At 32.5% G+C, this 56,829-nt stretch overlaps 1 protein-coding gene across 1 annotated transcript; it reads left to right on the plus strand.

The window, feature by feature from the left end:
* The first annotated feature begins 5,802 nt into the window (after window positions 1–5,802).
* LOC141292927 (one cut domain family member 2-like) lies at window positions 5,803–31,560 on the plus strand. Its single transcript, XM_073824977.1, has 2 exons — window positions 5,803–6,931; window positions 31,274–31,560. Exons 1-2 carry the CDS (start codon window positions 5,803–5,805, stop codon window positions 31,558–31,560), a joined length of 1,416 nt encoding a protein of 471 aa, XP_073681078.1.
* The last annotated feature ends 25,269 nt before the right edge of the window (window positions 31,561–56,829 follow it).

Below are 56,829 nucleotides of genomic sequence, written 5' to 3' on the forward strand. Positions count from 1 at the left end.
ACAGAAATGCCTCAAATATTTTAAATCACTATATCATTTTTACATGCATTAGTTCAGTTAAACACATATTGCTATTAGATTACATTTATTATGTTTCATATGTGACTCTGGACCACAAAAACAGTCATAAGGGTGCATTTTTTGAAATTGAGAATTATCAATTATTGAGAACTATCATCTGAATCTGAATAAATAAGCTTTCCATTGATGTATGATTGTTAGGATAGGACAATATTTGTCTGAGATACAACTATATACAATCTGAGATAATTGCCTTTAAAGTTGTCCAAATGACGTTCTAGCAATGCATTTAACCAATCAAAAATTTGATTTTGATATATTTACGGAAGAAAATTTACAAAATATCTTCATGAAACATGATCTTGATATCCTGATGCTTTTTGGCATAAAAGAAAGACTATAATTTTGACCCATAAAATGTATTTTATTGCTACAAAATACCCGTGCTACTTAAGACTGGTTTTGTGCTCCATAATAAGAGGAGGATTTCAGCATGAGGTATCAGTGCCGTCGTCCACGCGTTTGCTCTTCTCTTTCGTGGACACAATGAGGTGAACGTGTCGAGGGTTAAAGGTCACGGTGCCTGAAACACAGCAAGCAAAATACAGCCTTTCAGCAACAGAGAACAAGACACGATGAAGATATCATGGAGGAATCTGCAACAGAGACCACACTGAAGCATTCTTCTGGAGAAAACACAATCGTTTAAAGCACTTCCGTGTTAAACTGCTCACACATGCAAAGGCAAGAGCAGTTATTAATTAACCCTGAACACTCAAAACAATCAATATGATCATCAGAGAGACTCTATGAACCCTCTCTGCACCATCAAACACACACACACTTTCACACAAACCTCAGTTTTACACTAGATTTTGTTTTGGGCACGGGTATATTTGTAGCACTAGCCAAACATTGCATTGGTCAAAGATTTTTACTTTATGCCAAAATCATTAGGATATTAAAATCATGTTCCATTCAGATCTTTTGTAATTAAATCTTTTGTATTAAAACTTAATTTTTGATTAGTAATATGCGTTACTAAGAACATCATTTGGACAACTTTAAAGGTGATTTTCTCAATATTTAGATTTTTTGCACCCTCAGATTGCAGATTTTCAAAGTTGTATCTCTGACAAATATTGGCCAATCCTAACAAACCTTACATCAATGGAAATCTTATTTATTCAGCTTTTAGATTATATAAATCTCAATTTCCAAAAACTGACCCGTATGACTGGTTTGGTGGACCAGGGTCAAAATTATACTAGATTATATTATAACCAATCATTCAAATCGCTTTTTAATTGTAGGCCTATATAGTGAAATTGTCAGTTTTATATTTATTTCTTTTCTCTCGCAGTGTTTGTCCTCCATGTTTTAGTGATCAGGTTATTCTGAGAGGTCAAATGTCACGGGTCACCTGATCTCTTGTGACCTTTCACATCGGCGTCCTTAAAATCCGACAAATATCTAAACCGTAAAATGCGTTTAACAAAGTACTAAACCTGAAATATTCCTTCCTAAAGAATGAGCATACATATTTGTTAATATGACTCGATCAACAAAATAAAGAACAACTTATTTAGCCACGTGACACAAACAAGCTATAGCCTACTCAAGTCGTGTGAACGTCAGGAAGGAAAAAAAACACTGACAAAAGGTAATTTATGTCAGATATTAAAGTTTTTAAACCCTTTACAAGCTCAGAGTTAAGTCTTAACAATAATTTACAAAGTTTTCATATATTTACGGTAGGAAATTTACAAAACATCTTCATGATCTAAATATCCTAATGATTTTTTGCATAAAAGAAAAATCGATAATGGCTCATTTTAACCCATACAATGTATATTATTGGCTATTGCTACAAATATACCCGTGCTACCTTTAGGTCCAGGGTCACATATAGAAATAAAATCAGGAATAAGTCATCATATGTGAGTTTTAAAACGATGCGTGGCTAATTTCAGTCTGATTCCTCACGTTAAAAACAAAAACACACAAAAGCAAAATTACATGAATTAGTGCCGTGTTCTAAAGTGAACACTAATCTCTCACTATACAATCTATTATTTAAAAACATTATTCTCTTGTGAGATATGAGTCGTACAGGCAGATTTACACGCCTGTGAAACTTCGCGACTTCAGTCGAACTTAAATAGAATTAAAAATAAATCTCTGTGCACCTGTTAAAACATTTCATGCACGAAAAGATCCGAACCACAGACTCAGCTCAACTGTTTTCAGTGTGTGCGTAAACATGTTTTCTAAAAGCCTTGTGAGTTTTAAAGTCACCACAGGACTTTCAAATCTCGTTTTAAGCTTTAAAAAGTGATTTTGCTTAGTTTTGTGCTATACAGATATCAAGGGCCCTTTAGATGCTGGACGTATGTTTCAAGCTCGTCGGATTAAAATCATATGCATTTCAAGTATAAATAATAATAATACGAAATAATAGCCTACTAATATACAATAAACAGCCTAAATCGTAAAACTATAATACACTCAATAATAGACCTGATAGATATTGTTAAGCTTGACATCAGAACTGTTAATGTGAATGACAGAAATGCAGAATGAGAGAAATAATATTTCCTTTAATGCCATAGTCTCTCTAAACCTTCAAAATGTATTTTTTAATATCGATAATGAATGTGCATGCTTTTTTAACGCTGTAAATTACAATTTAAATACGCACTTATATAAATATGCAAACCTCATCATTGTAAAGTTAAAAACAAATCCAACCAAATACCACTTACACCTGCGCTGCAATGAAAATATTAAAGGATTTTAATAGCAAAGACACTGGTTGAATTTTTAAGCTCGCCTCGACACTAATTCAAACGAATCTCGTGGACGTTTCTCTCTAATGTGATTTGTGACGCGCCCCTGCTGTAACGCGCAGGTTCGGGTAAAAGCGTCCATGCGCGCGTCCGACTAAAAGAACCGCATTTTAGTCGCGTCTTGTGACGCTTCGTGTGCGGGAAGAAAGTCAAGAGACTTACCGAGAGCTGCCGGATCTCTGTACCCGCGGGTCACCCGGAACAGATGCAGCGCAGGGCGCGAACGGACGGGCACTAACGGCACATCAGCAGCATCATGGGGTCCGAGGCGCATTGATTCTGATCAATAGTGCTGCACTTACGCAGCAGATGGTCGGAGAGCGACAGAAATGAGGAAAGACAGGGCGAGAAAAAAAAAAAAAATCAGTGTCCCAATCGAAGAGTCACTCGGGCCTCTTCAGCTTTTAGCTTGAAAAGAGAAATTATGCATCATGATAATAAACTCAAGTGTGGTTAATTTACACTCAATGCACTTGATGCATTCAGATGAAGTTAATCTCATCGCAACTGAACGTTTGTTCTGAAACTAACGCGTTTTGTTACATGCTTTATGGTCTAAATTAATGCTTTCTCTTTTTTTCAGCACAAAATCAGAGTATTTAATAGTTTGATGTTGTGATGCATCAGAAATATATTGTAAAAATCCTAAAGGATTTAGGAATAGCTGCAGATTATCTTTATTTTTGACATTTAACTTTTTGTGTAGTGTTTTAGTTGTATGTTGATATATATATATATATATATATATATATATATATATATATATATATATATATATATATATATATATATATATATATATATATTTGATAAATTTGAGTTTATCTGCAAAGGCTAGTAAATATGCAAACTTGACTATTAAGAACAAAAAACATGTCTGTTTCTAGCCATTTAATATTGGAAAATATTTTTCATAATTTATATTGTTTTATTTTCTTACTATTCTATTACTATTATCTATTAGTATTTAATTTTTAATTTCTCAAGTATCCTTTTATTTTAAACAATTTGGGCATTTTATTTCTTTCTTTGATTTTTTTTTTTTTTTTTTTTTACAAAGTAGACGATTAGAAAACCATTTAGAAAGCATGCAACAGTTTTCATGTGTTTTGGTGATTTTTGTGGAAAGTTGTGAAAAGTGTTTTAGGTTTTATAAAAGCTTGAGCCCAGATACAGTAAATAATAGGCTACCAAAATAACTGTTCTAAATGAAAATCGCTCTTTTTAAAGAGTGGACGTTTGTTAATGTGAGTTTGTTGAGTGTAAATCTAGTAAAGCGAGTTTAGATTTGAAACTTTTTTATGCATTTACACAGAAAACAACGTCCACGTTGGGACTCTCTCCTTCTCTCTGTTTCTCTTTCTCTCTTTCAAATATCGATTTTCTTTGACATGAATAAGGGCCTTTTTCAGTCGGTGATTCTTCGCATTAGGTGGAGTGTGCCAAAGCAAAGCAGCACAAAAGCTCTCGCAGAACATCAGAGCAGGAATCAACTCGTGTGTGTCCGTCACCGAGTCTCCTGCAGCAGGTACATAGACACAGTTTCCTCCAATTTGTGGCAGCTGAAAGGCCGGGAAGAGGCTTGTGGAGGACACTGGGCCCCCTGCTCCTCCTCTGACAGCCGATCAAAAGAAAAATAGGTCACGCTTTTCAGACTTCTGTCGCTCATCCTTAATTACAGTCGCTTTAAACAAAAGCAACATCTGCGCATCCTCCTAACAAAATAGCAACCGGCATTCGAGAAATCTGTTACTTCTGAATCACTTCAAGCCGGATCAGAGCATAATGCGCGTAAAAAGAAGTTACTGTGCTCAAGTGGACTGATCGATTTAGACTGAGGAACTCGAACGCGACAAGGATATGATTTTAATTTTAAAACAAGCATTAAATGTATAGACGTTTTGCAAAGCAAATTCTGACTCTTTTTAGACATTAGGATTTAACACGGTGTAAATATGTGTTTGGAAACTGAATAAAGCCTTAAAACAAAGCGCGCAAAATGTTACAGATACAAACGATAATATTCGAATTGTATTTACAGTGTGTGCATTTATATTTACAGGCCCCGAAATTAATATGCATAATTACATTTTGTAAATACTAATATAGGCGAACGCATTACAAATTACAAAACTTAACATTTGAGCATATGTGCGGTTGTTCAGTGTTTACATTCAATTAATGAAACCGGATTAGATAGATTTTATTGATCCATCGAAGTAAAAACATAGAAGAGACCAATATACAATAATTTGCTCGATATATGATGTTTGGGCAAAATGTAAATCAATATACAGGCTAGCATAAAAAGGTGCATTAGAAGTTCATATTTTGCATTCAAAAAGTACTAATGTATACAATTTAGGTACTAAAATGGATTTAAGGGTAAATAAGATACAAGGATGTGTTTTTCTAAAAGTGTGCAGTTAAACTGCAGGATTTTGAATGTTCATGTGATCATATTTTTGTGTTGTTTTGTAGAGGATGAGCCGGATAAACCATCCGTTTGCACTGACAGCGAAGCGACCGTCTGATGCGCGATTCCAGATGCAAAGGCAGCGGCTCTGAACGACCTCGCTTGAAGCGTCAGCGATTGGCCAGGCGCGCGCTGGCGAGGAATGCAATTGGACAGTTGGCGCGTCAATCAAGGCGAATTCTCCTCCCCTTTCAGCAGGGTCGGGTGCGCGCGGAGCAAGCCCACCCCGAACACCTACAGCTGCCCAAACAGAAGACGCAGGAGGAGTAGAGGGCTCGGACATGGGGAGAAATCAGCACTGGCCCGTCTGATAGAGATCGGTGTTTTTTATTTATTAAAAAAGGATTAAAAAAAAAACCGAGAGGCCTTAGGAGAGAGAGGTAAAAAAAAAAGTAAAAACAAATACGGAGAGAAACCCATCCCTGGCACAAAGCTGGACATAAATCAATGGACTGAATGAAGACTGCCTATAACGCCTATCGATGCCTGGCCAAGGATTTGGATGCGTACGCCATGAACCCAGAGATGACAATGGACATTGGCAGCCTACACGGTGGAATAAGCCATGAGCAGGACTTGATGAGCAGCCACAGCCCCCATCACAACCGCAACCCGGGGGCTTCGTTACGGATACACCAGGATCTGACCGTGGCGCCGTCGCGCTCCGCGATGGTCTCCAGCATGGCTTCGATTCTGGACGGCGGCGGCGGCGGGGTTGGCGTTGGCGGCGGAGGAGAGTACCGTCCCGAGCTGTCGCTACCGCTCCATCACGCCATGAGCATGCCGTGCGACACATCCCCGCCTGGGATGAGCGGCACCTACACCACGCTGACCCCTCTGCAACCGCTGCCGCCGATTTCCACCGTGTCCGACAAATTCCACCATCCACACCACCACCATCACCACCACCAGCGTCTCTCTGGGAACGTGAGCGGCAGCTTCACTCTCATGCGGGACGAGAGGACTCTACCAGCCATGAACAACCTCTACAGTCCCTACCACAAAGACATGAGCGGGATGGGGCAAAGCTTGTCCCCTCTGGGCAACGGCCTGGGCTCCATCCACAACGCGCAGCAGACGCTCCACAACTACGGCGCGCATAGCCACGACAAGATGCTCAGCTCCAACTTCGACGCGCACACTGCCATGCTGGCCAGAGGGGACCAGCACCTCTCCCGAGGCCTCGGTGGCCCCGCGGCGGGCATGATGCCGCACCTCAACGGGATGCACCACGGCGGGCACCCGGGCCACCCTCAATCCCACGGGCCCGTGTTGGCTTCCAACCGGGACAGACCGCTCTCCTCCTCCTCCTCCTCCGGAGCGCCGGGCTCCGGCTCGGGTCAGCTCGAAGAGATCAACACCAAGGAAGTGGCGCAGCGCATCACGGCCGAGCTCAAGCGCTACAGCATCCCGCAGGCCATCTTCGCGCAGCGGGTGCTGTGCCGCTCGCAGGGCACCCTTTCCGACTTGCTGCGGAACCCCAAACCCTGGAGTAAACTCAAGTCCGGCCGCGAGACGTTTCGCCGCATGTGGAAGTGGTTACAGGAGCCCGAGTTTCAGAGGATGTCGGCCCTTCGGCTTGCAGGTAAGACAAGGTATCTGCTTTTGAACATCTTCTGTTGTGTCCCTTTAGGCTTCAGAGTTCGTGCTTGCAACTGATGCGCAAACGCGCTTTTAAATTTAAACATCCAGAGTGAAACAATGTATCGCACCAAGATTGTTTATTTACATTTGAAATGTCAAAAGTGCATGCTCTGGAAGAGCTGCTTCTGTCGGTGAAAGAAAAGCTTTTCAGAGGGGTGCTGAATAGGGATGTGTTGGTAATTACTGGACTGTTATTCCCCTCCTGCCCCTCTACATCAGGCTTGTTGCCCCCTCTAGCGATGGGCGGTGCAGGACCCCCTTTTTCCTTTGTTCGGCTGAAGAAAAAGCAAGACTTGAATTTTCAGCTTGAGTGTAGTTTTTGGCGTTCGAGGTGTCAGAGACGGTGTCGTGTTGTTGAATAGCATCCTATCAGTGCATTAAAATAAAAGCTTTGTGCGTATTGATTTTTAATTTGTAGGGTGATGCACAATTATTCACTGAAATAATGGACAGCTCTGATGCCTCATGCATTGTGCAACACAGGCACAAGCCTGTGCATTAACTTCTGCTTTAGAAAAGCACACAAACTGTGTGTATTTTGCTTAAATTGCAATGCATCTGAGTGTCAACAAAAGAGCATGTGTTTGAGCGCATACCAAAACACCAGCATCTTTATCAAAACATACCATCATTGATTTTTTTTTAATATGATGCGTTCGGCTAATGCACTATATGAACAGTTGTGTCAAGCAAACAAATGCGTTTTCTTTCATCAAGAATGTGATTTTAAACAGAAGTGTGCTTTGAGATGTTGGCGTAGGCGCTTTAATGCTGTTTCCCTGCAGGGCTCTGGTCTCACAGATGGCTTTGGGTTGGGGGGAAGGTATTATGTGATCTGCAGGGGAATTGAAAAGAAGAACAGAGGCTGCAGCGGCTCGATGAATTATTGATAGAAATCTCTGCGTGACCCTCAGCTCAACGCACAAAACGTCACCTTGTCTTGGGTTAAACAGGCAGAGATGTGCAGCCCGGCACCTGCCTTTTGTTCAGCGTTTTGGAAAGGAGAAGAGACGCAAATAATAAAGCAAAAATAGGCTGCTAGAGGAGTTGCACGTCGTGGCATCAGAAATGTCTGATCTGGAGAGAATGGCTGGCTGTTTTGTTTTCATGCTTGCATTTCATGCATGTAAATGTTGACTCAGAGCTACACTCGTGGTTCCTCCAAGAACTGTTAGTTCTCTCAAAAGAACCATTTCAAATAGTGTGAAAAACGTTTAGAGGTATTTCATGGAACCATTAATGAAGCCAGGAAAGAATCTTTAGTTTTGAGGTAAATTTGTAAATTCTTGCATTTTAATCAGCATAATGTAATGCTAAACACATGATAAACAAATCCAAAAATCACCAAAGACAACAGTGATTTTTAAACAAAATATAAAATGTTCTATTTACGAAAATTTCAATCAAAAAGTAGTTATGCTAAGAAATATGTCTATTTTTAGGCAAGTAATCAAATGTAAGTTATTGAGTGTCGTTGAAAATGTGACTCTTTGTACAGATGAGATTTTCTCGCTTGTTCTAGTTAAATCCTGATCTTTTTGCACTTTTAAAAGTCTAAATTACTATTAAACGTTTCACGTAAATGTTGATAATGTCATTTACAATGATTGGTTTAATCTAAAATGTAATGTAAAAATTAGTTTTGAACCCCATACCTGAAGCTACATAGAGATTTAATGACTTATTCGTCTTCTTTAAGCATCGTAGTGCAGGTGCCTGATGTCACCGGAGAAAACGAGCCTGTCTTTGCACTATTAATTTAGTCAAATCAAACGTGACGTCTGACTGGACCTCATTCCAGTCACACGGCACAGGCAATCAGCCATCGAGACGAACCTCGGCCTGTGCTGTCCGCCGCCGACAAACAACTTTATTAAGTAAATGATCAAAGGGGACAAGCGCTGTTATACGAGTCAGGACAGAGGAGATTGAAAAAGAGCCGGTGCTGGAGAAACACAGGGGTCCCGGCCCGTAAATAAGAGCGCTGGAGATGGATAAATATACCTCCAACCCATGCCAGACTGCATTCGGAGAGACGTCTCTCCTGATTTGGGCTTCTGGAATGAGTGTTTCGCTTTCCAATTGAAGACGGACAGGGATGATATGAAATATCTTTAGATATACAATGGGGTCTGAAAGTATGAGAGCACTTGCATTTTTGTAATTTAATTTAAGTATATTAACAATCTGAGTAAAAAGTTAAAATGACAACAGAATGAGCAACAAAGCTTGATCATGAAAGAGCATCTTGAGCATCTTCAGCAAATCTGACCATCTGTACAAAGAGTCACGTGATCAATGACACTCATTTACTGACATTTGATCCTAGGAATATTGCAACAACAAATGAAATATTTCTTCATTTTCACATCATTTGCAGTTTTATTATCTAAAAACTCTTTATTTACAAGTTTGCACGAAGAAAAACATATTTTCAGGAGGATGTCAAACATTACCATTGTAAAGCAATATTTATTTACTAGTTTGCATGGTTTTTTTTTAACAGTAGTTAATGATAGTTCACACTGTGAACTAACATAAACAAAAACTTATTTTTACTAACATTAAAAAAGAGTAATGTTTTAAAACATATACAGATTATGCTTTCTTTAATGTTCTAGACATTAAATTATATTAATTAAAATTAAATCATGTAAATGATCCTAGAAATGTTGCAATGATATGTTTTCATTATTTTAAGTTATTTGCATTATTTAATATCTAAAAACTATTTATTCACTGGTTTGTGTGGAAAAACATCCCACATTTTCAGTATGGTCTCAGACGTTTGGACACCACTGTAAAAAGAATATTTATTTACAGGTTTGCAAGGAAAGCTACATTTTTAATGTGGTCTAAGATATTTGAACACCATTGTAAAGTATTATTTAATTCAGGTTTGCATGAAAAAAAATCCATATTTTAATTCTTTTAGGGCATCTGAACACTGCTGAGTAATATTAATTTTTTTTTTGTATTTGCATGAGAAAAAATATATTTTCAATGTTGTCTCAGATGTTTGGTCACCACTGTATATTTTTATTTATTTTTAATTTTGCATGAAAAAATTCCAAATATTTAAGGTTGGTCATCAAATTTGGACATTTGGACACCACTGTAAATTATTGTCTTTTCCCAGCTTGTATTGAAAAATCACATATTTTAATGTGATCCTAAGCATTTGGAAACCACAGTAAATTATAATTTGCCAGACATTTGGTCACCACAGTATATTTTTATTTATTTAAATGTTGCATGAGAAATATATGGTCTGGGACATTCGGACACCATTGTAAATTATTGCCATGTTTGCATAAAAAAAAGTTGTTAATGTAGTCTTAGATATTGGACACAACTGTAAATTAGTATTTATATAATTTTGTATAAAAAAAAATCTTGAGTATTCGGAAAAAATTGTAAATTATCATTTATTTCCACATTTGCATTAAAAAATCCAGTTCTCAGATCTGTAAATGATCTATTTCCAGGTTTCAGACACCTGAACACTACTGTATGCTATTATTATTTCCGTATTTGCATGAAAAAATTTTACATTTTCAATGTGGTGTCAGACATTCGGTCACCACTGTATATTTTTATTTATTTTTAATTTTGCATAAAAACCCCCAAATAATTAATGTGGTCTCAGACAGTTGGACACCACTGTAAATTATTGTTTATTTGCATGTTTGCGTAAAGTCTGAATTTTAAATTTTTTCCAAAGACAAAAATCTCTGTATAAGTATCTATATAATCTTGTATTTAAAAAAAATCTTAAGCATTCGGAAAACCACTGTAAATTATCATTTGTATCCACGTTTGTATGAAAAAATCCAAAATTTTCAATGTGGTCTATAAATTTAATTAAATAAATTTATTTAAATAAATTTTCCTTTATTTCTTTCTAGGTTTCAGACAGCTAAACACTACCATATGTTTTTATTTATTTCAGTATTTAAATGAAAAAAAAAATAGTACATTTTCAATGGTGTTAGACATTTTGTCACCACTCTATATTTTTATTAATTTTTTTTAATTTTGCATTTAAAAAAACACCAATAATTAATGTGGTCTCAGACATCTGTACACCACTGTAAATTATCATTTATTTGCATGTTTGCAAAAAAAAGTCTTCATTTTCAATTTCAAAAATCTCTGATATTTGGACACAACTGTATTAGCATTTATATAATATTGTATTTCGGAAAACCACTGTAAAAAAAAAATTCTACATTTGCATGAAAAAATCCAAAATTTTCAATGTGGTCTCAGATCTGTAAATTATTATTTATTTCCAGGTCTCAGACACCTGAACACTACTGTATGTTATTATTTATTTCCATATTTGCATAAAATAATAGTAAATTTTCAATGTGTTTAATATTTTTATTAATTTTTATTTTTTGAATGAAAAAATATTTAATGTGGTCTGAAACATTTGGACACGACTGTAAATTGTTTATTTTTATGTTTGCATAAAAAAATCTGAATTTTCACTGTGAATTTTCCACTGTAAATTAGCATATATAATCTTGTATTCCAAAAAAAAAAAAAAAATCTTAAGATTTTGGAAACAACTGCAATTGATCATTTATTTCCAGGTTTGCAAAAAAAAAGTCTTCATTTTCAATTTCAAAAATCTCTGATATGTAAAAATATTGTATTTCGGAAAACCACTGTAAAGCATTTTTTCTACATTTGCATGAAAAAATTCAAAATTTTCAATGTGGTCTCAGATCTGTAAATTATTATTTATTTCCAGGTCTCAGACACCTGAACACTACTGTATGTTATTATTTATTTCCATATTTGCATAAAATAATAGTACATTTTCAATGTGTTTAACATTTTTATTCATTTTTATTTTTTGCATGAAAAAATATTTAATGTGGTCTGAGACATTTGCACAAGACTGTAAATTGTTTATTTTTATGTTTATATTTTGGAAACCACTGCAATTGATCATTTATTTCCATGTTTGCATGAAAAAATCCCAAATTTTCAATGTTGTCCGAGACATTTTAACACCACTGCATATTATATTGGTAGAATAAGTGGTCAACCAATATCGGTTTTCAATGGCCAATGCGATACCGATATCTAGAGAATAAGATGGCCGATAAACACAGATGTAAAAGATAAATGCTATAAGTGAATCATTATGAAATTCAGATTTTTTTTATTGCATAATATGAACTTCTCTTAAAAATAGCAATTGCACATCATAATTTTGTAACGTCCAAATGATATATCGGCCAGTGACTAGTTAGAATATCTAGTTGAAGTCACAATGAGGTTGTGTACAGTAAAATGAATGAATGATGTAAGATTTGAATATAAAGTGATAGTAAAGATGCAAAACAAAGGCTATAATTAGCAAAAGTATCTTATTTTAAATTCCAGGCCAATCGTGCATAATATTGTCAGTGTGTTGTTTGGTGGACTTGTCAAAGGGCAGGACCAGGACAAAGAGATCAAAAACCCAGGTCATAGCTGCTGTTTATTTCCGTCCTGTCGTTCAGTAATGTGTGTGAGAGTTATGTCACTTTTTTAAAACAAATATGTGTTGCTGAACGACGGCGGATCGATGCGGGTAATCTCTTAAAGATTAAAAGGGCATTAATGCTGGCAACAATAACATAAACGTGTGCACCCAGTTCGCATTGATCTGGAACCCGATCCGGACTTGTTCCAGTAAAGCTGACGCTGGAGGAACGTTCCCAGAAAGCCGACTGACTCCGCGCTAAAAAGACTCCTGGCGGGCTATTCTGAGCCGCGCTCGCCGCGCTTGTTTAAAAGGATCATTAAAGCCGATGAGACGCGAACTCAACGCATAACCGAGCGTTGATGTTTTCCAGCGGATTTTAGCAGGATGTTTAATCATCCCGGCTCTGTGTGGACTGGAGGAGGCCGGCGTTAAAAGGATGCGCCCGGTGACCTTCACACGAAGTCCGCGCCTCGCGGCTCCAGAGAGGACGGCGTCTGATAATTATAATGGCTTTGCGGTGCTTTGAGGGACCTTTTAGTGATGAGATTCTCTTCTCAACCCAATAAGTGTGTAACACGGGCCAAGAGAGTGAAATAATCCCGGCAGAAATATGATTGGCCCGACTGCTTTATCAGATACTCTTGTTATTGTGGTCAAGCTGTTTTTGATACAGAAAACAGGCTAATCCAATCTCATGGAAGATGTCCTAGCATTATATTATGAAAAACCCAGCATCGCCTGTTATATTGTTAAGATCATGCAGTGACACTTTACAATAAGCTTTCATTAGTTAACTAATAGTGAACAACACATCTGTAGCACTTCGTTTGAATTTACAAATACTTGCTTTTTTTTAGTTTAGTTTAGTGCACTGGAAACTAACATGCACAAGATGTGTTTTTATTAACAAACATTTAAAAAAGCTTAATAAATGTTCAGAATTATTGTTTGTTAGTGCATTAACTAATGAGACCTTATTGCAAAGTGTTACCAGTGCTTTCTTAAATATTCTAGAATTAAATAAATTAATTCAAATGAAATCATCTAAATTAGGGACTGAAACTTCCGTTAGAGGCCTTTGAATATGTTTAAATGTGGTTTACAAACTCACATGCATCTGTTTTTTTATTTTAACTTGCATGTTCCAGAGACAATAATAATCAATGGTTTTGTTTTTTATGTATATATTTTATGTACTTCACTCATCTATAGGCCTCTGAACAATTCAGAACATTTCAAATACACAAAAGAGTAACTTTGATTGTGTAAGTCTTTATTATTTCCACATACTTCATGTAGTCGTTGCAATCAGTCCAGGCAAATTCAGCTGATATTCTGTACAGTTAGGTCTAATAGTCTGAAAATGCTTCTAAATTCTAAAGTAATTCAAGATTTGTGACCCTGGGTCACAAAAACGGTTATAAGGGTCAATTTTTGGAAATTGAGATTCGTACATCATCTGAAATCTGAGTAAATAAGCTTTTCATTTATGTATGGTTTGTTAGGATTGGACAATATTTAGCTGAGATACAACTATTTGAAAAACTGAAATCTGAGGGTGCAAATAAATCTAAATATTGAGAAAATCATCTTTTAAAGTTGTCCAAATCAAGTTCTTAGCAATGCATATTACACTGAAAAAAATGATTCATTGAATTACCAACATTTTTAAGGTAAGTTGTTGCAATCAATTTATTTTTGCTGCATTTAAATAAACAAAATTTTAACTGTCAACAATTTTTCCTTAAATGCAGCTAAAATAAATTGATTGCAACCACTTACCCTTAAAAAAAATAGTAAATTCAATTAATTTTTTTTCCCAGTGTATTAATCAAAAATCAAGTTTTTATATATTTATGGTAGAAAATTGGCAAAATATCTTCAAGGAACATGATACTTAATATCCTAATTATTTTTGGCGTGACATCGATAATTTTGGCCCATACAATGTTTTTTTTTTTTTTTTTTTTTTGGCTTTTGCTACAAATTATTACCATGCTACTTAAGACTGGTTTTGTGGTCCAGGGTCACATTTGTCATTGCAAATTATACCAGCATAGTAATTTTAATAAAAAGTTGTGATTAGTTGGAAAAATACTTCATTAATCATCAAATTGCCTTGTTTTGAAGTCTTTAAAATCTTAAAACTGGACTTTTGCATCTCACAGTATGTATGTTCCTCCTCGTATATATCTTCTAGCACAGATCACTGAAGCGTGCATTCATGCAGTTGCAGGTTGTTTTTTTGTTTTGAGGTGAAGTTGATGTGATTATCTCTGTGTCAGGCTGAAATGTCTCGTGATTGGGGGATCGCCGTCAGCACCGGCCTGAGCAAAGGGCAAAGTTTTTGGTCTCTCAGCCCCACAAAACGGCCCGTGATGCTGCTGTCAGTAAACGAAAACAAGTTTTTATGGAGCGAGTCTATAGGGGAATCATTTGTCCGTCAGTTTTTCTTTTTATTTTGGTTTTATACGTGTGTTCCAGCAGTCTGGACTGTTTGGTTTCATGTTAGTGATCCACAGATGAATGATGTAGATTAACTTGTTTTTGCAGCATGATAAAGTTTATTTTATGTAAAACGTGTACAAAGTTTATTCTTTAGTTTACACACCATTATATCTCTTACATGCTGTGGCTTGCTAAAAGAATCACTTTTAACTTCAGCTATGAGGAAAGAGAGGTTCATGTTTGCTTTTCTAGAAGCTGATAAGAGCTTACGTAATAAAACACAGCCATTATTTACAGTTGGGTCTTATGTTCTTTTAAATTGAGCTTTTGTCAGTGGGATAGGTAACAAACTCTGCCATCATTTATTCACCTACATGTCTTTCCAAAACTGTCTGCTATTATTTTGTACATTTATGTTTATGCATTTGACAGATCATTGCATTGCATTCCTTGGGAATCAAACCCATGACTTCAGCTTTGCAACTTAAGGAATATTTTTTAATGCAAAATTATAAATCCTGAATCTTGATGCAACTCTTTTGCATACAGCAGTTCATAGCCATATCTATCAAGCTCCTGAAAGCCTTGAAACATGAAGTAATTGTATGATGTATGTTATTTAAATGTCTATTAGTATGGAAATTAGCTGCTTAAATATCTACTTTTAAGGTTAAAGCATCTTATGGGTTTGGACCTGCATGAAGGTTGTATAAAGGATGACAGAGTTTCCATTTTAGGATGTGATGCAATCAGGGTTTGTGTGCTTTTAGAACAGGTTGTTTCTTTCCAGACAAAGATACAGATAACAAAAATACCTATTTAAGTAATCACCGTTGCTTATTTATCTGTGGCACTTTTGTGCATTTGTAAGCATTTAGTGTTTTTGTGAAGCTGATTGGATTGTTGACTGATGTTTTTGACAAGTGTGCATTGTTTCAACACATTGTTTGTGAGTGTTCTGATTGGCTCTATCAGTGTGCTGATGTTTCTGTCTGGCAACAAACCTTTGAACCACTGATGTCATCATTTCAGACCCAGATGAACTCTGACCTCTTATTCACTTGATCAGGGAACATTTGTTTTGTTCCTCATGGAGATCAAGAGATACAGTGAACCTGAAAGTGGCTGGAGACTAAAAAGAAGTTGAGTCTGGAGTCTCACTTAAGGACACTACAGACAAAACAATTGTTTTTTTCATGCATTGGTCATTTTTGAGACTTTGGATGGTTTTTCTTTCAGACTATTGGAAAAAAACATCTAAAATATAAATTTCAAAAATAAATTGTATTACATGTTACCAATTTGCATTTGTAGATTTCAATTTTAGTACATATCTTAAAAGTTTTTTTCTCAACTTTAACAGAACTTACATACACTAAAACTTAGGGTTTTATTCCTCTCTATATTCTGAAGATTTTTTACTGAGTGTTTTGTTTATATATCAATTACACTGGTTTATATAACATTCCATTCTTAAAAGCATGTTAAAATATGTATCTTTAAAGACTGTGAGAGTTTTTTTTTTCCACTTCAGCAAAAACTAACATACACCAAACTTAGCAATTTTATTCCTCTCTATATTCTTAAGATTTTTACTCTGGGGTTTATTTATATATTAATTGTACTGGCTTCTCTGTATTCTGAAGATTTTTACTGAAGGATTTTTTTTTATATATCAGTTGCAATGATTTATACAACATTTTATTCCTAAACATGGTAAAATGCATATCTTTAAAGACTGTGTGAGTTTTTTCTCTACTTCAGCAATACTTACATACGCCAAACTTAGCAGTTTTATTCTTCTCTATATTCTGAAGATTTTTACTGAGGGGTTTGTTTATATATCAATTGCACTGGTTTATATAACATTTCATTCTTAAAAACATGGTAAAATGCGTATCTTTAAAGACCGTGCGAGTTTTTTCTCTACTTCAGCAATACTTACATACACCAAACTTAGCAGTTTTATTCTTCTCTGTATTCTGAAGATTTTTACTGAGGGGTTTGTTTATATATCAATTGCACTGGTTTATATAACATTTTATTCTTAAAAACATGGTAAAATGCGTATCTTTAAAGACCGTGTGAGTTTTTTCTCTACTTCAGCAATACTTACATACACCAAACTTAGCAGTTTTATTCTTCTCTGTATTCTGAAGATTTTTACTGAGGGGTTTGTTTATATATCAATTGCACTGGTTTATATAACATTTTATTCTTAAAAACATGGTAAAATGCGTATCTTTAAAGACCGTGTGAGTTTTTTCTCTACTTCAGCAATACTTACATACACCAAACTTAGCAGTTTTATTCTTCTCTGTATTCTGAAGATTTTTACTGAGGGGTTTGTTTATATATCAATTGCACTGGTTTATATAACAGTTTATTCTTAAAAACATGGTAAAATGCGTATCTTTAAAGACCGTGTGAGTTTTTTCTCTACTTCAGCAATACTTACATACACCAAACTTAGCAGTTTTATTCTTCTCTGTATTCTGAAGATTTTTACTGAGGGGTTTGTTTATATATCAATTGCACTGGTTTATATAACATTTTATTCTTAAAAACATGGTAAAATGCGTATCTTTAAAGACCGTGTGAGTTTTTTCTCTACTTCAGCAATACTTACATACACCAAACTTAGCAGTTTTATTCTTCTCTGTATTCTGAAGATTTTTACTGAGGGGTTTGTTTATATATCAATTGCACTGGTTTATATAACATTTTATTCTTAAAAACATGGTAAAATGCGTATCTTTAAAGACCGTGTGAGTTTTTTCTCTACTTCAGCAATACTTACATACACCAAACTTAGCAGTTTTATTCTTCTCTGTATTCTGAAGGTTTTTACCTAGGGGTTTGTTTTTATATCATTCATACTGCTTTAAATAACATTTTATACCTAAAAACATGGTGAAAATGCATATTTTTCAAAACCTTGAGTTTCTTTCTCCACTTCAGTAGCACTTACATACACAAAACTTAGCAGTTTTATTTCTCTCTATATTCTGAATGTTTTTACTGAGGGGTTTGCTCATATATTATTTGCTTTGATTTCTATAACATTTTACTCCTAAAAACATGACAAAAATGTGTTTTCCTGGTTTATTGAGTGATGAAAAGAGATCCAAAATCCTCTCTATAAAAACCTTCACGTCTAATATGTTAACAAAATGAAAGAATTTTGAACCTGGCTTTACCCACTGTTTTATTAAATTTTCTGTTATTCAATACAAATCAATGCAATTTTAATTACATAATGCCTTGCTTGCTTATTTAAACATAACATATCAGAAACTTGTAATACAAAACAGTTGTCTTAATGTACTGTGATTAATCAACTGGTCTTAAAGTCTTTATAATCTGCCTGGTAGAATTTTTACCCTATTGCCTTAAAATTGTCCAAATGTCACAGCAAGCGTTGTTTATTTGTTAAGAATGATGCACAAACACACTTTGCAAGCAAAATACTTAACAGTATGGTTTGAAATAATGAAACAATAGTTCTAAATTTACCAAAACACAAGTTAATAAAGACATTTACTTTAGAAAAGATCCTACAGTATTTCGGACATGCACATGCTTGATATATTTATAAGCATTATGCATGTGAACAAATGATTTTGGGGTTACTGTATTTAGTTCTGGCCAAAGCAAGATGATCCACTGCAGAGAACACATGACTATGTTCTCTCTTAGTTTCTTTTTCCTTCCCCTCCTCCATCTCTCGGCGAGGTGTCCGGCCTCCACATTAAGGATATCCGCACATGCACAGAATGACACAGCTAAGTGCAAGACTACAGCATAATGCATTTAGCAAGTCCTCTCGCTCTAACACACACTCACACACACACACACACACACACACACACACACACAGGCCACTTCCAGAAGAGCGTATGCTTAGAAAATGGTTGATACTGAGATCGGAAGCATTTGAGCGGCCCGGCGTTCGCACGAGAGATCACACGACTGTGAGAGTATGAAACACTAGACGAATTAAAAAAAGAGTGATTTTCTCTCATCTGTTATGGGGAGGTTTCAGCGAACAAGTGAAAACATCATTAATGATCGTGTTTTGTGGCGAAATATTGATCTGATGTCACCCACCGCCCCCCCCCCTCGCTCTCGTCTCCCTCTCTTTCTTTGTACTGTATCTCTCGCTTTTTCCCTCTCATGTAAATCTGATGACTGTAAGCATGTGACTGGAAATTTAACGATTTTGTAAATGGCATTACAAGTGCCTTCGCTTTTAACAAAGAGTAGGGATTTGCAATTTTTATTTAAAGTAGTTTCAGACATTTACTAGTTTTTAGAGCAAACGTTGATAGAGCAATATTAACCAGGCTGATTAATTGGCGTGTATTTTTTAGGTTATTAGTAGTTATTTTAGTTTTTATTTTTATATTTACTTAAAATTTTTGTTATTTTGCTTTTTTATTTGGCAACCTGCTGAAATAAAATTGCATCAAGTTTTAAGTTTTTAAACAAATTTAATTGAATACACTTTTATTTCATTGAATCTCAGAGTGTTTTAAGTAACAGAATGTTTTAATGGTTTTAGATTTATAAAATCTGCCGACTGCCTAGTCAATACATTTTGTGCAAATATGGTAAAATAAGTGTTCAAATTCATAAATTTTGTGTAAATCTCTTTAGATAGCTACACTCAACCTGTTTTGGTCAATCACTAATTCTCAGTATGGATTTTTCTTGCATTTTCAAGATCACGCAAACCATCTTATCTCAAGGTTTTTTGCTTTTGTCTTCAGAAACGAGCTTCAGCAGCATCCGCATGTATAATTCAGTGGTGATCAGACAGCGGTTTGTTTTTTGTGAAGTCATGGCACATAATGTACCGAGAGAACCAGCAGAGTAAAACTACTGAATGTGATGTGAAATTTACTATCTTAATGCATGACTATAAGGTTTTATAGTCAATCATTCATCAGTGCATGTTATTGCAGTAAAATATAATGGTTTGCTCTAACTTTAAAAAGATTTTCTTTATTTGCTGATGTCATGTGGGCCGTATGGGCTGTTGGTAATGTTAATATGTTTTAACGTGTGTGTTTCTGCTGCTCAGAAGGGTTTTTCTTTGTTTTTTATGTTATATCAGTGATTCTAAATACATTTAAAGGTCAAAAAATCTTTTAGGAATTCTAATGGAATTTGGATTTTTTGGGTTTATCAGTAGCCAAAACATTGATATATGTGAGCCTGGACCACAAAACCAGTCTTAAGTAGCACAGGTATGTTTGTAGCAGTAGCCAACAATACATTGTACTGTATGGGTAAAAGTTATTGATTTTTCTTTTATGCCAAAAATCATTAGGATATTAAGTAAAGATCATGTTCCATGAAAATATTTTGTAAGTTTCCTAGTGTAAATATATCAAAACTTAATTTTTGATTAGTAATATGCATTGCTAGGAACTTCATTTTGACAACTTTAAAGAAGATTTTCTCAATATTTAGATTTTTTGCACCCTCAGATTCCAGATTTTCAAATAGTATCTCAGCCAAATATTGTCCTATCTTACCAAACTATACATAAATAAAATGCTATTTTTATTCTAATTCATCTAGATGATCTTAGTATATTTTTATTTATTTTTTTATATATATATTGTTTCCAAATTATGATACATATTCTATGAGCAATTCTTATCTATTCAGATTTCAGACGATGTAAAAATCTCAATTTCATAAAATTGACCCTTATGGCTGGTTTTGTGATCCGGAGTCACATATATAATAATAATATTATTATAATTGCTCAAAATTTGCACAAAAAAAGTTTTTTTGGCTTATGCCAATAGCCTCAATATGGCCAAATACCAGCTAATATATGTTCTTACCCAATTTCTATTTATTACACACAAAATCCATAAAGAATCCAAAAAGAATCCAGTATTTATTCTAATTCATTTATTCTCTAAATTTCGGAAAATCTAGATAATCTTACTATATTTTTATTTCATTTTCTTCAATATTGTTTCCAAATTTTGATGCATATTCTATTATACATTTGAGTTTATTTACTATTGTTTTTGTTTTGTAACCTTCTCAATGCATTTGCATGAAAAGGAAATTTTTTTTTTAGTTTTTCCGTAAATTCAATCCATCCAGTGGAATTGAAAAGAATTTAGATTTTTGATTTTTATGTTGCATTTCCAATTTTTTTCATTAACCATCATCAGCATTCCTTTAGATAATTTTATACTTCAAATAAAATTCCACTGCATCCAGATTTAATATATATAGGTCAGATGGTCTTTGGGTTCCTCATTAATTACTGAAGGTGTAAGCTGATACTCAATCCAGGCAAGAACTGATCGATTTCATACGGCCGGGCCTTTCAGGGCAAGGTGGAAAGCGTTCAGATATGAGCGAACGATGGCGGTGTGGATAGGACCGTTCCACTGGACGTTTCCTCTCACACACATTGATTTACATTTGCCAGCAAGGAAAGATAAACCAGCGGTGTGAGAGCTGCTCTTACCCGTTTGATGAAAGGCCAGGGAAACCTGAGGTATTGATCAGATTGATTGAACTCTACCCCTTTTAGAAAAGCCCAAAGTTGACACCCCTCTCCCACCACGGAAATGGTAAATCCCTTTGAATAATATAATTGCTTTTTTGATCGCACTGTAAAGCGCCATGAGAACCCGTCTTGATGGAGTCAGTGTTGCGTGGACGCCCATTGACGGCTGAGATTGCGTCTCTGTGCATGTGTGTGTGTGTGTGTGTGTGTGTGTGTGATTCTTTCGGCCGCAGTAAGCAGAATACCAAATGATGACGGGGAAATTCACTGCTCCACAAAAGCAGCAGTCTGGAGCTTTTATCCAGAGCAGCACTGAACAGAAAGCCATCAGGGCCTCGTAAAGAGATCTTGGTTTAGGAAGTAAACATTGATCCTTTATTTTACTAGAGAGAACAAAAGGAGAAAGTACAGCTGCCTCGTGCACTACAAAGACAACTGACCCAGCTAACAAAAAAGAAGAATGCTATGCTAACGTTCCTTTTCAGTTGTGAAAACATTACCTCTGAATGTTCAAAATGTTTAGTTTTTAAACATTATTCCTTGGTTATGCGAATGTTCCATTTTCTAGTTCATTATTTTGAAACCTTATGGAAATGTTACTTTTGAATGTTCTCTAAACAGAAACAAGTTACATTAAAAAAAATGTTAGTTGAACATCCAACAAAAATGTTTAAAAAACATTCTTGAGTTCTAAAATATTTTCATAGCTCAAAAAAGACGATGTTTTTGCATTCTATGAATATTTTGTGCTGACATTTTTCTTAAAATTATTCTCTGAAGACTCAAAACGTCTATTTATTTTTTTTCTTTTTTCTGTAAATGTTAGTTACATTTAAAATGTAACTAGCTAAAATGCTTTAGAAAAAGAAATATAAATGTTTTTGTGCTGACAGTCAGAAAAAATATTAAATATGTTCTAATTATGTTTTGCTAATGTTTGCATTAAGTTATGAATAATTTCTGAGTGTTATGTGAATGTTAAGGGAACATTCCATTTTGTCATTTTGGAAATGTTACTTTTGAATGTTTTCTGAACATCCTGAAACAATTAGTTACATTTAGAAAATGTTAGTCGAACGTCCAACTAACATGTAAAAAAAATAAAAATAATAAATCCATGTATAATGTTTTTGTGCAGACATTCTCATTAAGCTATGGAAATGGTTATTTATATATATATATATATATATATATATATATATATATATATATAAATATATTATATATATATATATATATATATAATTTTTTTTTTTTTTTTTTTTATGTTTAAAAAAAGTTTTTCTAGGTTAAGCGAACATTGAGGGAACATTTAATTTTATTATTTTGCAAACACTATTGGAACATTAATTTTGAATGTTCTCCAAACATTAAATTTAAGAATGTTAGCTAAAATATTTCAGGAAAAAATGTTCCATGAATGATGTACAAATTTTTTTGTGCTTGCATTCGCATTAAGTTATGAAAACTGCGTTTCTGAATTTTCAAAATGTCCAGTTATTTGAATGTTTGAAAACGTTTTTTCTTGGTTATGCATATGTTGAAGGAACATTCCGTTTTATCACTTTGTAACATTATGGAAGTGTTACATTTAAATGTTCTCTGAACATCCTCAAGCGAATAGATACATTTAAAACACGTTATAATAAACATGCAAATAAATACTAATATAATGTATAATGTTTTTGTGCTAACAGATGTTCTAAGAATGTTTTGCTATCATTCTCATTTAGTTATAGAATTTTTTTCCCCCCTAAATGTTCTCTGAACAACATGTTTTAAAAACGTTTTTTCTTGGTTAAGCAAACAATGACAGAACATTCCATTTTATCATTATGGGAACATTAGTTTTGACTGTTCTGTTACATTTTAAAAATTCTAGTTGAACATTTAATAAAACATTTCAGAAAAAAAAAAACATTCCATGACTTAAGTATAAAAAATGTTTTGTGCTAATGTTTGGGAACAATATTCTATTAATGTTACTGGAAGAAGGTTTGTTTGTTCCAAAACTTTCTGAGAAGATTCCCTGTCAGCTGAGGAAAATATTCCCCAATTTAAGATGAATTAATTTCTAAAAATGAAAATAGCGCGGCATTGGAATGCTTATGGATTTTTTCTTTCCGTCATAATTTGAATCCAGTCCTTAAGGATAGAAATCCTATATTAATGAGTAAGAATCATTTGACTGCTAATATAACCTTGTATCATTATCCTAAAGGATCCTAATCCTAAATAGGATTTTACTGAAGCAAAAGTGTTGGGTTTATCCAGCAGGATCTTATTTGCTTCTTATAGGATTCTTATTGATCCTATTAGGATCCTTGAGGATTTATTTCAAATTATGTATTCCAATTCCTCGAATCCTGTATGTATTCCTTCAGGATTTGTTCTGACTAAATTCCAATGTTCCAATACAAAATTGCTTTCTAGATATGAGAGAAAAAAACACGTATCCTGTTAACCCTGCACTTATTATGTGATGTCTAACCTGCAGAAATTATGGAAACTGCTAAAGATTAAGACCGGTAGCTAAATGGGGTACTTTTAGCAAAACCACAGAGCTTAAAATAAGCAGACAGACTGTAGTTTGTAGGTTTTGCACATTAAACGGCTGATGTTTTGCTAGAGGAGCATCAGTAATGGAGGCTTTGGGTGGAATGGCGCACGCTGCTCGTGTTACTGTGGGGCTGATGGGGGAACAGCGCCATCTACTGCTGATCAAACACTCTGTGTGTGTCTGTGCTGGACTGAAATCATTTCAACACAACCCTGAAGGAAACCTGATATCTTACACATCATAATGATATGCAACTGTGATTGTTTACATGATGACGACAACAGATGATTCTTACAAGAATTCATTCTTACATTTGCCTGCATAACTAATTAAATGGTCAGAATTGTGAGAATAGTGCATCTAGTCTGTGCATTAGCACAAGTAGACAGCCGTAGGACAAAAGGTCTTTCAAACTAGCTGGCATTTCTGTTATAGCTTATTTAGAAATGTAAATGGTCAGTTCTCACTTTCTGGCAAGGTTCCTCCTGTAACATTAATAGAATGTTTGTTTAAAGTTGTCTGGTCTTTAATAACATTATTTATGCTTTCAGAACATCCACAAAACAAAAGTAACGTTCCCATAATGTTTACAAAATTATAAGATGTAACGATCACATGTTTACAAAATAATAAAAATGTATGATTCCTGTATGTTTACAAAATGATGAACCGTAAAATTCCCATAATGTTTGCAAAATGATAAAATGTAATGTTCCCTTAATGTATGCAAAAGTTAAAATGTAACATTCCCATGTTTACAAAATGTTAATGATAAAAATTGCAAAATTTAAAAGGTAGCGTTTCAAAAAAGTTTAAAGAATAATCAAATGTAACATTCCCTTAATGTTTGCAACATGTAAAATGTAACTTTCCCATAATGTTTACACAATGATCAAATGTAACATTCCTAAAATGTTTACTAAATGAGAAAACGTAAAGTTTCCAACAATGATAAAATGTAACGTTCACTTAATGTTTATAAATTATAAAATGTAACATTTCCCTAATGTTAGAAAAATGACAAAACATAACTTTCCCTTAATGTTTGCAAGATTTAAAATGTAATGTTCCCTTAAGTTTGCAAAATTATCAAATGTAAAGTTCCCTTAATGTTTGCAACATTTAAAATATAACGTTCCCTTAATGTATACAAAATGACAAAATGTAATGTTCCCTTAATGTTTGCAACATTTAAAATGTAACGTTCCCTTAATTTTTGCAACATTTAAAATGTAACATTCCTTAATGTTTGAAAAATGACAAAACATAACATTCCCATAATGTTTACAAAATTGAAAATGTAACGTTCCCTTAATGTTTGCAAAATGATCAAATGTAACTTTCCCTTAATGTTTGCAACATTTAAAATGTAACGTTCCCTTAATGTTTGCAACATTTAAAATGTAACGTTCCCTTAATGTATACAAAATGACAAAATGTAACGTTCCCTTAATTTTTGCAACATTTAAAATGTAACGTTCCCTTAATGTTTGCAAAAAGATAAAAGATAACATTCTCATAATGTTTACAAAATTATCAAATGAACCATTCCCATGTTTGCAAAATAGGATGAACAAAATGTAATCTGAGTTTGAATGGGTTAACGGTAGTTGAGGATAAAGCGCTGAAGTCTGTCTGAGTTTGAGATCCCTAAACACTCAGTCCTGCATTTCTGCTGCCATTGTTTCTGCATCAATTATACATGCAAAGTGTGGAAATATTGCTGTGCATTTGTCTTTATCAAATATTTAGTTTAAGCGCGCTGTGATAGGGGGCCGACGAGGGCTTTGTCGTTTTTACACACGCAAGTCTCTTGGACGTCTGTCTGCAGCGCTCAGCAACTTCTTCTGCCTGAGTGCAAGACCTGCGTTTTTTCGCACTCTTTACACTTGGCATGCTGCCGCCTTAATTTTATGACAAATGGGTCTGAGCTCTGTGTGTGTGTTTGTGTGTGTGTGTGTGTGTGTGTGTGTGTGTGTGAAGCAAGTCTGGTAATGAGGGTGTGAATGCAGCAGAAGTGAAAACTCACACACACTGTGTAAAACCACACTGGCGTGTGTGTGTCCGCCTTTATTTACACCGTAGTTTCCTCTTACATAATAGTTTTGTACTCAATTGAGCTCTTAACCTGATTTCTATTGATCTGGCCCAGGCTCAGTTGTGCATACTTAATTCGGAGAAGTAATCAAATCAAATCTTGACACACACACACACACACACACACACACACACACACACACACACACACATATGTAGTGCTGGTACAAATGGTGTTCATTTTATGCTCTTTGCAGATACAAAATATGTTTTAGTTCATAATTAGTGTTGTTGAGTTGTTGCATGTGATTTTTCAAGTGCAGATTTGTGGCAGAAGCAGTATGATCTTTCATGATTTTCATTCACCTTTGGACAAAATGCACAATTTAATGCATTCTTTTTCATGCATTTTAATTCAGAAGCTTTTGTGTCACAAAAAATACCTGAATTAATCATTTTAATGCATTTTTATTTTATTGCATTACATTTTTTATTTAATTTTGTTTAACAAAAAACTAATTAAATTAATTAAATAATATGTCAAAATAGAGATATTTTAAAAGTAATATATGGTATATTTATAAAAAAAACAGTTTGAATATATTTTTAGAAATTAAATATTTAAAAAATGTAAATTCTAAATAAAAAAAAGCATTTTAAAATAATTTTTGATTTTATGGGTTTGAACTTTAATTAAACAAAAATAATTAAAAATAAAAATGATAAAAAACTAAAATCTGTTTAGTACCTTTTATAATATATTATCAAGATAATTTATTTTGCATTTTAATTCAGTTTTGTGTTAAATATCAGAAGTTTTCGTAATTGAATTGTGTCAAGGAAAAGATTTTAATTCTTAAATCTTAATTGTTTGAAAAAAACAACAACAACAAATTAAATAATATATATATATAAATATATAAATTATATATTAAAGTGTAATAGATGCTATATTTATAAAAAACAGTTTGAATATATTTTTAAAAATTAAATATTAACAAAATATCAAATTTAAATGATATATTTAAATAAAAAATTGCATTTTTAAATGATTTTAGATTTTATGGATCAAACGTCAATTAAACAAAAATAATAAAAAATAAAAAACAAATTCTAAAATTAATTACTAAAGTACCTTTGGTACATTTTATAATATACTGACTACCACAATAAAATAAAATAATAAAATAAAATAAATTTTACTTACTTTTGGTTAACTTATACTGTTAACCTATTTTCTCATATTTAAACCATTTCCTTTTTTAGCCTTTTACTGTTAAAATGTAGATTTTTTTTAAGATTAATTTCCACATCGTCTACAATTTTAAAACGTCATTTTAAGATGAAAACTTTTGTTGGGCTGTAAGATAACAAATATTTGTCCTTTGAAAGGTGAAAGATTTGTAGACACACCTGGGTTAAAATATATTGTAAGACAGTCTGCTGTTATATTTCTAGTTTTTCATCATAGTTTTCAATGTGTTTTGCATTACATCTGTGTGATGTCTTCAGCTTTAGCAGCGTTTCCTGAGATCAGCACAACAGACTCACACACAGCTCAGCAAAATCCACAATCATTAAAACTGTAGAAACACTTTCATACACATTAATAAGAAATTCAGCCCGAGGCTGTGATAAACTGTATCATACAGATATACTGTAAGCAAAGCTGTTTTAAATTGATTGACTTCTTTAGTAATATATAAAGTGCTTTATTATAGACCAACACAAATTATAGCGTTGCATTATAGAGTATGATGCTACACATAAGTCATGTTTTAATTGCTGTATTTACCACTGAGTCTGTGTCTACAATGAAATACTAGCTTAGTGCTTACTCTACAATTATTGTGCACTATTTACTGCCTATTATTTTTAGAAATACAATGTGAAACAGTAGGCAATAAGAAATGATACATTATTCAAACAGTAATATGCCAGTTGTTGTTACATGCATCTCATTGCATATTTAATTATACGTGGCTTGCATTTATTATCTCAGAATTCGGGTATATTTATTTTGCATTTTAATTCAGGTTTGTGTTACAAAAATCAACTTTAGTAATTAAATTGTGCCAAGAAAAAGATCTTTGTTCATCATTTTAATGCATAGTTTTTAATGCACAATTTTTATTTTGTTGCACAGCCTTTTATTTTTATTCAGTTTTGTGCATAAACAACCCTTATCTGACTATTTAAATGTGTCAAAAAAAAAAAAAAGATCTGGTTAATGCATCATTTTTAATGCATCAGTTTTATTTTATTGTTTTGCATTTTAATTCAGATTTGTGTCAAGAAGGGGATCTGGTTAATTTGTCACTTTTAATGCATTAAGCAATTATTTTTATTTGATTGCATTGCATTGCATTGCTTTTCTTTTAATTGCATTTTAATTCAGTTTTTTTGCAAAAAGAAAAAGAACATTTAGCTGTCTAATTAAATATGTGTCAAGGTAGAGATCTCTGGTTAATTTGTCATTTTAATGCATAATTTTATTTTATTTCATTGCATTGCATTACATTGAATTACATTGAGATATCTGGTTAATTTGTCGTTTTTAATGCATTATTTTATTGCATTGCATTGCATGGCATTGCATTACATAACATTGTATAATACATTGTTATTATTGCATTGTCTTTTTATTGCATTTTAATTCAGTTTTGTGTGAAAAGAAAAAGAAAATTTAGCTGTCTAATTAAATATGTGTCAAGATAGAGATCTGGTTCATTTGTAATTTTTTTAATGGATAATTTGGTCACACTTTATATGAGGTGGCCTTAACTATTATGTACTTACATCAAAAAATAAATACAATGTACTTAATGTGGTCATTTTGCATTGCAAAACACTTTTGCTTCTATTAAGGTGGGATATGGGTAAGGTTAGAGACAGGTTTGGTGGTTTGGGTAGGTTTAAAGGTGGGTTAGGTTGTAAGGGATGAGTCAACCGTAGTAATTACATAAATTAAATACAAATGTAATTACATGTAGGTTTTTGAAAAAGATAATAAAGACAATAAGTACATTGTAACAAATTATTAATTTAAATGTAAGTACATAGTAGTTAAGGCCACCTAATGTAATGTGAGACTGATAATTTGAATGCATTTTATTTTATTTTATTATTTTATATTTGATTTTATTTGATTGCATTACTTTTTTGGCATTTTAATTTTAATTCAGTTTTGTGTTGTTAAATCAGAAGCTTTAGTAATTAAAAATTGTGCCAAGAAAGAGGTGTTTTTTTATTGCACATATATGCATTTTTATTCATTTTTGTGTATGAAAAAACAACCTTTATCTGACTATTTAAATAATGTCTCAATAATGGATCTGGTTAATGTCTTTTTTTAATGCATCATTGTTTTTTGTTTTGTTTTGTTTTGTTTTGTTTTGTTTTGTTGCATTGAATTTTATTGCATTTTAATTCAGTTTTGTGTAAAAAGAAAAAGAAAATTTAGCTGTCTAATTAAATATGTGTCAAGATAGAGATCTCTGGTTAATTTTTAATGCATAATTTTAATGCTTTATTTTATTCTATTGCATTGCATTTTGTACAGTATGTGCTTATGTGCTTTTGCATACTGAACATTTTGACAAATGTTGTTGATCCGGATCTATCAAGCACACTGTATACAGTACATGCTGCAAAAAGAGTGTAATCCCTAGCCTTTCTCTATATATTTCTGTGGTGTTTGTTGTTGATTTGTTGATGCTGTCAGTGTAGATCAGTCTGGTTCTTGCTCTGGTTTATCTGGTAATTATCAGGGATCATGTGTTTTTGGTCTCTTGTGATAAAAGACCCTAAATATAAAGCAAGCAGCTCCGAGTGAACAGGAGTGAATTACTCTGGGAATCTTAGTGGTCGCAGAAGCAATTACCTGGAGAGGATCTTTAGCTTCCTCAAATCATTTACAGCTTTCCTGTCAGACACGCTGATCTCAGTTCAGATGTTACACAGTTTGAGTCCCGATTCCTGAATAATAATCTGTTAAAACACAGTTGAAGAGGTTTGCTCCAATGCCAGTGTGTTTATTCTATGTTATTCTATATTAGCTCATTAATTAAAACAAAACGTAAATGAACAAATATGAATTTTAGATGAAAAAAAACTTCAACTTTAAGTACTAACATTACTAAAACAAAAACGAGTAAATTAAAGTAAATTAGACATAAAAAACCTAAATTAAAAACATCAAATACTCATAATAATACTAACACTGAAATAAAAAATAAACTAAAGCTAAATATATAAAGAGATTACAATAAAAAATTTACAAAAGCAACACAATGACTAAAAAATAAACCAATAAATGGAATTATTAAAAAATATATACTATATATTATTAAAAAATATATTATTTTACTACATTATTATATTACTAAAACTGAAACTGATATAAAATTTAATTTAAGGTAAATGTATCTTAGAAATCATTTTAAAAATAAAAGTGACAAAACACAATTAATAAACCTAAAACTGAAATAAAATAAAATAAAATAAAATTACTAAAAAACAAAAAATGACAAAAGCAAATAACAAAATTACTAAAACAATTATAATAAAAAAATTGTATACTACTATAAAATGTGTGTGTGTGTGTGTGTGTGTGTGTGTATATATATATATATATATATATATTTTATTATTATATTACTAAAACTAAAACTGATGTAAAATTTAATTGAAGCTAAATTTAATTAAAATTAACTAAAGTACAAAACACAATTACTAAACCTAAAATGTAAATAAAATAAAATAAACTAAGTAAAAAACAAAAACTAATAAAAATGACAAAAGCATGTTTATTAGTTTTTGTTTTTTCTTGTTTTTTTTATGTGCACATAACAAAATTACTAAAACTTAAATACAAGTAAATTAATGCTAAATAGAAAAAAAACAAAAGCACAAAAAACCACTAAAACTTGAAAATGAAAACTGAAAATGTAAAAATTAATTATTTTACAAAATGTTAATAAATACTATGATAACACTGAAAGTGTTAAATGTAAATAACACTCTCTAACTGTTCTTTCTGTCACTTGATTATTTTTCTTTTTTGTAATTGTCAGGCTGTAGGTTCAAACCCTGCATTAAATGTTTTAGTATTTGTTAAATGCATGAATCTATGCGTGATTGATTCTAACGTGTTTCTTCTCTTTCTCTTGTGTCTCCTTTCCAACAAACGAAACCCCCGAAGCGTGCAAAAGAAAAGAGCAGGACCCGAGCAAAGACAGGAGCAATACACCAAAGAAATCACGGCTGGTTTTCACAGACCTGCAGCGGCGAACGCTTCTGGCCATCTTTAAGGAGAACAAGCGTCCGTCCAAAGAGATGCAGCTGACCATCTCGCAGCAGCTGGGTCTGGAACTGAACACTGTCAGCAACTTCTTCATGAACGCCCGCAGACGAAGCCTGGACAAATGGCTGGACGAGGGCAGTCCGGGCAACACGTCGTCCACCTCCAGCACTTGTACCAAAGCGTGATCCCGGACGGAGAGGGAGGGAACGGGGTGGGAACGCGGGGCGACGGTCGGGACGCGCCACGAGCCAACTTTTTAAGAGGAGAAAATCATTCCGAAGGGCAACGGGAGGAGAGACACGCTGCTTACCGGCTCCAGACCGAGTCAAAAACGCAACCATCTGTTCATCCAAAGAGCCAAACGTCAGGAAAAAAGGCTTTCTGTGCTCCAGTCCAACCTTACATTTGATTGTCGACTAAAGAGAAAACCAAAGGGTTTGCATTTCACATCTACATTCACTCAAAATTAGCTTTGATTTTCATTTTCTCAACTCGTGTGTGTGTGTTTGTTTGTGGAGAGACTTTAAGCTATAAGGATGAATCTCACAAAAACACGTGATATTTTACACTGATAATATACTATTTGTTACCCTGGACCACAAAACCAGTAAGAAATACAAAATCTGGGGGTGCAAAAAAATCTAAATACTGAGAAAATCACCTTTAAAGATCTTAGCAATGCATATGTGACCCTGGACCACAAAACCAGTCTTAAGTCGCTGGGGTATATTTGTAGCAATAGCCAAAAATACATTGCATGGGTCAAAATTTTTGATTTTTCTTTTATGCCAAAAATCTTTAAAAAAGAAATTAAGTAAAGTTCATGTTCCATGAAGATTTTTTGTAAAATTCCTACTGTAAACATATCAAAATGTAATTTTTGATTTGTAATATGCATTGTTAAGAACCTAATTTGGACAACTTTAAAGGTGATTTTCTCAGTCTTTTTGAGTTTTTTGCATCCTCAGATTTCTGATTTCAAATAGATGTATCTCAGCCAAATATTGTCCTATCGTAACAAACCATACATCAATAGAAAGCTTATTTATTGAGCTTCCATATGATGTATAAATCTCAGTTTTGTCAAATTTAACCTTATGACTGGTTTTGTGGTCCAGGGTCACATATTACTAATCAAAAATTAATTTTTGATAAATGGTAGGAAATTCACAAAATATCTTCATGGAACATGATCTTTACTTAATATCCTAATGATTTTTGGCATAAAAGAAAAATCGATCATTTTGACCCATGCAATGTATTGCTTTGTATCGGTTTTGTCATCCAGGGTCACATTTATGTCTTGTTTTCGAGTTCAAATAGTATGCATTTATTTGAGCAAAAAATATTAAGATGGTTCCTGTAAAATCTATCAAAATTAAGCAAGTTTTGTTTAAAAAAATTGGTAAAATTGCCAACGGCTTTAGAAAAAAAAAAACAGATTTCAAAGAAAAAACTGTTATTTCAAACATAATTATAAAATATACAAATATATTAAATTAATATATAATATTATTTATAGTTTTATGCACTTTCGTAATATCTTATGTCATTTTGCTTCTCAAATAAATGTATCTTGACTTCATTTTTAGATATTTGTATTGGAAAACAGAAAAGTACTGAGGGAAAAAAAATTGTTTACAGTGTAATTGGCATAAAGGCTTTTATAGTATTAGTAATAATAATAATAATTGTTATTATTATTATTATTATTGATTTAAAAAATAATAATTCCCTAAAATTCCCATTTTCCATATTATAAATATATATATTTTGCATAATGGTAATGCATTTTTTACAACTAAATCTTAATGCATTTTGCAGTGAAATATAGCTAGCACATTTTTTGTGAGATTCAGCCATCACAGACAAACACCAACATAAATAACCACACATTGGCTCGCAGGTTTTTCCACCACGTCGATGTGCGACCGAACCTGGTCTCACCTCCGTACGGTAGAAAAACCTCCGTCAGAAGCACAAAGCACAACAAACGTGAAGGACGTGCCGACCGCAGATCTCTCACACCGTTATTGGCCGGCCGGGTTTGTGAGCACAATCCTGAAGCACATTAAATTTGCAATAGAACAGGGGCTGAACCACACCGATTGTTCTTCTACGGTTAAAAAACAACTCAGGATGATACGACCGAAGAACAAGCAGCTCAACACATGAATTGCATCGCAAACCAGTGCAAAACAAACACACACACATCGCTCACTTATGTCGACTGTACTTATGCTAAGAAACCAAACACAAGAGAACAGGCATTGGTGATCAGGGCCTTCACAAGAGTTATAAGAGGACAATCTCCACACCAATGCCTAGCAGTTTAGCTTTCCCTTCCTAAAGAACTTTCATACACTCATCTCAAATTCATCAGTCGTCCTCATTTATTATTGAACCGACGGACCGAGCCGGTAAGCAGTTCTTCTCTCCTGGGTTACGCTTGGATCACTCAAAACGGACACTAAAGACCTTTTCTATTTATTGACAAATCGACACCAAAGAAACTTTTTCTGCACCTAACTGTTCTGCAAACAAAAACTGTTCAAAAAAAAAAACCCAACCAAAAAAAAAGTCGACAAAACAGGAACGCCGAGCCGAATCGGTGGAGACATTGGAAGCAGAATGGGATCGAAGGGTTTTCAAAAATGCGACGGAGCTGTTCCCACAGCATCGGAGAATGATGCGTCTCTCAAAAATAACCAAAAACAAAAGTTGAAGATTGTCTTTAATGTGTGCCTATGCAGTTTTTTCAACCAAAATGGAAAGAACAACAAAAACCTCATCAGCTACAATACCAAAGATTCAGAGTTACTCCCGCCGCAATTCCCTTCAGTTTCCCCGTCCCGCCTGTTCAGGCGCACCGGCGCGGCGAGGAGAGGCTGGCGGCGGTGCTTCTCTCCAAACGTGGGACGTCTAGGGTTTAGCGTTTGGTTTATTTCCATCCGTTTTGCAGCTAAAACTAAAGGTGTAACTCAGCCTGATGGGCATACCAAAGATAAACACCTTTAAGCACATGCAACCTCACTCTTTCCCATTTTCCCAAGCCAAACAACTCATTATCTTGTAGTTTTGTGTTTGCATTTCATCGTAGGCCATTGAGAGATCAATTCCACCAATGTAGACTTCATCCGTCCATTATTTCCCGACATATGTTCGTTCCCGAGCGCTGAAACCAGAGTCCCGTGTTTGAGAGAGGCGTACTTGTGAAGCACCGCCGCAGCCGGTTCCATCATTTACTACTATATTCCAACTTAAAAAGCCAATAATCTGCCAAAAACGCTCACTTAATCTGTAGAGAGGAAACTGCAGACTGTAGGTCGAATAGCTTTATCCTTTAGGTTTCTCTCTTTAAAAGCTTCTAGTCCAAAGATTCTCCAACGCCACTTGGTTGGAGCTTCATCCGCTCTTCACGACAGTCAGGTCTTTAGGAACACAGGCCAAAGAGCTTTCCTTTGCTTGTCTTAGTACTTATATTTTGCCAATGCCTCTGTACAATGTCTTACCCAGGTTTTTGCAATATGTGATTTATTTATGTAATTTATATTTGTTATGATTGAACTTGATTTAAATTGCCAAAAACCCTCCCCCTTTATCCTGATTAGCTTGCCAAAGTTTACATTTACTTCTTTTGCATGTTGGACACCATCAGACGTATTTATTTATGACTAGTCTTTTTTTGTTTCCTAATTATTTAATGTTATTTAATTAGATGTAATTGACTATTTAAGACTACTAGTGCATCAAAGATGCAGTGCTTCTCTTAATTTATTAGTTAGCTTTACTTTAAAAAGCAACGCAAAGGGTGTATTTAATTTTTCTTAGAAAGATGATTCTGGAAATGTGTTAGCGATCAGGTTTTAGTTGTAATTTATGTGTATGTATTATTAGCTTTTGTTTGTCCTTTTTCTTTCGAATGAAAACAATCTGTCTGAAGGGGCATTTGCGATCGATTACAGCGTTCTGTCGAAGGACGAGCAGCGAATTTCAGCCAGGTCGTATACGGGGCCGCACGTTAATGGAGATCAACGCAGGACTCACCAAAGATAAAACCCACGGATGCTGAGAGGCCGTTTGTTCATTGCTTCACTCGTAGAAGGACATAGAGGAATCCCTTAAAAACTAGAAAAAGCTGCTTCCAAGACTGACTTGTGTGTGTGTATAAAAATCTTTCTATCTCTATAGTGAGAACCACAGAGGCTACCTCACTGAATTTTCCATTTGTAATTTTAATCGTGTTGATGAAACCAAAGATACCAAAGATTTCTTTTTCTCGAGTACGGTCTGCGCTTGACGCCATGCTTTGGATATTTTGATAACGCCACTCTCTCTCTCTCTTCTTCTTCCTCTTTCAGACACGAGTTCCTCCTCTCCTCGGAAAAATAAGTGCAATGGAGCGGATGGGACTCGCGTCGAGCTGTAGATTTTAGTGCTGTGCGCTTCTGATCGCCTCTGACCGCTCACAGTGTAAAAGACCTTGATGCAAAGACCAACTCAATAGCAAAGACTTATCCTGCACAGAAACATTAACATCAAAACAAAATTTTGACAGTTTGTTCAGGTCTAGTAACTCTAGTGACAAATTTAGACTGCAACAGTGGTATTTAGGCATCTTCACACAAACAGTTTAATGCTGCTCAGAGGTGGCATGAATGTATTTACATCTGTGTACAGGCATAATTTAGTCAGGACATTAACACGCCTCTGAAGTGGCATTTAGGTGTTTTTTTAATGCTGCTTAAAGGTGGCATGAATGCATTTACGCAGAAATTGGATCTGTATATTGTCTACTGTGATACTCGGGTCAGAACAGGTATAATTTGGCAGCATTGTGTTTTCACACTAAATTTTAAGCAGGCTTAGAGCAGTGCTAACTTTAAAAGCTGCAGGACAATGCATGCACTAGACTTTAATACAGATGCCAAATTTTTACAACAAATGTGGCACAGTTTAATGCTGCTCAGAGGTGGCATGAATGCATTTACACATAAAATGTAACTCTATACAGGCATAATTCGGTCTGGCTTTTATGCAACATTGTGTCTTTAAATTTTAAGCAGGTTTAGAGCAGTGCTAACTTTAAAAGCTGCAGGACAATGCATGCACTAGACTTTAATACAGATGCCAAATTTATACAACAAATGTGGCACAGTTTAATGCTGTTCAGAGGTGGCATGAATGCATTTACACAGAAATTGTAACTCTATACAGGCATAATTCGGTCTGGCTTTTATGCAACATTGTGTCTTTAAATTTTAAGCAGGCTTAGAGCAGTCTGAACTTAGCTGTGTAATGACAGCACACCAAACACTGCAGAACGATGTATGCGCTGAACTCTAATACTTCTGCCAAATTTACACCACAAAAGTGGCATTTAGGTGTCTACTCAGGCAGTTTAATGCTGTTCAGAGGTGGCATGAATGCATTTACACAGCAATTGCAACTGTATACAGGCATAATTTAGTTTGGCTTTTATGCAAATTTTCGTCTTTACCACTGACAACCATCTTAGATTTAGTCTTAGTCTTAGTCTTTTGGACTAAAATGCTTCTTAGTTTTAGTCAAATTTTAGTCACTTCTATATGTGATTTTAGTCGACGAAAAGTCAAAAAGGTTTTAGTCTAGTTTTAGTCAAAAAAAGGGAAAAAAGTAGTCTTTTAACAAATTAATGTAGGTCAGTAAGTATTTTGCTGTTGGGTAGTGTCACTTATAAGTTCTGAAAATAGCAGATCTATAGTTCAACACAATGTGTTTATGTATCTTTACACAGTTTATTGCTGCTCAGAGGTGGCATGAATGCATTTACGCAGCAATCGCAACTGTATGCAGGCATAATTTAGTCTGGCTTTTATGCAGCATTGGGTCTTTACAGTAAATTTTAAGCAGGCTTAGAGCAGCCTTAACAGGGTTGTCTTCACACAGACTGTTTAATGCTGCTTAGAAGTGGCATAAATGCATTTTTCTAACAATTGCAACTGCATACTGTATGCAGGCAATTTAGTCTTTTAGGCTTTTATGCAGCATTGCATCTTTAAATTTGAGCAGCAGAATGATGCATGCCCTAGACTTTATTACTTATGCCAAATTTACATTGCAAAAGTGGCAAGAAGCGGCTCTTAAGTGGGTTGTTTAATGCTGCTCAGAGATGGCATAAATGCATTTACACAGTATATTGTGATATTAGGGGCTAAGGTGGGTCAGAATTTAGTCTGGCTTTTATGTAGCATTGAATCTAAATTTTAAGTAGGCTGTGAGTAGACTTAACTCAAATGTCTTTACACAGACTAATACTGCTTAGAGGTGGCATGAATGCATTTACAAAGCAACTGCAACTGTATACAGGCAAGATTTAGTCTTTTTGGCTATTATCCAGCATTTCTGTTATATGATGTGCTACAATTAGTGGACATTTCTTGCTACAATTATGCCATCTTTACACATCTTCAATGCTGCATTAAAGCCAGACTAACTTATGCCTGTTCTGAGCCACCTCAAAACCTAGTGTGAAAGTATACAGTTGCAGTTCACTGTATAAATGCATTTATGCCACTTCTAACAGTATTAAAGACACTGTGTAAAACTGTGTAAAGACAACTGAGCTAAGCCTGTTTAAAATTTAGTGTAAAGACCCAATGTTGCATAAAAGCCAGCGTAAATTATGCCTGCACACAGTTTCAATTTCTGCGTAAATGCATTCATGCCACTTTTGAGCAGCATTAAACTGTGAAAAAACACCTAAATGCCACTTCAGAAGTGGTTTTGTGCCTCCTTTACATTGTAAATTTAGCAATCAAAAATATGGTGTAGAAACAATTTTCATTTCTCAGATAATTACAAAAAACTAAGTATAAAGATTAAAATCGAAATACTTGCATAATCCGTTTTTAAAGCATTTTTAAGTGCAATAAAATGCCAGTTTGGACTTGATTTTGAATAAGAAACATTTACTTTTAGGCAAATGAAATGGTAAAATATGTTTAGCAAACCAAGTTGAGTAAAAAATATCCCACAACTTCCAATGGAATGCAGCTTTTAGTTTTTAGCTTTGGCTTTAATCCAAAAAATCCATTCTGTCAAAAACAATGTTGGTGTTTCTGTGCACGGCAAACTCTAAAACCAAAGACCAAATCGAATCATCTCATTCTAGACCGAAGGGACTCGGTATAGGGACGACTTTCAGGAAAACACGGCTGTCTACGGCAGCTAAAGACGGCAGATGGGATCGTATTGATCCGTTCTGCTGCAGGTCGTACATCATTCCGTCCCGTTGGAAAAGTAACACATTTACTTGTGGAAAAAACAGCATCTGTTAACAGGGACGCGAGCGTGTCACGTATCGACCGGACGGTCATTAGGTCAATATTCTTAGCGGCGATTCCGTATTTATGACACGGGAGAAATCCGATCCTCACCCGCCATTCATTGCATCGATTAAACCGATTCTCTTCGGTTTCAGTCCCAAGTAATATTATTTCAACCCCGACAAAGACGTAGAGAGCGCTTTTGTTGCAAAGTATGAGATATTGTTGGATGAGTGCCTTGCTTGAACCAAAGCGAAGTTTCGACCTCTCTGTTTCTTCTTCTGTTTAGTACCTCAGCGACAGGAAAACCCTGTTTTTATGGTGCTTTGCAATGCAATCCTGCAAAGAACAAAGACTTAACTATACCAAAGGCTTTCTAGACTTTAATTTTCCTTCTTTTGAATGGTTGCAAAGCTTTAAATAAGAAAAAAAAAAAAAAAAACTGAGGCATGTCGAGGGCGCAGACCGTGCTTTTCTTACCAAATTTTTCTCAGATATACCTCATAGAAGATAGTGTTAGGGTATTGTTATTATAGCGTATGTATTAAATTATTCACTTACTCTTATTTTTTAGTAACTGTGACTTAAGACAAACCAAGAAAAAAAGCTTTATACATCTTAAGTTGTGATTTTTTTGTAATAGCTGAGGTTCGCTTACCAAAAAACACAATGCTTGTCTTTTCTCTCTTGTTAATGTGACTTTCACAAATGTTTTGTGGTGCAAGATGTTTTTTTTTCCCATTATATTTTTGTGAAGGGTGGCTCATATTCTCAACACGGATATTATTTTTGGATGGGGAATGGTTGGTTGCTAGAATGAGCCTCGAGTTTACAGTTTTCAAGCTTCGATTTTGTTTTACAACATCCATTTTCGTTGCATAGCCTTGATTATGCATGAGTATCTTTGCGGTTCTAGCTAGCGTGTAATGCATTGTCGTTCAATAGCTTTTGAGTTTGGATCCGTCTCGTTTGGTTTGAACTGAGCCTCATTTTTTTTTTTTTTTGCATGTCGGCCTGATTGAATTCTTGAAGAGTTCAACTCAGATGTGTATAGAAACATCGTGCGCTTGATCAGAACGATTCATTCGGTCGGTTTGATCAAGTTCACCTTGACTGTTAATCTTCCATTCTCACAGACAGAAACCCATCATGTGTGTTTGTTCGTACACCAAATTGGACTTCCAAATGCGTCGACACCACCAATCCTGTCCAAAAATACAACTAGTAAACATGGAAAGTCGTCCAATACAGTTGAAATGTACCAGACAATCTACTGCTAATGTAAAAACACTTTGAGAAGCGAGTCACAGACGTTTGAGGAGTTGTGTAAGTGAGTGTTGACGTCTTGTGTTTTCATGTGAAGGAAATCCCAAAGATCGCGTACGTAACTGGATGTAAAAGCGCTCGTCACACACGAGCGCCGATATTACGGACTGTATTCCAAAGATCTGCTTTTTTATTCAAATCGAAATGAATTGGAAACGGATTCTTTTGTTTTTCAGTTTCATGGTTTTTGCTCATTTGTTGGTTTGTTGAATCATGTTCATGTACAAATGGATTTTTGTTGTTGGAAATCACCAGAGGAAATTGATCAAATTTTAGTTTTGCATTCATGATCAACGTCTTTGAAAACTTTCAAAGTTCATGTTCTTCCACAAAATGTTTGAGCATAAATAAAGAGAACAAGTGATTTTATTTCCGAAACCATTTGTTTCATCAATCACAACAATAAAAACTTGTCTTATGATGTAAATGTACATTTTGCATTGTCTCAGATTTCACAACTTTGGTCTTGTTCAAAACATTGACATGTCCACTATTTTTTATTCACTATGATGAACGTTAAAGAATCAAATGTTTATTTAGGTTTTGGTTTAGATTTTCATTTAAAAAGTAGTGGAATCATTTTTTAAACTCCACAATGGTAAGTTATTAAAAAAATAGATTTTTTTGTTTGTTTGGTTTTTAATGTTTTCATTTGGCAAATAAAAAAAACTTCTTCAAGATCAAACTTCAAGAAGAAAAGTTACTTTCTTTGTTGAATGAAAATCTTTAAGTTTACCTTTTTAACAATCATTTTTGAAACAAAGTTGTTCAAAATGTGTTAGTGCACGTTGTAATTTTTTACATTTTTAGTTTTCAAACTTCAAAAAAAAAGTTGATACAAAATTTGAAATCATGAATATGTGCAAAATTTTACTTAATTTGCTTTAACGTTTAGTCATTCAACCACCAAAATTGTTTTTTTAAACTTTAAGAAGTCAGTAAAAATTTTGAAATCTTTTCACAGTTTCCAAACTTCAAGAAAAGTTGTTAAAACATGTAAATCATTAATATTTACAAATTTTAACTTAATTTGTTTTAACAAATAAAAGAATCCAAGAAGTTGGTAAAAAAAAATGTAAAACTTTGAATGTGTGATAATGAAAATTTGGAATCATTATGTTCATTCTCTTTCTTTCTTTTTACAGTTTTCAAACTTCAAGAAAAGTTCATTTTAAATGATTAATATGTGCAAATTTTAACTTAATTTGTTTTATCATTTTTGTTCAACAAATAATAGAATCATTTTTCAAACTTCAAGAAGTTGGTAAAACAACTTAAACCTTCAATGTGTGCAAATTAGATTTAATTTTATTTTTTTTACAGTTACAGTTTTAACATTTTCATAAAACCACCAAAATAAAAAAACTTTTCACAACTTTCAAACTTCAAGAAAAGTTGATAAAAAAATTTAAATCATTAATATGTGCACATTTTAACTTAATTTGTTTAAAAAAAAATAATAGAATTGGTTTTTTTTTTAAGTCCAACTTGGTAAAAAATGTAAATGTAATGTTTTTTTTTTTCAAAATCTTTTTTTTTTTTACAGTTTTCAAACTTCAAGAAGAAAAGTTTATACAAAATTTGAAATCATTAATATGTGCAAATATTATTTAATTTTCCTTTTTTTTACATTTTCATTTTTTTCTTCACAGTTTTCAAACTTCACGAAAAGTTGGTAAAATTTTTTAACCAATAATATGGACAAATTTTTACTTCATTTGTTTTAACAAATACTAAATCCATTAAATCATTTTTGAAACTTCAAGAAGTTGGAAAAAAATGTGAAACCTTTAATGTGGGCAAATTGTACTTTTTTTTACAGTTTTTTTACAGTAAAAAATGTTTAAAAAATTAAAACTTTTAAAGTGTACAAATTTTAACTTAAGCTTACCATCGAAATGCAAACGTAACAATTTCACATTTCAAACACCAATTTTTTATTTATTTATTTGTTTTACATTTTGTTTCTTTTTTTGTCAGTTTTCAAACTTTAAGAAGAAAAGTTGTTACAAAATCATTAATATGATTTTTTACAGTATTAAACTTCAAAAAAAGTTGTTCAAAAAAATTTAAACTATTAAAGTGTGCAGATTTTAACTTCCATCAAAATTCAAACGTAACCCAACAATAATTTCACATTTCAAACACCAGCTTCCATAAAACAGAAAATGTCAAATAGATGTTTATTAGAAATGAAAATCAAGAACAAAGGAAACACGAGAAGACACTTTTGGGTCTGTTTTGCTTGTTTTATTGGTTCTCATGTCAGGATCTGAGCAGCCGATGGATCGTCTGATCTCTACCAGTGTATAAACTCTTCTATGATCAGGTGAGATTGAAAAAAAAGGAAAAAATGCTACTCAAGCTATACACTCAGTGTTGTCACTGTGGACTGTTTCTGTTTGAGTTTTTCTGACCGCTAAAAGCATTACATCTGACCATCGCTCGAGGCATCAGTGTCTGTGTCATGCTCACGGATATTTTGGGTTGATTTTCTTGTTTTTTTGGTCACTATCATCAGATGGTAGTGTTGTGCTCTTTGCTCTTTAATAAATGACTGATTCATTCATGTTAAAAACTCTGCAGTTTGTCTCTCTTTTACTAAAGAACAATCCTGATTTCACCCTTCAGTGTCTGTTTGAAGAACAAAAATGTTAATTTAAGTCAGCAGTTAAAATGATTTTTCCAAATAATTAGTTAAACAGTAATGGTTTGTTTTAATAAAAAAAAACTTCACATTTCAAGCTGTTAATTTGTGCAAATTTTACCTTAAATTGTTTGCATTTTCATGCAACAAATAAAATACTTTTTTCAAACATCAAGTTACTGTTAAAAAAACTAAGCCATCAATGTTTGCAAATTAAATAAAATTAATATTTTTTTATTAAAGTCGATTAAAAATACTCATTTTTTACATTTTGTTTCTTTTTTACAGTTTTCAAACTTCAAGAAAAGTTTATAAAAAAATTTTAAAACACTATGTCCAAAATTATTCACAGTTCAAACTGTTATCGTGTGCAAATTTAACGTTAAATTTTGTTTGCATTTTGTTTGCATTTTGATTTAACAAATAAGATTTTTTTCAAACGTCAATTTTTTATTTTTTTTCAACCTTCAAAGTTGATTAAAAATTGAAACCATTCTTTTTTTTTTACATTTTCAAAACTTCAAAAAAAGTTTATAAAAAAATTGAAACCATAGATATGTGCACATTTTTTAAAACTTCAAATTTTAACTTGAAAAGTTAATGTGTGCAAATTTTACCATCAATTTTGTTTGCATTTTCATTCAACAAATAAAATACTGTTTTTTTTTTCAAACATTAAGTTTTGTTAAAAAACATTAATGTGCACAAATTAGATTTTTTTACAGTTCTAATTTTTTTCAAACATCAAAAAAAGTTGATTAAAAATGTGAAACCACTGATATGCGCTAATTTTATTTATTTTTTACATTTTGTTTTTCTTTCTTTTTTACATTTTCAAACTTCAAGAAAAGCTATAAAAATAATTGAAACCATGGTGTGCAAATTGTATTCTTTGATTTTTTTTTTAAATTCAAACTTCAAGTTTATAAATTTTTATTTTTTACATTTTCAAACTTAAAAGTTTGAAAGAAAAGTTATAAAAGAATTCAAACCGTTGTGTGCACTTTTTAAAACTTTCGATCTGTTATGGTGTGCAAATTTTACCTTAAATTTTGTTAGCATTTTCATTTAACAAATAAAAGACTTTTTTTTTGTTAAATGACATCAAGTTTTAAAGTTTTAAAATTTAAACCAAATTTGATTTTTCAACCTTCAAGAAAAGTTGATTATAAAATGAAAACCATCCTGTGCAAATATTTCTTTTACATTTTTAAACTTCAAAAAGAATTGATAAAAAATGTGAAACCACATTTGATGTGCAAAATTTTTCAAAATTTACATTTTCTGACTAAGTTAATGTGTGCAAATTTTACTTTAAATTTTCTTTGCATTTTCATTCAACAAATAAAAACAGTTCATGTCCAATTATTTAGTTTAACAAATGAAAAAAAACTTCAAAAACTTAAAATTTAAACTATGAATGTGCAAATTTAGACTTTTTTAAACATGCTCATTCAACAAAAAAGTCAGTTTTCAAAGTTCAAGAAATGTTTTTGTTAAAAAAAATGGACATTAATCAATATTAATGTGTGCAAATTTGAACTTTTAATGCATTTTCATTTAAATGAAAAACAAAAACATTTGTGTAAACTTTAAGAAAAGTTATAGTTAAAAATGTGAAAGTGTTAATGTGCAAATTTGAACTTCTTTAGGAAATGAATATTCATCAAGGACACATTAAATTGATAAAACTTCTAACTGTGAATCCTAAAAAATAAAATGCATCACAGTTTCCAGAAAAATATTGGGCAGCACAACTGTTTTCAGCATTAATAATAATCTGAAATGTTTCTTGAGCAGTAGATCAGGATGTTAGAATGATTTCTGAAGGATCGTGTGACACTGATGCTGAAAATTCAACTTTGATCACAGAAATAAATTACATTTTAACAGATATTCACACAGAAAACAGCTATTTTGAATTGTAAAAATATATTTCACAATTTGTTATTACATAAACATTTGAATGCACACTGAGAGAATGGTTTGCATTTAAACCTAAACTCACCTAAAACTTTCATTGTTTTTATTTAATACTTAAACACTAGTTGTAATGTTGTATAGTCCTCTGGTCAGTGGCTTATATTGGTGTGATTTGTGTCTCTGGATTTCTGCTGGCTAACAGGCGTCTTATCGGCTGACATTTGGAGTTTGATTACTTGTGAGGAGGATCAGGACGCCCAGATAAGGAGTGACATTCAGAGACGTTGGTCGTTGGTCGTCAATGTTGACAGCTGCCATTGAAGAGCCTAATGTTAAAACAGCTGCAAAAGGGCACATAAATCCACCCAAACACCATTTCACAAGATTCACGCTCAAATCCAAACTCGAACTCAACTTCATGCCATTAATGAGTTTCATTTAAAGCACCAAGAAACTAAGTTTTGTTGAGAAATCAGTTTGAAAGTCACAAACTAGGTTTACTTGATGGAAAAACTCAAGCTGCTTCTCTAATATTCTTTAATTATAAAAAATGTGTTTTTTAAATGCCCCAATTGTTGTTATTTTATTTTTTATAGTTTTATTTTAAGGTTTTAGTAATTTTGTTGTATGTTTATGTCGTTTTTATTTTATTTTTTATTTTTTTCTAAAATTGCCTCAATATTTTATTGTTGCAAATATCAAATGATGCACTTTCCTATTTTATTATTGTATTTTATGGTTTCATTTTAATTTTAATTGAAGTTTTAATAATTATATGTTGCATGTATTTTATCATTTTTATTAGGTTTCTTATATATCTACATGTATTAATTAAAAAAACTATTATTTTTCTAAAAATGCTTCAATATTTTATTGTTGCAAATATTACATGATGCACTTTCCTATTTTATTTTTGTATTTTATGGTTTCATTTTAATTTTAATTGAAGTTTTAATAATTATATGTTGCATGTTTTTTATCATTTTTATTAGGTTTCTTATATATCTACATGTATTAATTAAAAAAACTATTATTTTTCTAAAAATGCTTCAATATTTTATTGTTGCAAATATCACATGATGCACTTTCCTATTTTATTTTTGTATTTTATGGTTTCATTTTAATTTTAATTGAAGTTTTAATAATTATATGTTGCATGTTTTTTATCATTTTTATTAGGTTTCTTATATATCTACATGTATTAATTAAAAAAACTATTATTTTTCTAAAAATGCTTCAATATTTTATTGTTGCAAATATTACATGATGCACTTTCCTATTTTATTTTTGTATTTTATGGTTTCATTTTAATTTTAATTGAAGTTTTAATAATTATATGTTGCATGTTTTTTATCATTTTTATTAGGTTTCTTATATATCTACATGTATTAATTAAAAAAACTATTATTTTTCTAAAAATGCTTCAATATTTTATTGTTGCAAATATTACATGATGCACTTTCCTATTTTATTTTTGTATTTTATGGTTTCATTTTAATTTTAATTTATTTGTATTTTTTTGTATTAGTTTTTTTTAATGATATCTATATTTATTCAATTTTTATAATTATTACTGTTTTATTTTCCATTTATTTCTTTCCTTTTAAAATTTTAATTTAAGTTTTAGTAATGTTGTTGTTTGCTTTTGTAATTTCTTTCTTTTGTATTTTTTTTTATATATATATATATCTACATTTATTAATTTTCTTTTTCAGATTTAGTTTATTTTAGTGCATCAAGTGAAAACTAAAATGTAAAATAATAATAATAAAAAAACAATATTAATAAAAACATTTTATTTAATTTCAGCTTTATTTTTTATTTATATATTTTATTATTATTAACATAATGATTTTAGTTTTTGGTGGTTCCAAGAAAAAAAAGACACTTTTAAACTGATGAATTTGCAACAATTAAATTTATTTCCCGAAATCACAGATCTCTGATCATCATAGATATGTACAGGATTCATTCATCTCTGCCTTCAGTGTTTAATACTACATCTTGAATAAATTCAGACAGCTGCACAATTACATAATCACATCAATCCAAATGCATTTCCAGCCCAAACTCTCAAATATGAAGATTACAATCAAACACAAGAACTACATGACGATTTGTGCAGGTATGCATCAGTTCAAACCTGTTAAAGACGACACTACATGTTGGAAGCATTGAAGTGGTTTTCTGATTTCACGCTGCTATTCAATAATTAAGAGTCTGTGCTTTCAGTGCGAAACATGAAGAGAATGATTCATAAGGCAGATGAGCATCAAAACAAGCAGAAAAAACACTTCTATCAGTCAGATTCATACAGGTGAGTTTCACAAAGAACACGTCTGCGTTTCATCTGACCCCAAAATCCAAAGTAAATATAAAAAACAGGACATTTTGCATGAAAAAATGAAGCCTGTTTTGATTGCAACATTACTTTCATGACAATCAAACACATTTATAGTGCAACAAACACTAATAAATTGAGCGCTTACAATTTTACAGCATCACATATAAGAATCTTTTTTGTTTGCATAACAGTAATGAAATTTTGGAGGAAAATAAAAATACCAACTTATTCGGGTTTTTTTTATATATATATCTACGTGTATTATTTTTTTTTTCTAAAAATGCCTCAATATTTTATTGTTGCAAATATTACACAAAGCACTTCCTTTTTATTTTTGTATTTTACGGTTTCATTTTAATTTTAATTAAAGTTTTAGTAATTTTGTTGCATGATTTTGTGATTTTTATTAGGTTGTATTGTGTATATATATATATATATATATATATATATATATATATACACACACACACACACACACACACACACTCACAGGTATTGTTTTGAATTAATTATTTAATTTTTTAATTAATTTTATTCTAAAATGCCTTAATATTTTATTGTTGCAAATATTACGATGCATTTTCCTTTTTTGTTTGTATTTTACGGTTTCATTTTCATTTTTATTAAAGTTTTAGTAATTTTGTTGTCATTTTTCTTGTAATTTGTATTTGTTTTTATATATATATCTACATGTATTAATTTTTTGTTTCTAAAAATTCCTCAATATTTTATTGTTTCAAATATTACATGAAGCACTTCCTTTTTTTATTTTTGTATTTCATGGTTTCATTTTAATTTTAATTAAAGTTTTAGTCATTTTGTTGCATGTTTTTGTCTTTTGTTGTTAGTTTTTTTTATATATCTACATGTATTAATTTCTTTAAATATTTTTTTTTCTAAAAATGCCATTTTATTGTTGCAAATATTACATGAAGCACTTTTCCTTTTTTATTTTTGTATTTTATGGAACATTTCATTTTAATTTTAATTAAAGTTTTAGTAATTTTGTTGCATGTTTATGTCATTTTTATTATTATTTTTTAATATATCTACATGTATTAATTCTATTAATCATTTTTTTAAATGCCTTAATATTTTATTGTTGCAAATATTGCACAAAGTACTTCCTTTTTTATTTTTGTATTTTACGGTTTCATTTTAATTTTAATTAAAGTTGCAGTAATTTTGTTGTATGTTTTGGTCATTTTTATTATTTTTCTTTAGACTCATGAAAAGAAATTGTGCTTTACTGTCATGACAGTAAGGTCACAAACGTATAAAGAAAACCTAATGAAGCTCATTTTATTTCTGCAAAATGTTGTCCTATTTTACTCAAATTTAGGGCTGAAATGAAGCGATCAGACGACAAACAGCAGTGAGACAGATTTTGTGCGTTTCTGCAGCTCAATCCAGAATCAAATCTGGTGGAAGTCACATGACTCAAATCAAATCAAATCATAAATTTATTACAAATAAAGGGTCATTCTAGGAAACGGGTGTGAAAGACAGATTCAAACTTTCTGTCAGATGTTTCTAAGTGTTCATAAAATGTATTCACATCTAAATCTAAATGAATAAACAAATATATAGAATTATGTGTTCAGAAAGTCAGCTAAAAATGCTTTTCAGAAAGATTTTTCTACAAATCTTTAAGGTAGTTTTTTTTATTTTTTTATTTATGGAATAATTGGCTAATAATCTTAAATATGAAGGTATAATAAGGTTGACACACAACTTTAATAGATTACTGACTAAAATCTAAAGATCTGACGTACAGAGAGAAAACAGAGACAAAGTGCTGCTTCATTCATAGATTTAGTTTTCATTAAAATATGCATAATTGCTAAAGTAATAAGGCAAAGTTTGTGGGACGGACCACAAAGTGCAGAAAGAAAAGAACTGAACTGAAACACAGTAAAGACAAGAAATGCTGTATACAGTCCGGTCCAAAGGTTTGAGAAAAAACTGGAAAAAAAATCACTAATTCACTAAATCACTAACTTTACATTAACTTTTGACACATCATGAGATATATATATATATATATATATATATATATATATATTTATTTTTTTTTTTTCATCTCCTAAATGTTATTTGATCAAAAATTCTGAAAAAAAAAAACCTGATATATTGTTACAATTTAACACAACAGTGTTCTATTTTAATATACTTTAAAATATAATTTATTCCTGTTATCAAAGCTGAATTTTCAGCATCATTATTCAGTGTCACATGATTTTTCAGAAATCATTCTAATATGATTTATTATGAGTGTAACTGTTTTTGCCACTTAATTTTTTTTTTTTTTTTGGAACCTGTGATACTTTTTCAGGATACTTTGATTTAAAAAAAAAAAAAAAGTAAAAAAAGAACAGCATTTATTCACAAAAATCCTTTGTAAGAATAAAGAACAAAAAAAACTTTAATCTTGGAATACTTTGACTTTTTTCTAGAAACATTTTGACTTTATTCTGGTCATTTCAACCTTTTTTCTATATATTTTTACTTTGTTATGAGAAAAAAAGTCTAAATATCAAGAATAAAGATGAAATTACGAAAATAAAGCAGAAATTATGAGAATAAAGTCAAAATATTTCAAGAATAAAGTCAAAATTATGAGAATAAAGTCTAAATGTTTATAGAATCAAGTCAAAATATATTTCAAGAATAAAGTCTAAATTATGAGAATAAAGTCAAAATATTTCAAGAGTAAAGTCAAAATTATGAGAATAAAGTCTAAATGTTTATAGAATAAAGTCAAAATATATTTCAAGAATAAAGTCGAAATTATTCGTGTAATTTTGACTTTATTCTCGTAATTTAGACTGTATTCTTGGAATATTTAAACTTTATTTTAGCAACATTTTGACTTTATTCTTGTAATTTTGACCTTTTTTCTTGAAATATTTTAACATTATTCTCGTAATTTCAATTAATCGCGAATAAGCATTTGACAGCACTTATATACTTACAGTTTTTTGTGGTTGTTGTTTTGTATTTTTGACCAAATAAAGATGGTGAGTAGAAGAGACTTCTTTAAAAAACATATACATATATATATCACAATGTGTAATTTAAAAAAAAAATAATAATAAATATAACTATGTATTATTATTTTTTTATTATTTTCATCAAAAGCATTTAAAAGTGTTTTGGACTCATATAGTGTTTTGTACATGAGTGTCCCGTTGTGTAGAATGACCCAAACACAAACATTCTGGGGTGTTAAAAAAGGTTAATGGAGAATAAACGTAATTTCTCCTTCTGCACTCACTCTCTCTCTCTCTCTCTCTCTCTCTCTGTGTGTCTGTCTTTCACCACATCTGTCCGTTCCAATCGTCCATCTGATCAGTCTCTCCCCCAACAAAATCACTCACTCGTTCATTCCTCCTTTCTGCAGCATCGGCCCGTTGCTCCAGCTCTCTCTCTCTCTCTCTCTCTCTCTCAGCAGAAATCAATGCTCTCTCTCAATTAGAGGTCACAGAGCCGCTGCAGCAGCGCTCCACTTTTCAATTACCAGGAGGCTCCTGCGGCCCCCAGAGCATCACACACACTCATATACACACACACACACACACACACACACACACACACAAATTCACGCTCAGTGAGGAGGGTTATTGGGTCCGGGACAGCCAATCTTTCTGCACTTAATCAAAGCAGCGTGAGCTATAAGGCCGAATCTCACCCGACCCGTCAACAACACGTCCAGCTCATATTTCATGTCCAAAAACAAAGAAATCAGAAAATAAATTTAGCATATAGAAAATTAAGCTTATTCATAGGACCTTTCCTTGTTATATTCATTATTTTTTACATTACTTTTTTTGTTTTAAAATTTTTACATGCATTTTTATATTACGACGGCGCTGCACGCTGCCATATAAGAAAAATAAAAATCAATTACAAGATTACAATTCGTGATATTTTGAGAATAAAATCTAAATTATCAATATAAAACAGAAATGATGAGAATAAATGTTTATAGAATAAAGTCAAAATATTTCAAGAATAAAGTTGAAATTATTCTTTTAATTTTGAATTCTTGAAATATCTCAACTTTATTCTCATAATTTCCTTTTTCTTGGAATATTTTGACTTTATTCTTAGAATTTTGACTTTTTCTTGGAATATTTTGACTTTATTCTTAGAATTTTGACTTTTTCTTGGAATATTTTGACTTTATTCTTAGAATTTTGACTTTTTCTTGGAATATTTTTGACTTTATTCTTAGAATTTTGACTTTTTCTTGGAATATTTTGACTTTATTCTCATAATTTCTACTTTTTTTCTCGTAATTTTGACTGTTTCTTAAAATATTTTTTCTTGAAATATTTTGATTTTATCCTTGTAATTTCGAAATAAATTCTCTTAATTTTGACTATTCTTGTAAAGTCAAAGTCGAAATTGTGAGAATAGTCAAAATATTACAAGAATAAAGTCAAAATGACAAGAAGTCAGAATGTTTAGAGAATAAAGTCAAAATATGAAAATTTTCTTGTAATTTTGACTTTATTCTTGTAATTTCGACTTTTTCTTGAAATATTTCGATTTTATCCTTGTAATTTCAAAATAAATTCTCTTATTTTGACTATTCTTGTAAAGTCAAAATATTTCAAGAAAAAAAAATCTAAATTCTGAGAATAAATTTAAAATGACGGGAATAAAGTTGAAATGTTTAAGAGAATGAAGTCAAAATATTTCAAGACTAAAGTTGAAATGACAAGAATAAAGTCAAAATGTTTAGAAAATAATGTCAAAATATTTTGAGAAAAAAGTCAATTTTTTGAGAATTGATTTTATTCTCAAAACATTTTGACTTTATTCTAGTAATTCTGACTTTATTCTCAAAATGTGCTTACTTTAATTTCATAATATTAGATTAAGTGGCACTAAAAGCCAATCATAAAAAAAAAAAAATTAAAAAAAAATTAAACATTAAAAGTTTAAATGCATTTTATTTTCATGCAAATATTAAAAAATTCTTACTGGTCCTAAAATTAGCTTTACATTTTATTCATGCAAATTATATATTTGATAATTCTATATTTTAATTGTAATAATTTATATTAATTTACATAATATTAATTATTTCCTTTAATTTTGCGCTGAAAAATGACACAAACATTCTTTCTTAGGATTCACCTCAAAAGAACAGACCACGACAGCGAGAGAGAGAGAAACAACAAGGGCTCTCGTACAGGAAATGGAAGACACAATAGCATTTCTAGATCATGTGACTCCTTGGCAAAACAATCTAAAAACGTTTGCAATCTAATAACACACGTCACGTCTGAATGCGCATTTAAAGTACAGGCTGAAGGCACAAGATATCGAAGGCTCTGAGCAGAGAGACATAGAAGCGTAGGCACGAATGACCCGCATGAGAGGGGAACCGCAGGGGTCAGAGGTCAGAGACGCTACACTGTGAGTTCAGATGGGAGATTCAGCCGTGAATGAACTTCACTAAAGAATGAAAGTCATACAGGTTTTGATTGGAGTATGGCAAGCCGTTTTAGCCTAAAATATACTAAGCATTACTCGTCGTAACTGCATTCAATTAGAGAGCTCTATAATTAAATTATTACTAGTAACAATTATAATTAGAGAGCTCTACAAACTATTTTTTACTGTTCATATGTCTGCATTGACTTCCATTCATTTTTAATTACAGAGCTCGTACTAGAAATTACTAGTAAGAATTCCATTTAGAGAGCTCTTTAATTCAGTTTTTACTAGTAAGAACTGAATTAGATAGCTTTTTAATTGGATTATACAGCTCTATAATTGCATTTTTACTAGTAATAATTAAATTAAAGCGCTAATCTGAATTACTTATAGTGAAAACGGACTAAGAGAGCTGTCTAATTGAATTGTTACTAGTAAAAATGCAATTACGACGAGTAATGCTTAGTATATTTTAGGCTAAAACAGCTTGCCATAGTGCATAAAATGAGATGTTGACTTTCACATTTAACACACAAATCAATCAAAACTTGATGCCTTCAGTTGTCTTATTGAATGTTTTACAGCGCTTTTGTTCGCTTCGAAGCTTTTTCACAAAAGAAATAAAGTCATACAGGTTTGAAAGCACATGAATGATTGCGAACGATTCCTTCTAAGCCGATCTGATGCACAAATACATGTGCACGCAACTTTAGCACCGTATTTATGTGTTAATTTGTTCTGACTGTTGTTGCATTTTTTTGGACTGCATTTCATTTAAGGGAAGACACAAGCGTTCGCATGCAAGAAAAAAATGTGGACAGAAAGACCAAGAAAGAAACAAAAAGGCAAAGAAGATGCGGATGTTTTGAGGTGTAGTATAATGTTGGAATGCATGTCGGGGTGAAAGTAGGTTTATTTTAAAACAAGGGCGGCACTTATTATTTGTCTCAGTCTGAATCACCCTCGTGCACCAGCTTGCCCCTCCGACCCGAATGGGTTGGAGCTAACCTAGAGTTGCCACGTCGGTCCTGTCCAGCACAGCCGCCAGGTTTCATGGCTGCTGAGAGGTCGGAGGTCAGGGTTTCTGGCTGGCGAAGAAGGCCTTGGTTTGAGCGCAGGTGGGGTTGACGCACAGCGGACAGCGGAGGGTGAGCTGACGGGAACACGGCTCGTTGGACTTCAGATGAGACTGAACCAGCTCCGCCAGCGCCTGAGAGAGAGACGGGGAGATTACACTGACTACATTGAGCTGACTACATAGACAGCACCCTTAATGTGAAGGATGGTCCACACGGTCGGACACAACGTGATGCTGGCTACTAAGATACCTCGATTTAACAAAGAAAAAAAAAAATACCAGAAATCACTGCAACAAGCTTAGAGAAAAATTCTAAATGGCTGATTAAGGCAAGATAATAGAATATTAATATAAATTATTAAATTATAAGAATTATACAATTTTATTTTAAAATGAAATAAAATTATAACTATTTACCATTATTTAAAAATGTTTAAATATATATTTCAGAATGAGAATAAATTATAATATAGATATAACTATTAATAATTATTTTGTCATTATTTACATACACACACACAAACACACATTACAGCCACACACATATACACATTTTTTTTCTTTATTGTTTTTTTTATTAATATTTCATATATTACACTAAAATCTAAATTTATTTTATAATTTAATATCATAATTCATGTAAAATATTTATAAAACTACAAATAAATATATAATTTATTAATTATTTTTTAAATAAAATATTATATTTTTTTATTTCAACAACATTATTTTTTTAATTAATACACACACACACACACACACACACACACACACACACACACACACACACACACACACGCACGTTGGGTTTACATGTTTTATGGGGACATTCCATAGGCGTAATGGTTTTTATACTGTACAAACCGTACTTTCTATCACCCTACACCTACCCTACACCTAAACCTAGTCCTCACAGGAGATTGTGCATACTTTTACTTCCTCAAAAAAAACTCATTGTGCATGATTTATAAGCCTGTTTCCTCATGGGGACCTGAGAAATATCCCCACAAGGTCAAAATCTACTGGTATTCCTATCCTTGTGGGGACATTTGGTCCCCATAACGTGATGAATACTAGGTACACACACACACACACACACACACACACACACACACACACACACACACACACACACACACACACACACACACACACACACACACACACACACAAAAAAGTATAACATAAATAGAACTTAATTATTTTTTTACAATTATTATTTTAACATGCACACACACATATAAACAAAAGTATAAAATTCGATTTTTTTTCTTTATTATTAAATTAATATTTCATATATTGCATATATGTAAATTACTTAATAAGCATTCATTTTAAATATTATATGTAAAATTAAATACAAAAATATATATAAATATAATAATAAATTAGTATAATATATATAACTACATATACACAATATTTTATCATTATTATTTGTAACTAATATTTTATATACACCACTATAATCTAAATTATATATATATATAGTTACATTATTTTAATTATTATTTTTTTAATTAACACATAAATAATATATATTACTACACTTAAATATTTAATTCATTTTTAAATCTATATTCCATCCTAAATTATTTTACTTACATATTAATAGAAATAATTCTAAATATTTGACTGTTTTATCCAATACTTCACATATTTAATATTATTTGAGTTATTGCATTTAGTTTAACAACATGCAAATGCAAACAAATTGCTTGATTGCTCAGATCAACCACTTTTCGGTTAGAATGCTGCAGCTCACTAGTGTTTGAAACACAGCTAGTGTGTGTGTGTGTGTGTGTGTGTGTGTGTGTGTGTGTGTGTGTTCTGTGCAGTCAGCTGAAGTCCTGATTGATTTCAGGGGTGTTAATAAACTCAGTGGGCTGCGGGTGAATTTCTCAGACACACACTGATGAGTTTAACACACAGCAGAAAACTAACCACCATTAACTCGCTCTGACCAACCAAAAACACACAGAGTAAAACCTACTGTAGTACTTTTTTTTCCCATTTTCTCGAACTAATTTTAAAACAAATGTGCCAATTTTATTGATATAGGGATTCACCGAATGTTCAGCAAACTAAATTATTTGGCCGAAAATTGCAAAAAAAGCTTTTTTTGGTGTTCAAAAAAGTGTTCTACCGAACAATGACGTGACGCAATCAAATAGAGGCGCGCACTAATGCAGCAAACATGAGGTCAGTGTAGAAGCATTTAAAACTGTCCGAATAAGATGCAAAAATCATTACAAGCACTGACAGCGAGAGACTGTTTAGAAGTGAACTGCATGTCTTCCATGAGAACAGAAAGGGCTGGTTGTTGCTGGTTACTGTATGATGACTGAAATCTTCCATAAGTAAATGTTGTCTTTTACACGCACCAATTGTATTTATTCTGACAGCGCTGAACCAGCTACTTAACCACGGTTCAAAGTCCAAAGATGACAATCATTCAGAAATCTGCTGCTGTCAGCGAAAAGTAGGACTGAGGTCTTCTTGTGGGTTTCGCCAAAATAAAAGTCAACATTCATAAATGTTAGTATCGTCATTTTACTGTTGTTCTGTACAATAAAATAAAAAAGAAAGACAAAAATAAGACAACAGCTCTATTAATACAATTATTCTAACATTCTCCTTTGCTCAGACTTTGGCTTAAGCCAAGCATTTTCATTTCAGTGCATCCCTAATTTTTATAAAGAAGTCTTACCTTGAAGAACAGTGGATTTCCATTCAGAGATTCAGCTCGTCTGATGTTCTCCACGCCACACTGAAACACACAATGTATTCAACATTAGAGCACAAACACAACAGATCATGGTTTTCATTCAAAAATGTCTAATTACATAATAAAGGACTTGTTGAACAAACTTGGGCAACATAATCTACATAATCACAGTCCTGATGGTCAAACAGTCTCCCACGTCTGCAGTGCGGCTCAATGTGAAGCAGCACAGATCCAGAAGATCAGAGATGAAGGAATCTACTGCAGACCAGATCAGACCAGACCCCTGCTGCAGACGGGCGACCCGGGGCAGCGGATCGATGGACAGGTGAGAGAAGAGACTCACGCTAATGCTAGCCCGGAGGGCAAACACACACACACACACACACACACACACACACACACACACACACACACACACACACACATATATACACATATATACACATATATACACAAGCTACACCACATGAGGCTGGGAAACATCCTCACACTCTTCAGAAGTGAAGCAGTGATCGATGAGTCTCAGATATGAGTGCAGAGGTCAAAGGTCAAAGGCTGCACAGCTCACTGTTTATAACAGACGCTGCAGGGATGGGAAACAACTAAACTACAGTACAAACCACAGTCTGCAGCTGTGGGACAGCACATCC

The sequence above is a fragment of the Garra rufa genome, chromosome 19 (assembly GCF_049309525.1).
Source record: "Garra rufa chromosome 19, GarRuf1.0, whole genome shotgun sequence".
NCBI lineage: Eukaryota > Metazoa > Chordata > Actinopteri > Cypriniformes > Cyprinidae > Garra > Garra rufa.

What these genes read in the sequence shown, in the direction of transcription:
- LOC141292927 (XM_073824977.1), top strand. Translation starts at nt 5,803, where the DNA reads ATGAAGACTGCCTATAACGCCTATCGATGCCTGGCCAAGGATTTGGAT. An exon ending in GTCGGCCCTTCGGCTTGCAG is followed by an intron (nt 6,932 to 31,273) that starts GTAAGACAAGGT and finishes AAACCCCCGAAG; the next exon opens with CGTGCAAAAGAAAAGAGCAG.